General features: G+C 38.5%; 4 protein-coding genes across 7 annotated transcripts in view; 3 read left to right on the top strand and 1 right to left on the bottom strand.

The window, feature by feature from the left end:
* The window catches only part of LOC130075854 (sterile alpha motif domain-containing protein 3-like), a 4858-nt gene extending 1654 nt beyond the window's left edge, over window positions 1-3204 (top strand). The window contains exons 2-6 of the mRNA XM_056240636.1: window positions 572-1360; window positions 1510-1659; window positions 1995-2156; window positions 2242-2331; window positions 2873-3204. Of these exons, the coding sequence (XP_056096611.1) occupies window positions 572-1360; window positions 1510-1659; window positions 1995-2156; window positions 2242-2331; window positions 2873-3202 (1521 nt within the window). The 3' untranslated portion in view covers window positions 3203-3204. The remainder of the gene's footprint in view (window positions 1-571; window positions 1361-1509; window positions 1660-1994; window positions 2157-2241; window positions 2332-2872) is intronic.
* Window positions 3205-15158: 11954 nt separating this feature from the next.
* cdk5r1a (cyclin dependent kinase 5, regulatory subunit 1a (p35)) lies at window positions 15159-17440 on the bottom strand. The gene is made up of 2 exons (XM_056240632.1): window positions 16868-17440; window positions 15159-16196 (listed from the first exon to the last, which is right to left on the bottom strand). The coding sequence occupies exon 2, from the start codon at window positions 16157-16159 to the stop codon at window positions 15245-15247; it is 915 nt and encodes a 304-aa protein (XP_056096607.1). The 5' UTR covers window positions 16160-16196; window positions 16868-17440; the 3' UTR covers window positions 15159-15244.
* Window positions 17441-19187: 1747 nt separating this feature from the next.
* Window positions 19188-29410, top strand: psmd11a (proteasome 26S subunit, non-ATPase 11a). The gene is made up of 12 exons (XM_056240647.1): window positions 19188-19342; window positions 20740-20841; window positions 20991-21187; window positions 22084-22141; window positions 22773-22967; window positions 23394-23538; window positions 23632-23692; window positions 24779-24841; window positions 27959-28084; window positions 28171-28206; window positions 28395-28446; window positions 29131-29410. Exons 1-12 carry the CDS (start codon window positions 19255-19257, stop codon window positions 29271-29273), a joined length of 1266 nt encoding a protein of 421 aa, XP_056096622.1. The 5' UTR covers window positions 19188-19254; the 3' UTR covers window positions 29274-29410.
* A 1778-nt stretch (window positions 29411-31188) lies between these two features.
* nsfa (N-ethylmaleimide-sensitive factor a) lies at window positions 31189-59797 on the top strand. Of its 4 annotated transcripts, XM_056240642.1 has the most exons (23): window positions 31213-31299; window positions 36630-36647; window positions 43967-44052; window positions 45222-45321; window positions 45810-45849; window positions 45937-46103; window positions 46192-46299; window positions 46390-46465; window positions 46551-46706; window positions 46874-47073; window positions 50152-50317; window positions 51679-51753; window positions 51851-52038; window positions 52142-52237; window positions 52365-52521; window positions 53422-53555; window positions 53678-53744; window positions 54086-54165; window positions 54304-54438; window positions 54736-54849; window positions 55257-55312; window positions 55466-55517; window positions 58759-58921. In XM_056240642.1, exons 1-22 carry the CDS (start codon window positions 31288-31290, stop codon window positions 55494-55496), a joined length of 2262 nt encoding a protein of 753 aa, XP_056096617.1. In that variant the 5' UTR covers window positions 31213-31287; the 3' UTR covers window positions 55497-55517; window positions 58759-58921. The 4 variants fall into 4 exon arrangements, with proteins under 4 accessions (XP_056096619.1, XP_056096617.1, XP_056096620.1 ...); XM_056240644.1 differs by lacking the exon at window positions 36630-36647 and having other exon boundaries at window positions 31189-31299; XM_056240645.1 differs by lacking the exon at window positions 55466-55517 and having other exon boundaries at window positions 58662-58781.
* The last annotated feature ends 12292 nt before the right edge of the window (window positions 59798-72089 follow it).

Here is a 72089-nt window from a genome sequence, read left to right as displayed (position 1 = left end):
GTTGTGTGCAATTTTTTTTCTTCAAAATTCTTTGATGAATAGAGTTAAAAAGAACAGCATTTATCTGAAATCTAAAGCTTTTGTAACATTAAACACTAACGTTCAAAAGTTTGGGGTCAGTAATAATTTTTATTTTATTTTTGGGGGAAAGAAATAAAATAAGTCAATACTTTTATTCATCAAGGATGAGTTAAACTGATCAAAAGTCACAGTAAAGACATGTATAATGTAAGAAAATATTCCATTTTAAATGCTGTTCTTTTGAACTTTCTATTCATCAAAGAATTTTGAAAAAAAAATTGTACACAACTGTTTTCAACTTTGATAATAATAAAGAATATTTCTTGAGCATTAAATCCTCACCTTATACTGATTTCTGAAGGATCATGTGACACTGAAGACTGGAGTAATGATGCTGAAAATTTAGCTTTGATCACAGAAATAAATTACAGTTTAAAATATATTGAAATAGAAAACAGCTGTTTTAAATTTGAATAATATTTCACAATATTACTGTTTTTGTTTGTATTTTTACAACATTTTTTAAACATTTTTTCTTCTCCAATTTCAGGCCGAAGTGATCCACGATGCTGCTGCGAGTTGTCCTCTCCGAGATGGATATCAGGCACCTTTCCATCGAAATCACCCCCCTAGTGTTGATGCACTGTGCCAGGTGTTGCGTGCAAACCTTGGCCTGAGAGGTGGATTTATTTTACAATTTGAGGACCCTGCGTTCAAGGATCAGCTGACCAATTTGACCGACATCCGAGACCTTCCTGAGGAGAGAGCAACATTGAAAGTGTTGTTCACAACTGACGCAGCTTGCTCGGATTCCACATTGGATACAGCCAGCCTTCCATCTCTCAGTAGTGGGGAATCTGACTCCCAGCACTGGCCTGAGCCCTTCCCGATTCCAGAGTTCTCACATGATGTTGAACTCACGCTGCAAGAAGCAAATGGAAGATATGCAAAATATGGATCTGTGCTGATGATTCCTAAAGGTATGAAAACTGATATCCTGGACACACTTGCAGACAGCATGTCAAAGATTAGTCCTTATCCTGAGAGGCAACACTATGAGAATGTTGCCAAAGCGCTTGTGGAGAAGCATCCCAGTCTAAAAGAGCCAGGGTGTGGAAAGGGTTGGTACGGCTGGTTCCACAGCCTGAAGTTTAAGCTCGGAAACTATCGACAGAAGTTAAGTGCAGCTGGATGCCCAGAGGTGAGGGTCAACAAAAGAAAAGAAGAAGCCAAGGGACCACGTATGAAGAAGTCAAAGAAGGGCGAGGTCCACTACTGTCCAGATCCCCCTGAAGGACTGAGTGATGAAGACATGGAAGAAAAGCGGAGGATGATGGAGGTACATCATACACACACATGCACATCATACTGCATACTGCATACACACCTGCCTATATAATACTAACTACCTACACTTTGCTTTTGTGTCTGTGTTGCCTAATATTTTGTCTTAGTATGTGTCCTTTGTGCTTGTGCAATCTAATTCAGGTGGAAGTGCTGAAAAAAGAACCAGATCACCAGCAGATAGATGAGCTGATGTCTGCCACGTTCTCCAAGCGCAGAAAGGAGATCGTAGGGCATCAACCTCTCATTGGGGATGTCATAGCTAGATGGCCGGCCATGTTCTGTGAGAGACAGGTATAACAATAGGCAACACTCAGCCTAAGATTAATCACTTAATCCAATGACTGGATATCAATGTATTAGCTTCCCTCAAGGAAGTACTAGAGAGATGTCTGATACTATACTGTAGTCTGTTCAGAATCAAAAGTTAAGCAGCTGCCTCAAAATTTCACGTTTTTTTTTTTTTTCTGAATGGTGGCGTGAATGTCCATACAGATAAGTGAGAGGATTGTGTTTAATATTACTGAGTGGATGAAAGCCTTTGACAACAGACAACCTTAGCTTACTAAATTGTGACTCTATGCTTTGAATTTTTTTTCTCTAATTTCTTAACTTTTTTGTCTCCTCAGGTTCGGGCAGAGTTCAAAAGAGTCGTAAGCACAGACCTTCTCGAGTCGTTCCTCGACGGACTTGATGAGCTGGCACCAAGACTGCTGGAAGTGTACGAAGCTGCGACAAAGTCGGCAAAGAAGCCTGCACTGAAAGCCATTTTGGACTGTCTGAAGAAAGACGTGAGTAGACAAGCTGAGAATTGTAAAATTGGGCACCAGATGTTTACAATAAAATCCCAACACTGCTTTTTTTTTTTTCTTGTAGGACACAAACGAAAGGAGAAGGACTGCTGCTCTGCTGGGTCTGCCACACTACCTAAGAGAAGAGCCATCAGACATCATCAGGATGTGTGACGTAAGACGTTTTTCTGTCATGCATAACAGCCCATATACAAACCCACCCACCCACCCACATATACACACCCACCCACCCACATATACACTTGCACGCACACACACACACACACACACATACACGCCCTTTAACACAGAGATTGGATTAGATACTCATGGGTGTTGATGGCAGCAAAATAGTGATGATGCAGGGAGGAGTGAGGGGCAGAATAGTGATGGGGTGGACGAGGGTTGGGTGGAATAGTGGTGATGGGAGGAGGGAGGGGTAGAACAATGTTGGGGAAGGAGAAAGGAGCGGTAGAATAGTGATGGGGAGAGGACCCAGTGCAACATACACTTCCCCAGATCTGAGAGGACACAAGTTTTCACCCTGGCAGTAACCTTCCAACATTGCACCTACAAACATGCACACTCACAACTGAAAGCCCAAGAAGACTATTTTATTAGCCTGAAAAGGTTTATGATTACTGAGACTTAAGTAGCTTTGCAGAGCATGTAATTCTTGACCCAAACATTCACACTATTTTTTTCTGCTTTTCAAGGCCCATGGTGAGACTCTTGCTGAAGCCATGGAGGGGATGCAACTTGGCCTGTTGATAGGCTATGAAGGTGACAACCAGGATCCCTTTCCACATGAGGTCTTCAATGTGGCTGTTGTGGTTGAGGGGACTGTTGTGCTTCACAACTTCAAGGATGTGCCATCGAGCTTTGCCATGCTTTTGGGGATCATCTACTGCGTGAACCTTGAGTATCCACGAGCCATGAAGTATCCCTTTGAGTTCCTTCAGAGGGTAGTGATGAAGATCAAACCAGATCAAGCCTCTGCCAGAGTCCACGGCATCCGAAACAAGCTCCTGAGGTATAATTTGTAAACCATGCCCCAACCGAGAATAGGTTTGGAAACAGGAGAGGAGCCCTGATTTTTTTTGTTGGACTTGATACATTTGCTTTTGTTGGAATGAATACATTTAAGGCTGAATATTGTTCAAATAATGGGGTCTAAGTATACTGTATTTAGGTTTCAAATATTTGAAAACAACCAGCTGCAGTCTGAAGTTTTAGTTTGTTTGTGTTTGGGGTTCAGGACAGCTTTTGGTACAAGTCAGCTGGATCTGTGAGATTAATGTTAAAGGATTAGTTCACTTTAAAAAAACTTTTGCTGATAATTTACTCACCCCCATGTGATCCAAGATGTCCATGTCTTTCTTTCTTCTGTCGAAAAGAAATTAAGGTTTTTGATGAAAACATTCCAGGATTTTTCTCCATATAATGTGTTTCAATGTGCACCAAACGTTCCAAGGCCCAAATGAGAGTTTCAGTGCAGCTTCAAAGGGCTTAAAACGACACCAGACGATGAATAAGGGTATTATCTTGCGAAACGATAGGGCATTTCAAAAATAAATTCAAAAGTTTAAGTTTTATAAGCACAAATGCTCTGTTCTGTGATTCGCGTTCTGATGACGTAACGTAATACGCAGGGAATCGCAATAACGTTGAAAAGGTCACGAACGAACGTCACGAACGCGCATCACAGAACAGAGCAAGGCGAGCATTTGTGCTTTTAAAACGTAAACTTTTTTATTTATTTTTTAAATGACCGATCGTTTCGCTAGATAAGACCCTTATTCATCGTCTGGTATCGTTTAAAGCCCTTTGAAGCTGCACTGAAACTGTCATTTGGACCTTGAACCGTTTGGTGCCCATTGAAGTCCATTATATGGAGAAAAATCCTGGAAATGTTTTCATCAAAAACATTAATTTCTTTTTGGCTGAAGAAAGAAAGACATGGACATCTTGGATGACATGGGGGTGAGTAAATTATCAGCAAAAGTTTTTTTTAAAGTTAACTAATCCTTTAAAAGGTTTTTTAAATGTTTAAATTTTAAAACCTGTTCAATATTTCAATGTTGTGTAAGAAAAAAAGCTAATGCTTTTAAAGGAATGTATTTTCTATTGGGTGAATATGAATAGTGTTCAGTACATCTTTGGGTGACCTAATGGGGATATGACAAGCAGAGTGCATATAGAAGGTGAGCTTCTATTTATCTTAGCTTCATGTTACCCACACCCAATTGAAGTTTGTTAACTAAAAAAGTATTGATTACAAGTTTGAGATGATTGCATGATTGAAATGTTTATGTATAGCTTGTATTGGCTTAACATTGGTTTTAATAAAAAAAATGTTTTGTACTCAAATTTGTGTGTTTTTATAATTAATTAAGTTAAAACAAGGCATTATTTTAGATCATGTTAACTTGATACCCAAATTCAAAGACATTACTTAATTGAAATTACTATGTTGAACCCACTAATGGGGATAAGTGAACAGAATGCTCATTAATGAGTTCACTTTATTTTGAACTTGCATAGCAAAGTTGAAACAACAATAGTTGTATAGTCATGTTGACTCGCAGAAGACAATTCACAGCTTAACAAGAATCAAAATAATGAGTTAAAACAATTCATTAATCCATTTTGTTTTTACTTGAAATTTTGAGGCAGCTGCTTAACTTATGATTTTAAGTAGAACCAAGTAGATATTTTTTACAGTGAGCTCGTCTCATCCAAGGTTTTCTGTTATTGATCACAGTCTGTCTTTCAATTACTGTCAGACAAAATTGTATAAACAACTGTGGGAACTCAAGTCTCAGAGAAACAGACTCCAGCCTGTGATAGAGTGTGCAGTGAAAATGAATTCCTTTTACACCTTATCTATTTTCTCTTGATAATCTGGTGCTTATGATAATTGTGTTGAAAGGCTAGTGAATCCATAATATTATTTTGTGTGTGTTCAAAAGTCATGGCTGTATAAGGACAATTATACTAAGTGTTTAGCATGTTAATTTCAACAAACTAAGTTGTTTTGGTGATTTTAACAGAATAACAAAGACAGAATAATTAGAAAATGTTAATTACAGACAATATTACCAAGCCCTAAAGTCTTGCAGGGACACAAATTTTTCTCAAGTAATTTATCGGTTCAATAATTCAGAATTGACTACAGCATTGAGTAATGAGAAAAGAAAAAAAAATTATTACGAGGATTTTTCCATAAAAAGAACCTCCGCATGCAAAAAACTGAACAGACTCTTTTCTTTTCAGAGACTCTAAACACTCTGACACTAAACACAGACAGACAGAGTTTGAATGGAATTGAAAAGTCGTTGATTGATAGAATGAGTCGGATTTGACAATGAAGGTATATTGTGGTATTATATGAAAATATTACAGTCTAGCAAATAGATCTTCTATTTGACATTTCTGATTATTTTAGGCATACCACGCCCGGCAGTGTAGAGAAAACATTGCGGAATGTTGTGGAGTTTTATTGAGGCTGCAACACACATGCAGTTTGAGTGCCACCTGCTGGCCACTCATTGCATTATAAACAAATGGTCAACATTTAACAATAAATATGTTCAAGTTCAAGTTACTTTATTTGTAGGCTACCCGAAGGTAGATTTTGTTTGCAGTAGAGTCCTCATACACACATATGGAAAAACAAAGGGACACATATCACACATCATTCAAACTTAAGACAGTAAAAATTAGGAAATGACAAAAATTAAATTAAAAATAAAAAGTTCTTATCGGTTCATAATAAATTAATACATAGCCTACATAAAAGCAATAATAAAACAAATAAAACACCTGTGCAAAGTATAGCTATGACTTATTCCTCAGTGTAATGGCTGCAGGGACAAAACTGTTTTTGTGTCTTTTTGTTCTACAGGGATTATGAACCTACGCCCAGAGGGTAGAAGCTGAAACTCTGTGTGCAATGGATGGAAACTGTCGTTTAAGATTAAACCAGTTATGCGCTGTAACTGTTTTGTGTAAGGTCTCCACATTGAGATCAGCCTGCTAAATCACTTTATTTGGTTGAGTGAGTTTTTATTTTTCAAAGAGAGGTTCCCAAACCATGCTGTTAGCGCAAACGATAAAACTGGTTCAATAAAAGCGTGTGATAAGAGGGTCATGATGGATTTGTCAATGTGAAAGCGACTCAGTTTCCTCAAACAGAACAGGCGCTGATGCCCTTTTTTACACACAACTTCACAGTTAGCTTCAAATGTCAGTTTTAAATTTAATGTTATGATATTAGTGTAATTACATACATTCATATTAAATAAACGTTATTTTTATGCTTAATAAAATACATTGTTAATACATGTCAAATTTAATTCAAGATGATGAGTTTGCCATATGTCTGTGTGTGGCTGTGCTGTATCTGCTGTGACAGTTATTGCTCCATGATTCTGTTGTGCGTCTCTTTGATGTGTCTGCAGTTCCATCTGTGTTCTGCAGTGTGCACATGGTAGGAATAGCCTATGTAGGAACAGCTGGCTTACAGTGTCCAAGCTATCGCCGCTCTATACCCTCATTCACTATTCCCTACATTGCTCCACTAATACAGTCCACTTAAGGTAAATGAAAGCGACTGAGTGAATTCGGACACTTTAGCAAACTGGCAGCTCCAGTAGTAGCCTGATATTTATCTTGAACTCTGTCATGGAAACTTGCATGTATAAACCTTAATTATTCAATTTTATAATCAAGTAAAAATGGAAACCTGTATGATATTACACTTTTATTTTTTTTTTATTACTTTTATATTGCGGGCACGTCATATGCGGGAATTCATTTGACGCGCTACTCTCATAGTGCATTATGGGTATTCTCTAGCTGTTGAGCATACATCGGTTGTATACTTCTTGTTGCCGTGCATTTTGGGATTGAATGAGTGCACTAGATAAAACGTCTACTATGGTTTCAGACACCACTACAACTGGCTGTCCCCTCAAATAGTGGCAAATATTTTTATTATTAATATTTATCATGGTGAAAAACCACACCACAGAGATTTAAATTCCCTAAATTTTCTCAGGTGAGAAAGTGTTGGTTTGTGTAAATATGTATTCAATATTACAGGTATTTACTATGGTACTTTTTAATGTTTTTACTTTTACCATGGTAACTTTTTAATATCGTAGATAGATGTAAATAATCATACATGCCATGCGTCTACGGCTGCAGACGTAGTCAACTCACTCTCGATTGTTCACGGACCGGCTGTGACTGTTCCCATACGGTAAACGGCTTATGTAGCCTATAGTGACCCATAGAAACAGTGGCTAATAAGGAATCTATACATCTATGGTCACATCATCTTTGTTTCCAGCTGGACCATTAAAGAACGCAACACACATATCTCCTGGAAATCCTGTAGAATTCAACCAATCAGATGACGACTTTGAAACTCCTGAAGTGTTTCCAATTTTGTGTGCCACATTTAGCCAGCAGTCCATGGGCGTCCTGAGGCTGAGACTAGTAAACAGGCCTGATCATTTTGTAGTAGTAGCACAGAAACTGCACACTTCACCTTTAACTTGTCCATCGTATCAACATAATTTCATGCTTACAGGTAAAAGCCACAGTAAATATATTGCAATTGTGCCTGTTGAGGTGACAGGAAAATGTTCTGTTTTGAATTTCTAAAAATCACAGCTTCATCGGAATGGTACGAAACTTGGTGACTTTTATGGCATTTAGAATGTGGACACACAAAAAAAAAAATGTAGGGCATGATTTGAGCAGGCTAGCCACACTTGTGCTCTTCGGTCAAAAATGACCGACCATAGGAAATTAATTGGAAATACAAAACACAAACATTCTCTACAAATCGGCCACGATGCAGAAAAAAAAGTGCTCTGCAATGAAGGGGTGAGTGCAAAACAGAAACACACACACACACACACACACAATTATAAACACAAATGAACTAGGGCTATTACCATACAGCATAATTGAGTCAGACGACTGAAATAAGAGGTTGAATTGAGATCAGATCCAGATGGATTAAGCTGTGATAAAGCATTCCTGTTTATTTTTGTAATTTTTTTTAATGAATTTTAATGTTACGTGTGAAAAAATGCTTTCTCTGTATTCAGGTTTGACTGTAATAATAATGCAAAAACATGTACACTTCACATCAAAATATTTTTTATAATATATAATCCTTGACAAAAAGTATTATTTGAGAATTTCTAAAAAAATACATTCAAATCCACATCTTAAAAGTAAGTAATTTGGTCCAAAAATAACTAGAGAATTGAAAGGACATGTTTTATTTTATTTTCTCTCAACAGATGGCGCTAATCTGATTTTAAAAAATGGATTTACTGTAAAAGGCCTAGTCTCTATATTATTTCTGAAATACTGCATTAATTGGAAAAATATATTACAGTTTTTTCAATGGCAAAAATTAACCATAATTATTGCATAAATATTAATAAGTACCATCAAATCCTCTCAAAAGAAAAAAAACGTATTGAACAAAAATAAATTACATTGGTTTTACTGGGGTGGAGGAAGTTTCATTTTCAGGTGTTCGGTCACTTCTGACCGTGAAGATTGCAAGTGCTACACCCAAATGAGCACCTAGAGGGTTAAGGCCGTTTTACATGCAATAACCGCAAATTTCTAGTTCGACAGGTAGCAGAGCAGAGGCGGCACTGCGTATATAGCATATATATAAGGCTGTAACAAGAGTTCAAATTACTCACGGTTCGGTATGTGCTATGTTCAGGGAAAAATACGGTCAAATGAAAATAAAGAAAATAAAAACAAAATATAGCTGCGAGCAGCGATGACGGGCCCAAGCCGGTGGCACCGCAACCCCGGTGCCTTTAGTTAGGCCCTTTCATCGCTGCTCGCAGCTAAATTTATATATATATATATATATATATATATATATATATATATATATTTTTTTTAAGGGACAAGACAGAATATTACTTGCCTGATCTGATTAGAACAATAATGTCTGTGTGTGTGTGTGTGTGTGTGTGTGTGTGTGTGTGTGAGGCGAGCTTGAACAATGGAGACATAAAAACATACTCTGTCCTTTTGTTCATCAGGACATTATTCAAATTGCAAAGGCCTTATATTTGTGTACACTCGCAATAAAACACAACATTGTGCTTTTGTCAAACTATAAACTCTTGTCAAACTGTAACCTACAACTGTCACCCAACCAAAATCTCTCTCTCACACACACACACACACACACACACACACACACACACACACACACACACACACACACACACACAAACACACACACACACACACACACACACACACACACACACACACACACACACACACACACACACACACACACACACACACACACACACACACACACACACACACACACACACACACACACACACAGTTTAAAAGCAAAAAATATTTATCCAACCTCATTTAAAAACAGTCTGTGGGTGCCATCTTTTGGACATTCATCATATTGCATTGGTTTTAATTTCTTGTCCTCGAACAGAGCCCTAATCTGTTTATTTTTCAGTTACACATTCTACATTGATTAAAAAAGAAAAATCAAATGTGTTTTTATTTTATACAGAAATAAATTATTTATAATTCAGCTGAGAATAAAGTTAGTGTTAGTTCAAATTTTAAGAAAAACAAATATATGATCTGAAATATAGCACATTCATTTTAAATTCATTCAGGTTCAATTACCAAAAATACAATCTTAATTTAATTTAAAGCAAACAATACATTTAAAATACTGTATATGGGTTGTGTGCATATTTTGTAATAGAAAAAAAATATATATCCAAAAAGACAAGGCTTTAAACTTTAAGGGTTAAACTCTTATCACTGTAACAAACACAGTCACACACACAAGTCAAGTCACTTACATTTTAGATGCAATATTGACTTTCTTTTCTGTTTCAGCAGCGAAAATAGTTAAACAAAGATCACAGCAGAACCATCGCGCATCTCAAAGCAATGTGTTTTCTCATTACTGAATGATTCAGCATTTTGAATGAATGAAGAGCTGACTGAAAAGATGATCACGGAATATTTTGTGTAATATATTTATATATAAATACAATAGCCATACCTCATAAAAAAGTTTTATGTACTATGTTGATATCATTTTGGACACAAGAGGGCAGTATAGCCCTATGTATGTTTTTTTTTTGTTTAACCAAATAGCACTAAATAGCCTGTTTTAAACTTTTTCATACTACTTGAATTTATAAAAAATGGAATAAAACGAGTTTAGTTCTAATATTTGTATAATTTTACATAAAAATAAATGGTGTATAATTACATTTTTAGAAGATATGAGACGTTTCCTGATTCTTTTTTTGACATAACCCCTTTGCCATAGCAAAACCGTTTGAGATATTCAATATCCGTTAACAATTTAGTATCTTTTATGTATTTTCATCATGTTGAAAAAGTTTGGTGGGAATAAAATGAACCATTTAAGAGGAGTGAGTAAAAATGTAGAGGCTGGTTTTGCAAAACATCCACATTCAGACCAAAATAGCCAACTTCCTGTTGGGCTGGCTTAAAGTTGTTTGGCCTGATGAGATCTATGTGTACCGAGTTTCATATTATTACATGCAAGTGTGTTTGATTTATGGACCAAATTTTCAGACCAAGTTTATGGACCAAGTTAATTTAATTACTAAACTAATTATATAAAACTATTGTCAATGCACTACAATTAAACTGGTTATATGCATTTTCTTTATTAAAAATATTTAAAAAATACAAGGCTTAAGACATTTATTTTCTTTTTTAATGCAGGCCAAACCACACAGCAGTGAAATGGTTAATCTAGCCCCCCTCCCCCTACACACACACACACACACACACACACACAGACAGGCACAGAGACGTAGGCTCAGATAAAATGACCATATTCAAACCAAAATATCTGACTTTCTGTTAGTCGGAGCTAATGACTGTAAATTAGAAAGTTGTCCGGCTTGATGAGTACAATATGTACTGGGTTTTGTTACTGTAGATAAAAGTAATCCCCCCACTTTTGACAAAAGGTGGCGCTACTGAGCCCTCACCACGCCCGTTTCTGAAACTTTGCACATGTCTACTGGCTAATAAATGTGATGCGTCTGTCGAGTTTCATGCAATTTCAAGTATGCTTAGAGTCTCAAAAGCATCAAAAAACAAGAATATTGAAGTTTGATGCGTTGCCACGGCAACAGTATCTAAGATATCAATAATCTTTTCACAGGTCTACATCTGCCGTGTGTTTACATTATACACATAAAGTTTGAAGCAAATCGGGTAAAAATAAGAGGGTGATTTCAAAGCATTTTGAAAGTGACACACTTCCTGCTGCCAGTTGGTGGCGCTAAAACTTTGACTCACAACAGTCACATCCATGTGATTGGCCTCTTATAACGAACACACTGCTGAAGTTTCACCAAGATCAGTTAATGTATAAAGAAGTTATAACACACTTCCTGTTTCTCTTTTCGCGCCATAATTTCGTTTCCTCGCCACGGCCAAACCGTTCGAGATATCAAAAATCCCCTGGCAATTTTTCATCCTCAGTGTCTTGACTTCACGCTGACCGAGTTTCGTGCCATTTTTCTGAATTCTCTAGGAGTATTTCAAATTCCATTGCATGCGTTTTCCAAACAACCCTAAATAGCCGACTTCCTGTTGGGCTGGGGTAAAAAGTAAGAGCATGAAAGATATATGAACCGATGAGATCTATATGTGTACCGAGTTTCATATTATTACATGCAAACGTGTTTGATTTATGGACCAAGTTTTCGGACCCGTTCCAGGGGGTGCTGTCGAGCCCCCCTGCCACGCCTGGGTACCAGCTTCAGCCCGGCCCTGATGGCCGCGGGTTCTGACCCGTGTGCAAAGTTTCAAGAGTTTTCGAGCACTTTAAGGGCCCCAAAAGTGCCCGAATAGTCGTTAGAAAAAAAAGAAAAAAAAATGTATCCTAAGGAAAACAATAGGGCCTTCGCCCTTTCAGGGCTTGGGCCCTAATAATAAAACTACAAGCAATAGCACAAATAAAATAAACAGTGCTTTTCAGGTTTTTCAGGTATCTAACAATAGTTTTCAGGTACAGAAACTGAATAAAGTAATCAAATGTAAAATAACTTTGCATAATCTTCACTGTATAAATTAAATAAAAATTAAGCTTTTCAGTCAAGAGCAGAGAGTGATTTCCTTCTCCTTTGTTCCTTGAAATATAATTTGCACGAGTGTGTGTGTGCGCGCACAAGAAATGAATTATGTTGTGCATCAGGCATATAAAACAGAAAACAAAGACACATAATCAATGTTTTTGCTTGCAAATGCACATTTTTATATAAAGTAGATAGAAGAGTTGACCAAAGTCATAACACAAACTCACATTCATACACACCCATATAACAGATTGCTTCTTTAAATATATCATAGATACACATTTTTGTTTCATTTTGATCAACAAAATTCACATAACGTGAAACATAAGGAAAAGAGAAATTCATATTTCAGTCTCTTGTTGCTATACAGTTTTTTTTCTTGTTGAAGATTGTTACATCAGCCACAAAAAATGTATGAAACATAATAACACAATTTTGCCTCTTTTATTTGGCTATCTATGACAAGAACAAAGTTGCTGTATAGCCCTCCTTCAAACCTTTACTGTGACAGTCAGTTATCATCACATCCAGTAACCCATACCAATGGAGCCATTTGTTGTAGTAGCATCAATGCATGTACAGTCTTTTTTGCCCTATGTACAGAACTTCACAACATTCAGCTAACATGAGAAGGCTCTTGTCATCGGTAAAACGTGATCTTTGCATTATTAGCACCAGTGTTTTATCAGAATGAGGCCAGACACAAAATATGGGGGATAAATGTGAATGCGTTGTCATCAGAAAATGATCGGAAAAATGTAAATAGTCTTGTGTGTAAATAATCCCATATAGAAACAGAAAAAAACTATTTAACAGACAAAAGACAAATAAAAGGATTTAAAGACTGTTGTCTGTTAGCTTTTGTCTGTCATTGATCTTTAAACTTCAATTGTGCATATTGCTAAACGTAGTGCAATCAGGTCACAGATGACCTGCCATCTAAATTGACTTGATAAGTTTGTGTGTATCCAGGTAACTAATCTTAGTATCTTACATGTCATCATTTGTATATTTAAAAGCTGCTGTACTTTGTTTTATAGAGGCCTCTTGAGACTCTCAAAAATCTATTTAAGCGCCTCTTTGTAAATGTTAATATTACACCTGACCTGTGAACTGCTTTAAAGTCTCCCTCTTTAATCACTGTTGATCATCTTTGACAAAAACTGTGCTTGTCTTCAAGTCACATATTAAGCTTGAATAGTGAGCAAATAATGTATGGAGAAATGCTGATGAGTATGTATCTCTCGTTCACAGGAAGGACAGCACCTCGTTCTCAAGATGATTACTAATTACATCACTTCAAAACGTCTCATCTGCAACATATCTACAGTTAACACTGGTTTGCAATGTCATAACAGACGTAAAATTGCGCAAAAATCAAAGCAGCCTTCTCAAATTTTGTGAGACGGCATAAAAATACAGAAAAGAAAATAACAAAGAAGCTTGTTGAGCAAAATTGACATTTTTGTAAGTTCTTTTAAACTTAAAACTGTGACAACATTATGTATAGTTTATTTTGCACATGACCCTAGCACTATTTTGTTTCGCACCACCTTTTAGAGTTTTTGTCTGATATGTTTTTAAGGGCATTTTGTGTTTTAAAAAAACTGGTTTTGTTTGTTTTTATGCATAATTATTATGAAAATAGTATTCCAGACCTATAATGGACTGAAAGCAATGGCAAGTTTCTAATAATATAAGCAATATTTTCTTTCTTTTTTTTAACAAAATATTTGTAACATTGAATGTCCCCTGCTCAAGTCTTTTCATAATACCTCTACTCTTTTGCTCCTTATAAAATATCCCTTTCCTAATGAGAAGGCTACAAAAGTACTTCTGGCTGACTTTTAGAACTTTTATGGCACATCATTTTTGGAACACTGTCCAAAAGAACATCATACGCAAAAATTGTGACCATCAAATCATAAAACAAAGATATTTTAAAAGTTGTGAGGTTGGTCAAGAAGCATGCATTAACACCCGTATAAGAACATACTTGCTGTTGAAAATACATAAAATATCTACCTCTCTATTTGTTTGTTTCCCATTAGAGATTTCGGTTCTTTTCACGATGTCAATAGGTAGCGCAACATGGAAAACTGTCTCCTTCCCGAGATGAAAGATTCTGTTCTGTTGGAAGCAGTGCAGTCGGTTCTTCGTCACAGATCATTTTAGCTCATATATCATCATATATTTCCTTAATATAGAATGTCATTAACAACAACAACTGATGTACGTTTGTACAGACCACCTCATGAAATGGTCTTTAACCTGCAGCAGTTTAAGACCCAGACCTTCTTGAAGGCCACTAAGATATGCTAAACAATGCATAACATGTTGAAAAAGTGATGCCATGCAAGAGCAGCAGTTCATGGTCCTCATATATCTGTGTAGGATTTATTTGAATGTAAAGTCAAACTAGAGTCTTTGGTTTGTATAATTTTGAAAGTGTTGCAAACTTGGCTCTCGTTTTTAACTAATACTAAGCTGCAGGAATACAGCACAAGCTGAACTTTTCAATGAATGCCGCCGTCTTTGTTGTGAGTCAAGAAGCATTTTTATTGGGACTCATTAAAACTGCTGCTCATGTTTGTGTTTGGATGGAATCACTTGGAAAGGTCAACATGCTGCCCAGTCGGGAATATCCTGCAGTTGATTCACTGACCTCAGAAACGCCACACGACCAAAGAACACATTGTTGGCTGGCAAGGTGTTGTCCTGCATCTAGGTCAGACCTTAAGGGTTTAGAATGGCTGATCCAATCGCATTCATTGCTACAAATAAGCTTCAAAATCTATGCTTTTTAATACTAATAATAACACTAAAGTTTTTGTTCTAAAAAAAACTTCTTTTTTTCTGTGCACAAAACCTTTTTATGCACAGTTTTTTCCTGTTTATGCACAAACGGCTCACTTATCGATCCAGGCCGATAAGTAGCCGGCTGTCCTCCTCCTTTAGAATTTCGTTTTTCAGGTCAGCGAAAACCTGCGTGAAGTAATGGGGGTCAGAGTTAAGCTGGAGCATTTTGCTACTCATGCGGTTGATGATCGCCAGACTGCGATTCCAAAAGGCATCCTTATCCGTCTCCACCAGGAAGGGCTTGAGCGGGTAGGAAATCTCGTTTCCCATGTAGGAGTAGGACAGGTAGAGGCAAGTGAGCAGCTCAGCCTGCAGCTCGCGTTCGCTGGACACCTCGCCCGAAATGACCTCGCGGCAGAGCATATAAAGGAAGACCACGTTAGCTGGGGTGATGAAGCCCTGGTCTTGCCAACCTTGCAGCAGAAGGGACCGGTCCACGCTGCGCAGCCACAGAACAGGGTCGGCGGGAGAGAGGCGCTTCAGTCGGTAGCAGCGTCGGCACAGGAACTCGCCCAAACTTCTCAGGAGCTCACTGGTGGAAGCCTGCACGATCACTCTTTTGGGTGTGCCAGCGTTGGTCGTTTGACCCACCGATCCAGTGATCGAGGTCCTCTTCGCAGTGGAGGCCACATTGGCCGTAGTTTTCGATGTGGGTATGGAGCTCACGGTCGGCTCCTGCGTTAAGCCGGAGAGATTGGCACAGGACTGGGACTTCTTCAGGTTTTGGCTGTTGAGGGTGTCCACGCTCTCTTCATCTTGACTGTCGCCCGACGCCAGCTTCTTAGAGCCTTTCCTCTTGGCTGAAGCCGCCACTATGCGCTTCCACGGCAAGATATTGATAAGCGACTGCCGTTTCAAGCTCTTGTCCTTGGCATTTTTACTGTTTTGCACAGCTGTATAATGGGGTGGTATTTCATCAAACAGGCCTGCCTTTCGGTAGCTCGGGGAGACTGAGAGAACAGTTCCCATTTTGCCTTGATTATTACAGGGTCTTTAGATATGGAATCTGTCCATAAAATAAATAAATAAATATGAATGTTTAGTGATACAATAGTATTTCATCTAAATAAGCAATGATTTTGATTAAACCATTTATCATTGATCACCATTTAAACGCAACATACACATGCACACATGCAAAACATAAGCATTTCTCTCTATATATGCTATATTCTATAATATATATATAGCCTATAGAAAACTAAATTCAAAAATCGTAAAATTGTTTTTTTATTATCGATTTCCCTGTTTTAATGAACTGAACCGCTGGTATCCGATTCACCAGAAGATTCAGCAGAATATGCGAAAGCATCCATCTTAGCTTCAAAATGGAAGGCTAGAATGTAAACACATTCATTCCTAATTCATATCCAATTGCAAGGAAAATCCCTCTCAGTGCGTGTTGTAAATGTGAATATTGAATATTTCTACATTTAAGCTTTAAGTCGTTTATGACCTCATAATTTATCAAGCTATTCAAAATATTTAGTGGGTCACACGAGGAAACGAGAACATAAAGGTCGTAAATCAAGATAGCATCTTTATAATCTGGCTCGTGTGGACAGTACAATTGAGTTTTTCACATTTTGTGAACTATTAAGAGCGAACCCTTTAAAAGCGTTTTTGAAATTAAGTTAATTTGATTCAATATGGATTATAAACATAAATGTTGGTTACCTGCTAATCAATGCGTCTTCCTCGCGGTGATAAACGTAGATATAAAATAAGAAGAATCGGTATAGAAATATCCGTCGATTATCCTTTTTTCTCAGAGTGTCGCACTGTGAAACGTGCTCGTCGTTGTCCAAGGTGCTGAAAAGGGGACGTCAGCGATGAAATAATGCTTCTACGTAAAGCAAATATGCAGGATGTTCAGGATTCTCCGGTTGCTAAGGTTACTTCACAGGATGCACGCCATGCACGTCTTCCCACATAAACCCTCGATGGCAATTCTGTCGTGTCCCTTTCATCACAATAAATATCGGGTCTGTTTCACATCTGCCAGCCTGTGATCTTCTTGTTGAACTGCGCAGGCGGGTAAACAGACTAGGTTTGAATATAACTAGAAAAGCTTAAAAATAAAAGTCCGTGTCAGACTAATCCTTAAGTAAATGCAATGAATTGCGTTCATTGACCGCTATTTATTTATTTTTTAGAGAGAGAAAGGCATTGGCCTCTCTTGGTGATGCTGAATCTCAGATGGGTGGGAACTTGGCAGTGGCTGAGCTCCCTCTAGTTATCTGTCCATGCCGTCCGTCATGTGGGCTCTGAAATCGCTCACCACAACACCAGCATATTTTATAACGATTCCTAAACTTGACCATAAGGTCGTCTACCTTTCATGGTCAAGGAATAGCTATACTTTAACTTCACACGCCCTGTCTTTACATGAAATGCCAGCTGTTGGCAGTCAGATAATCATTACAATCTTTAATCAAGATCCAGAGAGTGAGGAAAGTCTCACACACTGAACGCTCAAGACAGATTAACTTCAATCCTGATGTGCAGTAATGTCGCCGAGGCTTTGTAGTCCTCAGTGGCGCAGGCAGACATGAATGGGCAACCCCACCCCCCTGATCTCTCTCTCTCTCTCTCTCTCTCACACCCACCCACACACTCTCTCAATCTCTCATGCTTATCCACTCATCCTGCTCGGACTTTGTAATAGTTTAAAAAGCAATAGTTTTTTTTTTTTATACCAATCTGAGTGTTTTGCAATTTCACTCTTTTACGTTAATTTAAGCTTATCAAGTCATTGATGAAACAGCACTTCGTATCAAATAAAGATGACACGCAGACAGATACACAAAGTCTACACACCCTTGTTAAAACAGCTGGGTTTTTTTTGTGAAAAGAAAATTAAACAAAGAATCATATCAGAACGTTTGCACCTACAATGCCCCTGAAACCTTAAGTGATAGGCCTATATATCAGCACTTGGACTTAAAACACTTGGAATAACGTATTGCATGTTTGCACACCCCTGAACAAAGCACCCTTAGATTTTATTATCAGCTCTCAAGTCTGTTTGGATAGGAGTCTATCTTGGCACATCTTGACTTGTGAATATTATTCTTTGCAAAAACTTTCCAAATCTGTTACATACATTACAAGGGCATCTCCTGTACACCATCATCAGATTTTATGGGCTCTGGCTTTTCTCTGTATTCTCGTAAATTTGGAAGGAACACCCTGTTCCTGATAATGCCACTGTTGTGCCATATTTCATCACTTGTGGATGACTGTCTTCACGGTGTTCCATAGATATCTAATGGCTTGAATTTTTTTTGTAGGGCCCCTCACCTGAGTGATACCTTTCAACAATAATGAGATGGTACCATCTCATTATTGTTGAAAGGAGCATTGCTCTTTGTGGCCCAAGAACAACCAAGAACATGTCATAAAAACCTTACAAGAACAGCAACAACATTTATTTGGAGTTGTTCGGAGTCATTTCAGGTAAAGGCAGGTGTGTACAGTAGCCTACCTCTATCCATCCATCCATCCATCCATCCATCCATCCTGGTAATAGAGGCATAATGCAAGTACATTCTCCAAAATCAGTTATGCAGCATGCAAGACAGTTTACATGACATGTCAATGGCCAGGACTTGGTGTTAAAGGGATTGTTCACCCCAAAATGAAAATTGTGTCATCATTTACTCACCCTCGTGTTGTTCCAAACCTGTATGAGTGTCTTTCTTCTGTGAAGCCAAAAGAAGATATTTTAAAGAATGTTGGTAACCGGACAGCTGACTGCACCATATTGACTTCTATAGTATTTTTTCCCTATGATGTAGTTCCTTCGTCAACTATCTGGTTACCAACGTTCTTTAATATTTCTTCTTTTGTGAAACTCATACAGGTTTGGAACAACATGAGGGTGAGTAGGCTATATGATGGCAATTTGTAATTTTTGGGTGAACTATCCCTTTAACTCCTCGAGTGAGTCATACACCCTATTGTCTCTGCGAACTCAATCTCCCAGCGTGCCTTAGTGGCGCTTCCGGTAGCGTGTTCAATGATGATTGTTGTGTGAATCAGGCAATTGGTGAATTGGGAAGATGGCGGCTGCGGCGGTAGAGTTTCAGAGAGCACAGTCGCTGCTCAGTACGGATCGGAATGCGTCCATTGACATTTTACATGCTATTGGTAAGTGTCTCCTGTCCCGCCACCTTTTGAACTGCTTGTGTGATTTTAGCTAAAGGAGCTGTGCTTTTAACACACGGATCATGTCCCCAATTGCGATTTGTAGAACTGCAGCTAAATGTGTTAGCCGGTTTCATGCTGCTGACTCACTGTGACAGGCATGAGAAGCCTTTAGCTGAATAAATACACTGTGCTCTTACTAACAGTTAACTTAACAGATGAGCCGCTGCGCTCTTTTAAACTTTTCCCTTACATTTATTTGTATTACTTGTAGCTGTTGTAGTGTTAGAAAAAACAATGTTCAGTGACCTGCCACCCGTGGAAACAGTTAGCCAATCAGCTAACTCAGTTTCAATGAACCCGAATCTCTCTTTAAAAGTCTGTAGGTATTTGCAAAACACGGATAAATATATAACTTATATATATATATATATATATATTTATGTTTAGTAATTGTTTTCGGCGTCCTAATTCTGGTGAATAATGTACAATTAGAGAAATGACTGACGTTTCCTAAATTACGTTTAAATGTACTACCAGAACTTTTATGCCAACTTAATTAGCTTCGCTAACGTTAGTTAGTGACGTTCAATTAGCTGCTTATGACATTTAACTTACCGGTAGGTATGAATTATCATAGTGTGTCAAGAAAAGTCTGAAAAATATTATTTCAACTTATTCATGGCAGATTTGAGTCATTAAAGCATGACTGACGTGTTTTTACGATTACGGTCAGTGGTCACAGACCTTTTCTCCGCTTATCGTTCAGTTATGCTAACGTTATATAATATGACAGCGTCAGTAAGTTTTGTTTGGCATGAAGTTTGATATGTGTGCGTTTGTCACGGATAATTTGATAGCATGCCACGCCACTTTTTGATTATCTGCTGCAGAATGTCATGTTTTTAGTTATTTTAACCTTTATTAAATATCTTAATACATTTGTAAACTATTAACCCAAGCAGCATACAATAGAAAGAGACAAAAATAAATTCATATTTTAAGAATAAAAAGTTAATAAAAGCTAGTTGTAACAAATTAAACTAAGGGGAGTTAATAAAGTAATTTAGAGTGTTTTAAATGATTCCTTTTTCAGCTGCTTAAAGGATTTGATTTTTCAAATCATATTTAAAAGCTACAAAACTTGGCAATTTGTGTAAATAAAACTTGCCTCCCATCAATTTTTTATATTACACACACATTTAGTTTCTTTATGTTTTAATAAGGTTTACATGTTCCTTTGGCATTATCAACAGTTGTTTAAGCCTTAATCTATCTGAGGATCATGATGACCAAGATGAAATTGTCTAGGCTATATATTGTCACCAGAAAGTCTAAGCCAGCCAAGTTTACATAGTTCTTTTAACAGCAATATGATCTACTTCTGTCCACATTCACAGTCAAACGAGACATCCAAGACGATGACGAAGAGGCTGTGCGTGTCAAAGAACAGAGTATTTTGGAGCTGGGCGGACTGCTGGCCAAGACTGGACAAGCTGCTGGTAAAGATCTTTAACTAATGGGTTGTCAGGATAAAAAAAAAATTTCTCATCATCATTGTCTGATAGTCTTGAAGTGCCACTGCTCTACTCTGTCAGCTGTCATTTTCCCCAAAGTTAATAACTGTTGTCCATATATTGTTCCTTTGCAGAATTGGGAGGTCTGCTTAAGTTTGTCAGACCGTTCCTGAACTCCATCAGCAAGGCAAAGGCGGCACGGTTGGTGCGCTCTCTGCTCGATATGTTCTTGGACATGGAGGCAGCTACTGGTCAGGAGGTGGAATTATGTTTGGAGTGCATTGAATGGGCCAAATCAGAGAAGAGGACCTTTCTACGACAGGCCCTGGAGGTGAGCACCTAGTTTTGTAAGTTAGAGACTTGCAATGGTAAACATCACCATTACTGTTGCTTATATGTAGGGTTAGGTTTTGGACAGTATGTTATTGATATTTTTTACCAAGGTAAAGTGAATAGTAGGCTATTCATCTGGTCAACTGGTCATGGATTTGACATGACTGTCCCTAGTTCACAATATGAGGAAGGAATGAGTGAATGTGAGTGTATTCAAACATAATTTATGACAATATTGTGCACTTTTTTGTATTGTGGTATACATAAACTTTCAAAAGTTAGTAGTTTTTGAAAAGCATCTTTTGTATGCTTACCAAGGCTGCATTTATTTAGTAAAATAAGTAATATTGTGAAATATTTTTGCAATTTAAAATAACTTATTTTAATATATTTTGAAATCTTAATTTATTCCTGTGATGTCAAAGCTGAATTTTCGGTATCATTACTCTTTATCATTATCATTAGTCTTCAGTGTCACATGGTCCTTCAGAAATCATTCTAATATGCTTATTTGCTGCTTAAGAAATATTTCTTCTTATTATCAATGTTTAAAACTGTTGTTGTGCTTAATATTTTTGGAAACTCTGTATTCACTCAGTATTCTTTGTTTAAAAGAACATTGGTTATATAAAATATAAATCTTTTGTAACATTATGAATATCTTTACTTTCACTTTTAATCAATGTAATGCTGCCTTGCTGAATGAACAAATTATTTCATTTAATAAAATAAATCCTCCTGATTCCAAAATTTTAAACCGTATCAAAGCGTAATGGAATTGAGTCACCAAAATATTGTTTTTTGCTTCCTGCCTTATAAGCTATCTTTGTGGTTATTAGTATTGATCATAAGCTGGTTCATTGATTTCTTATCAGTGTTGCTTCAATCTTTTAGGCCCGTCTGGTTTCTTTATATCTTGACACCAAACGCTACCAAGAGGCTCTGCAGCTTGGTGAGTCCTTTACAAGATCGTCCCTTGTATTTGAGATTGTCATGTTCTTACTTTTTAAAGGGATAGTTCACCCAAAAATGAAATTTCTGTCATTAGTTACTCACCCTCATGTAATTTCAAAACCCATAGGACCTTTGTTCATCTTCGTAGCACAAATGAAGATATTTTTGATGAAATCCAAAAGCTTTCTGACCCCCCCCCCATAGACTGGAACTTAATTGGTACTTTCAAGGCCCAGAAAGGTAGTAAATACATCGTTAAAATATCATCTGCATCACATACATGCGTCGTGGTGCTCACGTGAACAGCGTCAGATGCGCACAAAAAGTTTTCTTGTCGCTTCATAACATTAAGGTTGAACCACTGTAGTTACAAGGACTATTTTAACGATGTCGTCTTTACTACCTTTCTGGGAATTGAAAGTTGTAGTAACGTTGCAGTCAGAAAGCTCTCGGATTTCATCAAAAATATAATTTGTGTTCTGAAGATGAACGAAGGTCTTACGGGTTTGGAGCGGCATGAAAGTGAGTAATTAATGACAGAATTAAACATTTTCGGTGAACTAACCCTTTAAGCTTGGGAGATATATTTGGGGTCTATAGCCACTGTCCTTTTCTTTCTTGTTAATCAGGCTCTCAACTCCTGCAAGAGCTGAAGAAGATGGATGATAAAGCTCTACTGGTGGAGCTCCAGCTGCTGGAGAGCAAGACGTATCATGCATTAAGCAACTTGCCCAAGGCCAGAGCAGCTCTCACCTCTGCCAGGACCACGGCAAACGCCATCTACTGCCCCCCAAAGCTGCAGGCTGCTCTAGATATGCAGTCAGGTATGTTTCCACAACCCTTCTACAAAGACCTTCTGTATCACGCCAGATCCTAACCAGACATGACGGCTAATTTGTCTGTCCACACTGAATGATCTGATCGTAGCCAGTCAGAACATATTTGTTTGTACTGTAACATGACTTCCCAGAGTGAGACATTCACATGCATTGATAGAAACAGTTTCCATGTCCTCAGTCTCAAAAGTATTAACAGCCAGACTTGATTCTACATTAGCAGTACTGGGCCTTTTTCCTGCAAATGCTTATTGAATGCTGATGTGCGTTACTTATCCTAAACAAATGGAGGAAAAACAGATCATGATTTACCAGATGATTAGTTATTGAAGGAATTTTGGATCTAGTATTGGAGATTTGAGTCACTTAAGTTATTGTACTGAATGCATCACATCCTTTTTTTTTCCCTTGCAGGCATTATTCATGCTGCTGAGGAGAAGGACTGGAAAACGGCGTATTCATACTTTTATGAGGCTTTTGAAGGCTACGATTCTATTGACAGTCCCCGTGCCATCACTGCACTCAAGTACATGCTCCTCTGCAAGATCATGCTGAACTTGTGAGTCCTGGCTTTTTCTAGTGTCTCTCACTTTTCCTTTTCATTAAACTTAGATATTGAACATGTTAAACCTGTATGTCTTTATCTTTGCAGGCCAGAGGATGTGCAGGCCCTGATCAGTGGAAAACTTGCCCTCAGATATGCTGGCAGACAGGTAGATGTCTGAGCTGAAGGGTCAATCTCATGGTGTAGTTTTTCCATGACTTCTGCAAGAATATTGTCAGCAGCTAAGATCACATCATAATGTTATACATTATCGTATCGTGTTACACGGTTATGCATTTTTACTATAATTACTATAACTATGTTAAAGTATTGTTAACTAAAGGTGTGCCATAATGAGTTTCATACTAGTTTGAGGTCAAAATCTTGTACTTTACCACACTAACAGATCAGGCACTTCTTGCCCGTACCTTAATTTAAATGCTTATTTTAAAGTAAATGTTAAATTGTAGTCATTAACTGAACTTAATTGTTTTAGTGTAACCCCCACTTACACTACCATTAAAAAGTTTAGGGTCAGTAAGCTTTTGTTTTTGAAAGCAATTAATACTTTAATTCAGCGAGGGTGCATTTAATTAATCAAAAGTGGCAGAGAAATCATTTGTAATGTTACAAAAGGTTTCTTTTTCAAATAAATGCTGTTCTTGTGAACTTCTATTCATCAAAGAATCCTGAAAAAATTAATCATGGTTCCACAAAAATATTAAGCAGCACAACTGTTTTCAACATTAATAATAAGAAATGTTTGTTGAGTAGCATAGTAATGATGCTGAAAATTCAGCTTTAACATCATGGGAATAAAACCAATTTTAAAATATTAAATAGAAATGTTATTTTAAATTGTAATAATCTCACAATATCTTAGTTTTTACTGTATTTTTGATCAATTCAATGAGCATAAGAGACTTTTGTCAAAAGCATTTTTAAAAGTCTTTCCGACCCCAAACCTATGAAACCCAAGTAAATTTTAAATTGTGGATTAAATCTCAGTCTGTGGTGGAAAATGTTTCTGAGAGAGCTATAATGAGTCACCTAGTTCTTAAGCCAACATTAAAATACTATCCCAGATTGCAGCACGCATTTCATAGTTTTCACCACTTCCATTTTTATGAGTGTATAGTGCCCTCTAAAATGCACTGACACCTGACCCTGTGTGCTGCTTGACAAAGTGATGATTTTCTGTTGTGTCATTGGAGGATTATGTGGATTAACTCGTCCTGTCTCTCTCTTTTTTTAGACAGATGCACTTAAATGTGTGGCCCAAGCCAGCAAGAACAGGTCACTTGCAGACTTTGAGAAGGTGGGTCAGATTCTTTGGCTTTAAATGTTACTAATGTTGCGCCCTCAAAGGAACTCATGTAGGGCAGGCTAACACGAGTTCTTTGTTGACTCTTGAGTTTTTATTAAAATGATCCAATTTGTATTATGGATTTTTCAAACTAATCTGGATACTCGCTTGTTCAAATTAAACTCTACAGTGAATGAAATGTAAATGAAAAAACAGAAATGACAAGAAATAAAGTCTACTAATTATCAATAAAATAATAAACACACATATCGTCGTTGCCCGATGAAACTCACGTATGTCCAAAACGGTTACTTTTCAGGAAGTGAAAAAAACACGTAATTTCAAAAGCAGTTGAACGTAGCGTTGTCATACTTGGTACGACAACTTTAAATGTAACCATATTCTTGCCAGTGTAATGATATAATCTAGCCTGACTTCGTCATACTCATATTCTTGTCAGAATGTGAGTCTGACACTGCTTCATAGGGCTTTGATTATAAGGCGTGTCTTAACCGAACCAGGAAAAAAAAAAACTCTGCACTCAATTGGATAGACCTACAACCAATGAGAGCAACGCAGTAAGTCAACTACTTTGCATAGCACAGTTGTCAACTACAGAACTCAAATGCACGCACGCTGGAAGAAGTAAAATAACGAGTGTTGCTTCTTTTACTTGGCCCTCTATGAGTGCGACCAAAGGAGAAACCACAACGACCACAGGGTTTTCATTGCGTCCCATATCTTAGTTACCATCGGAGCCAGCTGATAAATTAAACTTTTGCCGAATCCCATAGGAAGGACGGCAAACACATCTTTCCGATCGACAAATGCCTTGATTGCAGTTCTATGTTCGTCTTTTAAAATGAATGCGCTGTCGATTTCTTTTACAACGGACGCGATAGCGGAATCTCTACATCTCAGTTCTCCAGCGGCAGTCATCTGTGAGGGAAACCAGTTCAACCCAAGCGCTCTTTGATAACGTGAGGATTACGTCCCTGCAGATCATCTGTCCATCATCGTATAAAGCCCGCCCTGGCAATTTGACTGGCCCGACGATTTCTGAACCGATCATAATTACTCCTCAATGGAGCGAGTCCAGACCGAACTTCCCGATCAAAAAATGTTGTGGGCGGGGTTCGGGCTGGCATCCAGGCTAGATATAATCCACATTTGACCAAAATCGAGTTTAAATGGACATAAGTGCATATTTTACAGTAACGGTGGTCGATACGCGTTTTTACGATCATTAATTAGAATGACCCAGTCGTGTTTCATATTGACAGATGAATAGGCTACGCTCAGTTTATTAAATAGCCTACGTCTCAGTTTATTAATACGCTCAGTTTATTATATGTCTCTTGCAAACTATGAAGGGACAATGAATCAATACACTGACATGGCAATGATAGACTGATACTATGAGGGGGAAGCACAGGCGAAGCACTGCTACTTGGGCGCAGAGATAGGCTATCAAGCAACACCTGAAATAAAGCTTGCAAATTTGTTGATGAAAACATTGATTGAAATGAAGATACAATTTATACAAAACGAAATTTTCAAGCAAAAATAATATTCGAAGATCGCTGGGTATTATTTGATTATTAGCATGTGAGCAAAGCGGAGTGGTGTGACGCTTAAAAAACTTAAACATACGTTTCATGTTTATGTTTAAATAATATAATGTTATTTTTTTTTTATTTCATCTATGTTGATTATATGAACAGAACCGCATGAGATGAGTAAGATAGGATCATAAGATGACCAATAGGCCTATATCGGAAAACATTTGGAATGGGTCAGATTTTGATCTAAGTTTTGTTTTGTAGAAAGCCTTTCTTTAATTTTTATTTCGTTTTGTATAAATTGTATCTTCATTTTAATCAATGTTTCATCAACAAATTTGCCTGGATTAATAAAAAAGAAGCACTTCATATGAAGTGTGCATTTCTCTCTATAGGCGCGTTCACTACTGCGAAGATGGCGAGTCTGCATCCTCAACTTTATCAACAATTCAAATGATTCATGCATAATCATTACCTTCGCCGGTTCTTTGTGGCAAGCTTTATTTCAGGTGTTGCGTGATATCTCTGCGCCCAAGTAGCAGTGCTTCGAAACTTCACGAGACCGGCGAGATGCATCCACAGGGTGGGAGATACGCGGCGTGATTGACAGCTTTGACACCAAATGGATATACGTGAAAATCAGATGACATGATTTCACAACTTTTCATTGGTCATTTAGATAATGTGAAGCATGCTGTATACGGAAATGAACCTAGACATTCTATCCGTCGAAAAATCTCAAAATCGGCAAAATGGACATACGCGGTTTTCATCGGACAGCGACGATATACTGATTGACAGCAAGTCACTGTAAAGTTTACAGTTCAAGGACAATGTTCAATGTTGTGAACAAATCAAAACAAGTAGCCGGCACATAAACAAATAAATAATGTAAATACCAGAGTCAATGTTGGAGGCCTGAAATGAAGCTTGTGATGGTTTCAGCCTAAAACAATTAGCTGCTTCACTCCTAAGTGCAAAAAATTAAAGAAATAGGCTCACTGCGTGTGTTTTATGCAGTAGCACAATCCCCACGATCTCAGTCCCGTTCCAGCCTCTCCAATAACGGATCACTCTCCCGTGATGTTTCCCTCTTTGCCGGAGGAAGTTTGAGTGTTCCGGTAACTCAAACAACTATCCGGATCCTCTCGAAATGACACGCATCGCCAGCATTCGGCAGCTAGTCTCATCACTCACTGAATCGAACTCTTAGCCGAAGTTATATTCAGCACTGTAACACTTGATCCTGATGGTTTGCTAGGGTTAGTCAGCCTAACCTATTGGACAATGTTAGTTCCAGGTTCTAACTCTGGATTGGCCACAATAACGCAGGTGAGGAGGATAAACATGTCCAAATAAATTGAATACAACTTGGTTGTTAGATAGCAATAACAATTTACATGTTCCCTTTTACAGAACTGGGAAGAAATATAAAAACAAAGAAAGTTAACAAGGCAGCATCTTAGTCTAAATTATAATTATACTTCTTTTCACCCCAGGTTACACTACATTCTCAGAGTAACTGCAGTTTTTACATTTAATGTCCTTCTCTTTGATCTGCATTCAGGCTTTAACAGAATACAAAGCTGAGCTGCGGGATGACCCCATCATCAGCACCCACCTGGCCAAACTCTATGACAATCTGCTGGAACAAAACCTCATAAGGGTCATCGAGCCCTTCTCCAGAGTGCAGGTAATGCCCTGCTATACCACAGGGAGCACTGATATATGCTTAAAACAGTTAAGTTGGTCACTTACATTTTTCTCTTATGCCAACAGATTGAACATATTTCTGAGCTAATAAAACTCTCCAAGGTAAAGTCTTTTTACTCTCTAATTTGCAAATAACACTTCTAAACCTCAAATGTATAGATTTAAATGACAAACAAATTAAAATTTTAATCACTGTTGCTTTTGCTGCCATGCTTGCCACGGCAGCAAAGATACTTTGTTTCAAGTATCCGTTCTCAAATTTTAATACCGCTCTTCCATTATCTCATCAGGGGGATGTTGAAAGGAAACTGTCACAGATGATTTTAGACCAGAAATTCCACGGTATGATGCCATCATCCTTGTCTTTTACTTGATAAGTCTTAGGTTAAAACTTAGGACTGGTTATCAATGCATTTACAGATTTTATTATGATTGATTTTGATTCGTATGTGTTTTTCAGTTAGAAATGTCCATTTTGCTTACAAATGATACTACTTCTGTAAATTATACACTGTAAAACCTCATTTCATTAAAGGAAATCGATGCCTTACATTTTTTAAATTATAAATATTGTTTTATTGGATTGCTTTCATTTGAGTTTGCTAAAAATATGATATTTCTAAATATAAAATTAAACTGCTTAAATACCTTGTATAGCTGAAAGTTTCCTGAATTAAAATGATAAATATCAAATTAACGCAAATCTCTTGCGGTAACACTTTAGTCTCAATGATTCATTTAGTAAATTTTACTCTTTTACTGAGTCCATAGCAGTGTTTTAGACTGACCAGAAAATCAGTCATTCCTCAAACTATTCATTAAAAGAACTGGCTCAAGAGTCATTAACTTCAGGAATTGGGCTTCACTGGTCGGTCGCACCATTTTTGATCTATATTTTTACTTAGTACTAGACAAACAGACATATATTATGTTGTGTATATACTATAAATCAGTTTTTGTGCTCCCTCCAAATATTTTCACTTTATGACGATGCTTATCAAAAACTCTCATTCTCACGGCATATAGGAATCCTTGACCAAGGGGAAGGTGTCTTGATTGTATTTGACGAACCTCCCGTAGACAAAACATATGAAGCTGCCCTTGAAACAATTCAGAACATGAGTAAAGTAGTGGACTCGCTCTACAACAAAGCCAAGAAGTTGACATAGGCAAGTCCATTTTCTTTGTTGTGCATAATAATGTTGAATTGAAAAATGACTTGTCTCTGCTGATCTCAGCTTTGTCTTTTGTGCAGGTTGAGCATTGGACCCTGCAGCTGAGAGCATGGCCAGTGTGGTGGACTCTGGGGGAAGGGGAGGGAGATGTACAGATAAAAAAAAAAAACACCCCCCAAAAAACAGACTGACTCCTGCTGTTGTCCTCTCTGGCTTTCACTTGGACATTTTTTACCACCTTACAGACAAGGACAAACTACTTCTATTACTATGGGATCACAATTTTTTATTTTCACTTTATTTTTTGCTGGTAATGCATTTCTTTGTATCTTGGCTGTGCCTAATGGGCCATCAGGGAATCTTAAAAAATAATAATAAAAACTCACCTGCATTCTAACTTTATTTGAAATGTATATACATAGATCTAGCAAAGCTGATATGAGAATGATTCAGTTCCTTTGCCAATCTGGGGCCATTGTGTTTTGCTGTTGACAAGATTCCCTGCATTACTAATCGAACGGTTTTAGCCCTAACCCCGGTCTCCTAAAGAAGCCTCTGGCTTCGCTCCAGGCCTACCTCTCGTACAGACAGCATACTTGGACTTTTTATGTTGGGCGGAAAATTTCTGATAAGATGCTGTCAACAGGACGGGGGCATGAGCTGTTGTCTTTACCTGGCCTGTGCATTCCTGCCCTTCCTCCTCCTCCTCCTTTGTACATATCGTTGCCAAGCGCCTCTGTCTGGCCTGTCATGCTGTTCCCCTTTTTTATAACGCTAAAAAACATAATAAAGTCACCAAGAGAACATGACTCTGAGTGCTTCTGTACCAGATCCTAGGATACAGAGAACATCAGATTAGCATGGTTTGAGAATTTTACTTGCAATTTTCATTTGAATGAGTTAGGATTTTTTTTTTTTTTGCTTTGTTTTTGGTGCTCTATTAAAGTGGTTTTACTTTTTCCTTTCATAGCTTAAAGGGTTAGTTCATCCAAAAATGAAGATTCTGTCATTTACTCACCCCCATGATGTTCCAAACCTGTATGAGTTTCTTTCTTCTGTTGAACACAGAAGAAGATATTTTGAAGAATGTTGGTAACCAAACAGCTGTGGGGAGGCATCGACTTCATAGTATGGAAAAAAAATACTATGGAAGTCAATAGTGCCCCACAACTTACAAATATTCTTCAAAATATCTTTCATGTTACACATAACAAAGAAATTCATACATGTTTGGAACAATGACTAAAATATTTGTTTGTTCTTGATTATGGAATTCTGTAATACCCTTTCACTACCAGCTCAACACAACCAATAGTTTTGAGTTTGGGCTGAATATTTTATAAATCACCAGTTCATAAAACCTAAATGATTTGAATTGAATCAGTTTATTTTCAGACATGTCCCATTCACAATGAACGGAGAAATCGATTGAATTGATTTAGTATGAGCATAGTTTTGATTAATAGGGCAATTAATTACTTGATTTACATTTTATTAGCAAATATTAATAAAAAGCCTTTTTGGTTTTTGGCATTAAAAAACGTGTTCACCTTTGAAATATAAATGAATTTAAGTATTTGTATGCAAGTAATTCAGATTCGGAGTTTAATAATAAAATAGAATTTGGATTCTAGATTTGTTTTTATGATCTGAATCATGGCTGCAACAAACTAAACACGCATGCAATGACAATAAAGGCACCTATCTGATAACAGTAAAAAACTGCAATATATTTATTGGAATGTAAATGTTATTGCTTTACTGGAACATTTTAAAGAACGCAATTTGCCACACCAGGATGTCATCGACTACGCGATGGCGTAAAGAACCATTGAGCCAACCGTTTTTTAAATGAACTATTCAAAAGATCCGATTCACAGAAATGAGTCAGAATATGGCTAGAAATCCATGCGCATGCGCAGCTCCCGCCTGTGTCGCTGTCCGCTACTGAAGTGCTGCTCTAGTACTGCTGTGTGAAGCTCTCCCGAGCACCATCACCAACGCAAACATGACGACCCGGGTAAGATATGCTTCCGTTTAAATTATTCAACGAATAAGCGTAATTTTATTAGGAATTAGCACTGAGTTTAAATTTAACACAGTATTTCACCACAATCTGTCTCGAGAACAGCATAGCGTCCCTTTAAAAAAAACAAAAACATATCCAGTTGATGCCATCTACTGACATCTTTCCTCGATGTAACCTGCAATACAGTATCAGGTGGCGAAACGGTCATTTCTGACCACGATTGCAGCGATATTGCTGGTGTTTGGTTTACTTTGTTATTCATAGCATGCTAACAGTGGCTACGCACAAGGATATACGGGAAGCTACGCACAATAATAATAAACTCGCACGAGTACTACTCGAATCTCGGCGGTGGAACGAGACTATTCATTTTCTAGCATTTGCATGCGTCGTGAAATAGAGGTGATTGGTTGTTTCTAGCCTGAGCCCATCGGTAAACAGGCAAAAGCTTAAAATAGAACCGAATGGTTGTCCAATGCTATAGCCTATCGATAAGGTACAATGAACCAGCAGGCCCCTGTTTCATTATTAATTATTTAATATCGTTGATACAGATGCATGTTTACAGTAGAATGTAACGTATTTTCTGCTGCAGAACGGTGTCATGAAGAGTGAAATGACACGAATGTGCTCGTTCAGCGGATTTAACCTTGACATGGCTCGGGTAATGCTCACATAAGCTCATCACACCACAGTGTTTCTGCTTTAAGAGCTCGAGATGTATAACCTTGAGCAAGCATATCCCGTCCAAAATGATGCATTCGCTTCAAAATGTCCACAGAAACGCATTGCTCCCTCAATACGAATATGTTTTGTGCGCAAAGCTACAGCACTCTCTCTCCTTACTGCAGGATGGAGCGCTTTAGGTGGCAACGGGTGCTTTGCTTGTCATTGTGACCAAAAAGAAAAGGGGATAAACTGATACTTCAATGTCTCATTTGGGCACGTGTTTAATTTTCTATTAAGCATTTAATGCTTCTACACCCCATATACCTATTATGATTTATTAATATCCCTTTAGTATTTGGCTCGATTGATTGTAACCATAATTAAAATCCTCCACAATATTGCAAGCATTTTAAGATTATGATATTCATGCAATCTCCTATCAAAATATAAAACTACCATATATTGAGAAAGGTGAGAGTGAAAAAACCTGCCAGTGAAAAAGCAGGTGAATCTGATGTTCAGGAATTTGTGAATGCCTGTCGCACACCCACTATCAGCTGTAAGAAAAGCTGAACAAAGATGAGTCAGACAGAGTCAATTGTTTATTAAGAAGCCCATCATGTTCCCTGGTGTGGTTCTACTCAAGGTAGAGTAAATCAAGATGAGAATGGGAAGAACGAATACTGGAACATAATCTGTTATTCAGATTGTTTTAGCTGAGTTATCATTGTCAGCAGAATGACTTATTCATTCACATGACTTTTGATTATGATGAGATATTTCTTGTAAGCTGCAATGATCAAACCAGACCAATCCAGACAAACGCTGTGTGGGCATCCGTCACCCACAGAGTTCAGCTCAGTGTTAAATTACTTAATACTTTTACTGCCTTCTTGGAGAGTATGTGAATGATATACAGTCTGGTTGTGTCTGTCATAATGCTGTTTAGATATTTGTGAGGTACAGTGGTCTCTGCTCAATATCTGTTGAAGCTTCTTGCTTCTGCTTGTACCACATACATCATCTCTATTGAATCAAAAAAGACTATAAGATAAATCTTTTCATATTAGTGTATAGGCTTCTGTGTGCAACAAAAAGTGGCATGAGCTCTGAAATAGCTGCCAAGCTCTAAAGTTTATTAAAATCGAATGAATAATTTACATTATCGAGAAATCCGCATCAGTCGTAGCTCTAGTTAAAGGCCATGGCAATCATTTTTATCATTGTGCATGACACACAGCTGATTAAGCAACTTCCTATGTGGCATCTTATCATCTACAAATTTAAAACAGCATTGTGTCATTGATTTCTTTTATCAAAGCAAGATTTTGCAGACCATGATTGCTTCTTACTTCAATAACTCACATTTTGAAATCTTCATCATGCAATTATTTCTCATCAAGCAGTGAAATGCATGCCACTTGAGCCACAACACTCATCAGAAGAGATCTTATGTTCTCTCTCTGCCCAGGAAATTATTTTAACCAAGATCTCCCTCTGGGGTGATTAAAAGCAAATGAGAGAAGAAGAAGAAAAAAAAAAGACATTCTTGAAATGTTTTAGGAATTGCAAGTCATGATGTAGCAGTCATATAAAAATTACGACATGCTCATTTAATACTTGTTTTTATTCACCTTTCTTAATATTTTTTATGCATTTTATTATTATTATTTTTTTTTTAACCCGTCTCTGGAGTCTTTTCAGAATGACTTTAAGTTAGCCTTCTGCTATCGACCAATCAGGAAGCTTGATTATCTGCATCCTTTTCATGACAGGGAGTATTTTGAGGAAAGGTTTTCTTTGTTATATTTGTCCTATTAATTTTCATGTTGTGCACGATATATGATATAAGGATCATCCTCCGTTAAGTGTGATACATCAGGGACACAATCCATAAACTGAAAGTAATACAATTCACCCTTGCGTCCCAGTGTAATCCAGTAGTCTAGCCATCTGTGACAGCCAGAAATTTCTGAATTGGTTGAACCTTTGTTTGTCTGTTGATCTTAATCTGTGATCTGTGCCACTTATGAATTGGGCACGTGAACTAATAGGCCTAATGCTTAATCATACCCTCAGGGTGGATAAAGTCATTAGCTGGTTATGGGGCTGTTGGATTCAGCCATGTGGCAGGACGTCCTCTGTGCAGTCAGGAGTTTTTTCTCAACTGTATTGATCAGGCTTCTCCTCATTTCTGATTGAATATCTCTCAAGAGGCCCAACCTCATTAAACATGGAGAGTAGGGCTGCTTGAAATAAATTCTTACTCCGGTCACTCACTGACAAATGAAATGGCACGCAGCATTTTATTTAGTAAATAATTACACTGCAGCGTCTTTGTCTCAAATCTTGTTGAGATTTTGGGGATGGAAAATAGTTTATTTTTGTAATGAATCCACTGGAGGCAAGTTGAACTGAACCCATGCCCAGATTTGTTTAACAAAACTTTTTCGACACAAATGCAAAATAAACAAAGACTTAAACATGGACAAAGCTAGACACCCGACAATAGGAACATGAGGGCTGTATTATATACACAAAGAGTAATGACTTAACAAGACACACCTGATAGCACAATAGAATAATTAACCAATAGAATAGAATAGAACAATGAACCAATGACAAAACAGAACAGAGAACCACATGACTAGAACAAGCAATGAAAACAACACATGAAGCACATGACACAATCACATGAGGAGCAAGGAAAACTCATGACATGACCAGGAAACATGACTAAGAGAAATTCAAAAAGAAAGACAAGAAAACATGACCAAAACCAAATAACAGCAAGGACATGTTTCCTCTTCTGTTCTGTACATATTAATATGTATTTAAATATTTATGTTTTAGAAAGAATGCTCACCAAGGCTGTATTTATTTGATAAAAAATACAGTGAAATCTGTAATATTGTGAAACATTTTTACAATTTAAACTGTTTTTATTTTTAAAGCTGAATTTTCAGTATCATTACTCTTTATCATTATCATTAGTCTTCAGTGTCACATGATCCTTCAGAAATCATTCTAATATGCTTATTTGCTGCTTAAGAAATATTTCTTATTATTATCAATGTTTAAAACTGTTGTGCTTCTTAATATTTTTGGAAAATCTGTATTCACTCAGTATTCTTTGTTTAAAAGAAATTTATTTATTGAAGAACAACAGAATTTTCAGCATCATTACTCCAGTCTTCAGTGTCACATGATCATTCAGAAATCATTCTAATATGCTGATTTGCTCAAGAAACTTATTATCAATGTTGAAATCATTTGTGCTTCAATAGTTTGCATTCATCATGCATTCATACATTCTTATGTACTGCATATATAAGATTTAGTCTCTCAACTATCATGATGGCTTATATAAGTGTGTTCACATATGATATTCGTCAGCATGTGCAGTAAATTATGTTTTATTAACAAAGTTCGGGAGGAGCACGTTCAGTTAATTAACACGGGTGGAGAGCACTCAACAATCAATGATAAGAGGTATATAGACTCAGCAGTCTCACCTCAATCCATTAACAGTTTAGCAGTACCCCTCCACCACCCCTTCTCCACACTTCTAGTCCTGACTACTTACATGGGGGGAGTACTCTGGGTTCGGGCCGAACTCTGAGCTCGGAGCCCTCCCCCGGACAGCACGCCAAATACGCATTAAACTTTACCCCCTCTAATTGTATGTAAGTGTGAACTCGTGAAACCCTATTATACTATGGGGCTGTTGAATGCTTGAATCCTATTGCTTGATGAACGTTCTGTTGTCAGTGCTGTTCTGACAATTTTGTCAGTAAAATAGTTGAACAACTTAAAAGGTACACGATTTTCTCACTAGCGAGGTAATAACGGCATTGTTCTTGGAGAAAATAAACTTAGTTTGGCTATTATTAGAGCCAATGCTGCCGAAAACTGTTGAGAGACGCACAGACTCAGGTAATTCACACACGCTAATCTCTCTCTCTCTCTCTCTCTCTCTCTCTCTCTCTCTCTCTCTCTCTCTCTCTCTCTCTCTCTCTCTCTCTCTCTCTCTCTCTCTCTCTCTCTCTCTCTCTCTCTCTAATAACTGAATTAATAACTGTATTAGTCTGTTATCAGTGGTTTGAGTCTCTGTTAATAGCTATAAAATGGCATTTTAGAATTAACAATGGAGGCCTTGGGATGAGAAGAAATTAGTCCTACACACAAGACCGTTCTAAGGGGGGGGGGGGGGGGGAAAAAACAGACAAATGTCTTGAAATACATGATCTGAATAATGTTTTGAGGTGTGGTAACCGTAGTAGAAGTGCAATAATTGACTCGGGGCCGTTGAATTATTAAAAAATTATGCATTATTTTTCTAAGGAAATTGAACGGCCCTTCGTCAGTTATTCCTTACTTAATCAAACTCTTCACCTTTAAAATTACTGGAAAATGTACATATGCATTTCCCTACCATATCAGGGTTAGGATTGCCTGTGATTTGCCTTAGCTGATCCTTCAACCACACACGCAGTTGATCCTGATTCTGCTCTGCATGCTGCCTCATGCTGCACACTATTGTTTCTCGACCACATGCAGTCTTCGGCTCAATGTGGTACTGGCTGTCACAACTGTTTGTCTTATGTCCTTTTGCTCTCCCTCTTGCTTGCGTGCATTCATTGGCCCCCAAGGTTGTAATATTTTTCAAGGTATGTATGCTTTCCGAATGCTCTCTGCCTCCGCTTGTCTCGCTTGCCATATTGAGCTGTTCGCTTCACTTATACTAGCTTTCTGCTCAGCCTTAGTGTCCTGAGAGCTGACAAGCTCTAACCCCTGTTGCTATGTCCCTTCTTGGTAGCAACGGCTGGAGGGATCGTTACAACGGTACAATATCTAAACTGCGTCACAATGCCATCGGCATAAACAGATAACAACTCAAGATCATCTGCCTGTGTTCTCACTCTCAGGACAAATAAAGGTTCATTTGAGGTTGAACACTAAAGGGCCAACTATAATGACTGAATGTTGTGAGGGCCTGTGGTGGATTTATTGTGCATGCTGGCAGGAAGCCATGGATTATTGCTTTTTTTTTATTTAAGTACTAAAGTAGGTCTAATTGCCGAACTGCTCTTCGTTAACCAAATTATGTCAGCCTGTTGAGTTAACAACACCCAGATTTTGAATCAGATACAAATCCTCAAAAAGCCATTTAGTGTCCCTTTAGTTCTGCCTTCTGGCCTCATGTCTGGAATACTACTATACAGCCATGATCAGGGAAAAAAAAGACAATTCTTATTTTTATGGAATATTGCAGTGTTTATTATAAATTATTTATCTGTGCATTTGATTTTTTTAATCTTTAAAGGGTTAGTTCACCCAAAAATGAAAATTATGTCATTAATGACTCACCCTCATGTCGTTCCAAGCCCGTAAGACCTCCGTTCATCTTCGGAACACAGTTTAAGATATTTTAGATTTAGTCCGAGAGTTTTCTGTCCCATTGAAAACACGGTATACTGTCCTTGTCCAGAAAGGAAATAAATACATCGTCCAAGTAGTCCATGTGGCATCAGTGGGTTAGTTAGAATGTTTTGAAGCATCGAAAATACATTTTGGTCCAAAAATAACAAAAAAACTACGACTTTATTCAGCATTGTATTCTCTTCCGGTTCTGTTGTCAAGCCGCTTCAGTGACGCTGATGACGTGTTATCTGGTGCACACGAGCTTCGTTCACAGTCTGAGGGAGACGCACGCTGTAAACAAAACAATCTTCACAAACAGGTCTAAGGATTTCGATACAGAGAAAGACTTGCATTTTTTTTTGCCCAGCCATATTTATTTGAACACGAATACACGGACGCACCAGATAACACGTCAGCAGCGTCTTGCGTCATCAGCGTCACTGCGGACTTGTGAACGCGGATTGACAACAGAACTGGAAGAGAATACAATGCTGAATAAAGTAAAGTTTTTGTTATTTTTGGACCAAAATGTATTTCCAATGCTTCAAAACATTGTAACTAACCCACTGATGTCACATGGACTACTTTGATGATGTCTTTATTTCCTTTCTGGACAAGGACAGTATACCGTACATACATTTTCAATGGAGGGACCGAAAACTCTCGGACTAAATCTAAAATATCTTAAACTTTGTTCCGAAGATGAACGGAGGTCTTACGGGCTTGGAACGACATGAGGGTGAGTCATTAATGGCATAATTTTCATTTTTGGATGAACTAACCCTTTAATCAAAAACATCAACTTCCCCTCCTTCTTACTACGTCATCTGTTCTCTACTCTGATGATGTATTCAACCGGAGTGAGCAACCTGTCAATCATATGATATTGCAGAAATTAGCAAACAGCAACTATCCAAACAATTTCCGATACAAAAAAAATCGAGTCCTGTCCTACATTTTTTTTACACTTTGCTATATGTCACAACAGATAAAAGAAAGATTATTGCAACTTCTGTTTCATGCTGACTTTAGTATCACTGACTACATTTACATGTGCACAAATAATGTGATTATTTCACTGTAAGATATTTACTTGACACAAGCAAACCTCTTTACTCCCGTTTACATGGAATTTTCAATATTCTGATTATTTACTAAGAATTTAGGTTATTTTTACTGCCATTATTTACATATAACTGACATATTCACACATAGCCCAATGTACACCATAAATTATGAACTCGCATGCAGCAGGTGTGTTGCTGGCCACTGTTTTAATCTACTTACAGTATATCAAATACAAAACATTTCTATGGACGTATTGGATTTGTGTCTTCATTGCGATGTTTTTGACCATCAGTATACTGCATTATATTCATGTCGCGCAACGTTGTCAACATGAACTCAGTTTCTTCAGCACTCCAAAATTGTCCTCTATGTAAAAAAAAGTCATCCATCTACGTCAGAAGCATCTGTGCAAAAATTGTACCTTTAGGGGTACATCAGCTTCTCACTGGGGCAGTACACAACTTTGTAACTTATCTTCCCCTAAAAATGTCATAGTACCTTAGAGTAAATTTAATGTACGTTACTGTACCTTATTGCACAGTGACAAGGCCCTTAAAGGTAAGATTTTTTGCCATTTTTTATTGTTTATTGAGTTTTTTTCCATCTTGTGCTATTCTGTAGGCGTTCCTCATTACATACAGAAAAACATTGCCATGTTGTTCAATTGTAACCATTGCAAAAGAATAATTTAACAACTATCACCAGAACCTTCAGGATATTCAATACAAAATCTTTAGGATTTCAATACTAAATCTCTGAAATTTCTCTGAAAAATGTGCCAAGGACTGTGAAACATTCATGAGTCATTTTCTTTGTCTGCACTTTCTAACAGTCTTTTGTTCCATTTTGTTTATTAAATCAATATTAATCGTTAATAAAAAATATTTGGGCTAAAGATTGTTCATTGTTAGTTCACAATACAATGTTAAAGGCACAATATGTAAAATTTTTGGATTCAAATATCCAAAACCCACTAAAACAATGTTATATAATTTGTTGACTTATATGCTTAGCCCAAATGTTTCCAACAATGTTTAAATCCAGAGAAATCAGCTATTTTAACCAGTGTAACGGCGCGTGTCATTGCGTCACGAGTCAATGACGTCATATCCGCGTTACCCTTGATTTCTGACATCCATAGAAACCGATGGAAACACCAAAGATGCTTTAATAATATAAATCATTTTAACCTTTATAGACAGAAAACAAACCATTGTTATATAGCTCAAGACGGTTAGTCTCATTGTTTGAATCTCTTGATTTCTTGATTTACCACGGGTAACATGTTTGTACCATGCCTCAGAGACAACACTATTCTGTCAACTGGCTAACATAGCATAATCAAAAAGAGCTTTATTTGTAACAGTAATTCAGCATTTTCTCCACCATACAATATATATTTTAAATGTATTGCATACCATTTAGCAACACAAGTCATCCAACTTTTATTAATATGATATTCTAATATCGATCTAGCTTACTGCAACGTGCAACAAGTGTCTCATACCAGCCACCAAGCGAACTCACAGAGTAACGTTATAACAACATTCATCACACTCAAATGTATTTTAGTATGATTGTTTTGACCAAGTAAAACAGCGCTGCGTAAGTAACCTGTGTGAGCAGGGCTGCCAACTTTTCAGTTTAGCTTGGTGTGAGAATTATGGATGGGGTGGTGGGGGTGATTTGGTTCAAAAGCTTGCGATTCGATTCTGATCTTGGTTCAATATCTATTCATTTGGCTAAATATCAGGTACATGAAGGTCCACAACAAATCTCTCAACTAATGCTGTAAACAGGGAAACCTGTCAGCTGGTATTATTGTTAAAGGTTAAAATTAATAACTCATTCTTATACAATTGATATAGTGTGGTTTTTATAATAATGTAATAATGTTTTTTTAATAATATAAGAGTAAAAATATCATAAATACGTATGTAATATAGTGCTCTCTCTAGAGTTAATTTTTCTAGCTAACATAATGGTCTTTGAATGGCTTTACGTGTCATGTTGTTCACAATAAGCTGTTTTATTCACGTCTTTCCAAGGTTGAAACTCTCATTGAATGATTACATGAGAAATGATTTCAGTAAGCTTTACTGTATCTTTCAACATACCTTCTGATGTTCATTCATTTTTATTTTGTGCCTAAACTAGTAATAAAGAGAAACTCAGATCGGTTCACGTGCCGCATGAACTGAGGCGCTTGCAGCGATTTGTCACGCCACATTTGTTCGAATTTTGTAATAAAATTGACAGAATTTGAAAGCTGAGACTTTGTTTCATATCAAAAGTAACCTGTTCTGTCTTGTCTGTCGACACGTTGTCGGTATCCTCTTTGCTCCGCAATGTTTTTCCACTGCGTGAGAAAATGGATGTGTGGCGTGAGAGCGTGAGAACAGTGTCAACTGCGTGAGTCTCACGCTGAATGCGTGTGATTTGGCAGCCCTATATGAGTAGTAATTCAGCACTTGCCGCTGTTTTATTAGACTGAAATAAAATAATGCGAATTAAAGTGATCTAACATGTTTAACGAAGTTCAAGTTCAGGGAAAAAGGGGGAGGACATTAAGCGTAAACGTAATCGTAAAATCAGTGGCGGCTCCAGACAATTTTGATTGGGGGGGCAATAGGGGGTCCTGGTCGTTTCAAGGGGGGTCTCATGAAAACCAACAAAAAATACAGTGGACACGGCTAATAACTTCATATTACTGCTACTTAACAACAAAAACAACACAGCATATCAACTAATTTTTCCAAATCAACCAGTTTTTAATTAATTAATCAATTGCATTTTGCACACAATATGCTTGAATTTTAATTGCCATAGCCACACCCATGACAGAAAACATATTTACAAAATAGTATCTATTATTGTCATGCTCTCACTACCTTTTGATTGCCCTACTTCTGTCCAGTCTCCTCCTGTCTTCTTCTCTGCCATTTGCCATCACAGGAATAAATTACATTTTTTAAATATATTAAAATATAATTATTTTAAATTCCGTTATAATATTTTATAATATTACAGTTTTTTATCAAATAAATGCACCCTTGATGATCCATGAGAGACTTTCAAAAACATACCCCATACTTTTGAACGGGAATGTACCTACTACCTAACAGTGTTTAATCTGTGTCATAAAACAGATCATCTCTCATTCCTTTTTTCAAGCGTCTCTCTGTCTAATTGATGTCTCAGCCATTTCGTAAATTTTGTCTTGTGCCTGCTGAAGTTGTAGCTGTAATTACAGAATTGACTTGAATCAGGATTGAAATAGGCTACTTATTGATAGCCTACTCACAAAAAAACTATATAATGCTCTTTTCATACGATGTAAAATAAGTCTTTGGTGTCCCCAGAGTGTGTATATGAAGTTTTACCTCAAAATAGGCTACGTAGCCGGTACCCCACAGATAATTTTATATAGCATGTTAAAATTGACACTTTTTGAGGAGACTGGATATAATGAGTGACCACCAGATCCATGCACACTGTGAAAAAAATTACGACAGGCAAAACAAAAAGCTGCGTCTTTTTTGACACAGAATAGCCTATTCAAGCCACTGGTACTGTTTGAATCACGAGCAACTAAAACCCCAGGATGCTAGCTGCCCCTGCGATCCAAAAGAACGACGCGGGTATGATTTTAGTTGAGGCTGTCTTGGTTTTGCGGCTGGGCCATGGCTTAAATCCCCCGTTAAATCCACTCAGCCGCCAGGATTCCCACCATCCGTGCCCGGTGTAGCGTAGCAGCTCTTGCAGGCTCGCAGGAGCGCCTTGAACACAATGACGCAAGCAGCAGCGACGTTCATGGGGCGTCGCAGTGATTCTATGTTTATATATTTTTATATGTCGAATAAATTATTAATTACTATTGTTCTGCATAGTTTGAAGAGAAACATTTTTAAATCTTTATATATTTTTTAATCAGGAAGGGAGTGGGGGGTCAAATGGGGGGTCAAAGCGTTTTTCGGGAGGGTCTTGAGACCCCCCAAGACCCCCCCTGGCGCCGCCACTGCGTAAAATAAACTTAAGCAACAAAAACTAAAGGAGTGGCAGCGTCCATAAAAACAGCAACATAAAATGTTGCATGTGCCCTGTTTCGTACCACACTAACGCTAATAAAACTTTAATACACTAGCTCATTCATGAACATAATTTCTGCCTGAGTCTCTCTCGTCGGATTGCTTTCCATCGGCTGTGGAGGTGAATACGTCAACTCCCATGATTCCATGCTCATTCACTGCATCATCAAGCTACGCCTTTGTTATTGTTTTGAATAAGCGACCTCTAGCGGCAAAACTTACATACTGGGCTTTTAACTAACGTTAACACACTAGTTGTTGTAAATCTATTTTTTGTTCTATAAATAATTGTTTTCACTGAAGTTTTCTATTCTTGTTCAGTCAGTCATTATCTTTATTTCTGTATCACTCTGTTCTTTTCGTGTACGCAGATGGGAACAGCATGCAGCCCTTGTTTTCAATTAGGCTAGCTCTCCTTGTTTTGTTTTCTGTTGTGTCCTGTTTTATTTACTGTTCTTTGGTTGGTTGCTTCAACCAAAGAAGGAACAAATAAAGCAAGAACACCCATGAACCTTCACTGTCAGTCTTTGCTTAAAATAAATGATTTGTCTTAATGATTCTCATTTAACACGTTAGATGACTGGTGCTCTTAGTCAGATTAATTTATGATAATATGTTTTGAGACTGTTCCCTGGCCTTTTTGTTTATCGTCTCATCTGCTGTTATCTAACACTGTTTATGTCTAAACCCTATACAATGTTATTGGTTTGGGGTTTGTAGGATCTCTGTTGCAATAAAACATGATGCATGTGATGCTGGAAGGAATGATTAGATGAGGTCTTGTAAGAGCATTAAAAGAACAATCGGTTTGCACAGTAGAAGCAGCTTTCCATCTTGCTATTTTACACCATGGGATTTACTATTTTTAAAATTCAGCAGAGAATCATGGGAACTCCATCATATGGTGTGGCTTAAATTTTTTCACATGAGAAAGGACACCCAGTGAGCTAATATAGCAAGATGCATAAATTAAAGCTGAAGTGTGTAATTTCTGTGGCACTAGCGCCGCCAAGTGGAATTGCAAAAATGACAGTTCTCAAACAGGTCTCCCCCTAACCGCCATTGGTCAGGCAAACAGATAGTCCCGGTTGAGCCAATGTGGTTCTGTCAAGTTACTCAAATAAATATAGCAATATTTCAAAAGCACCACAGAGTCACTTGAGGGAATCAACTGACGAATGATTTATTTAAAGATGTCTGCATATTAAGTGAATAGAAGAATGTATTTTAACCAGAAATTACACACATCACCTTTAAGCTTCAACATCAATGGCCTGACGTCTTTCTCATGTAAGGCAAACTTCTGCCTCTCGTTGATTTACTCTCTCTCTCTCTCTCTCTCTCTCTCTCTCTCTCTCTCTCTCTCTCTCTCTCTCTCTCTCTCTTTATTATTATTTCTCTTTGTGCAGACGATGCAAGCCGCTCGATGCCCGACAGATGAGCTGTCACTGACGAACTGTGCTGTAGTTAGTGAGAAAGACCTGCAGTCTGGACAGTGAGTATTCACCCACACCACAGACCTTCACAGATTTGTCATGGTTGCACACAGAAGCTAATCAAATGAATTATTATTATAGGTGTTATATTTAATATAGTATAGGTTTGTAATAGCTAAGAAAAGTGACATTAATATGTGTGATTTACTGTATGTGATAACATATATATATATATATATATATATATATGCTAATAATATTGTAAAGAAAATTATATTCTTATGGGTTTAGTAGAAACATACTAAACATGCCTTATAAGGGTGAAAATGCTCCTAAAAATAAACTCCAGGAGCAAATAATGCCCATTAATAAAAACATTTCTGCCACAGACCCCCAAGTATTTATTGTGGAAACTTTTCAATCTTATGCAACATGAAGTACTCAATATCCTTTTGAGGATTTATCATATTAACACTGTAGAGAAAGTTTCAAACATATAATGAATGCTCCAGAAGTAGAGCTGATGGTTTTCCCTAGGCTTCAACTGTGTGTGTCCTTGGAATGCTGAATCAGTCCAGACATTAACTGAGGCTGACAGAGTCTGCCGCAGTGCCTCCTGCGGATGCCTCATGTTCAAGAATATATCACAGCATGATGGGTGATTTGTGTGGGTTTGAGTTGGCATATTGATGTTAATGTGTGATGTAAAATGACGTATACTGTATTTTTTGTTGCATATATACTGTGTATATATTGTAGCGAACAGACTCTTTATAATTGTTGTGAAATTGCCGTTTTATTTTGGACCGGCAGTTATAGGGTTAATGCGGTATAGAGAGAAACGAGCGCGTGAGTTCGGCTGGTGCGTTTGTGTGCAGTTTTCTTGCGTTCCGATTAAAAGTTCAGAAACGGAGACTCCCTTGTCTGTCGTTCTCCAGACGTTAAGGTTACAATATATAGAATTGAATAAATTGATATGTGACATAACCCTACTAAAAAAAGAGGCACTGTCAGTCACACATATAATCCCAAACTAATCTCGGATTATGGTGTCTAAGGATTGGTGCAGTTGTAATCGTGCTGTGTACTTGACTGCAAAACTGCCTTTTTACAGGTTAAAATAATGTTCCCGGATATAAAGTCATCGTAGTTTATGTTAAACGTCATGTTTTTTGTTTAGTTTTTTACATTGCTGTAGAAGTTGAATCTTTTCTGCATCTCTCTCCAGGCATGTGACTGTGAGGACAACACCCGCCCACAAGTTTGTGTTCACAGTGAAGAGTCACCACTCTGTGCTTCCTGGAACCGTCGCTTTCAGTTTGCCACAGGTGCAGGATTTCCGCCAAGATCTTTTACTTGTGATACAAACACAGCAACAAACACTCCAAATACAACATTTTACCCCAAAGAACAACTACCAAACACATTTAAAGGGATAGTTCAGCCAAAAATGAAAATTCTTTCATCATTTACTCACGTCACGTCATCACTCATGCCGTTCCACACATGACATGTATGACTTTCTTTCTCCTCTGGGACATAAAAGAAGATGTTTTGAAGAACACTGGCAACCAAGCCTTTGGTGTCCATTGATTTGTATGAACAAAAACATTTTTCAGAATATCTTCTATTATGTTCCACAATAGAAAGAAAGTCATACAGGTTTGGAACAACATGAGGGTGTGTAAATATTAACATAATTTTATTTTTTCGGTGAACTATTCCTTTAAGTACAGATAATCAGATAGTTTGCTTGTATTTGTATGGACCTTTTGCAATTTTATTTCATTCATTCTCTTCTCACTTATTCTTAAAGAGAAAATGGGCAGGCCTGTCCATTGGACAAGAAATCGAAGGTATGTACGTTGCTTCAGAGGATAATTTGCAACAAATAAACAATGTTTAGATAATCAAGTAATCAAAAACTTTTTTCCTCATTTCAGTGGCCAACTACAACTTTGACAAATCCAAACAGTGCATTGGTGCCATGACCATTGAGATTGACTTCCTGCAGAAGAAGAGCACCGACTCCAATCCTTACGACTCAGACAAAATGGCTGCCGAGTTTATCCAGCATTTCAACAGTCAGGGTTTCTCTGTGGGGCAGCAGGTCAGAATCGCATCACAAAAACTGAATAAAGAGAATGATGTTTAATTATACTTAATAATTTTTTTGTCTTGTGATTTTCCTGTCATAGCTGGTCTTCAGTTTCTGTGATAAACTCTTTGGCCTAGTTATCAAGGATATTGAGGCGATGGACTCCAGCATACTGAAAGGGGAACCAGCATCTGGCAAAAAGCAAAAGGTATTGTCACTTTAATGTCATATAAAAATAACATTCCAGTAATTTGGATACACAGTTAATTATCCTTTGTTTCGACATCTAACTATACAGATTGAGATTGGTCTGTTGATTGGAAACAGTCAAGTGATCTTTGAAAAATCAGAGAGTTCATCTCTTACTCTAGTCGGTGAGTTTCATCACACTTGAAAATTAGTTTCTTAACATATAAACAGCCAGCGCTATATCTTACTCTTTGTCTTCCTGCTCACCAGGCAAGGCCAAGACCAAAGAATCCCGTCAGACGATCATAAACCCTGAATGGAACTTTGAGAAAATGGGCATCGGTGGTCTAGACAGGGAGTTTTCAGATATCTTCCGCAGGGCCTTCGCCTCTCGAGTCTTTCCTCCAGACATCGTGGAGCAGATGGGTTAGTGCTGTCTTTACTTTCCATTTTGGTGTTATCCTGTAAAAAGTATCCATTCACCAGAACAGTCCATTTATTTTGATGTTTGTAATCAGTTATAATCAGATGCATTGATTGTGGATAATGTGTTTCGGGGAGTGTCTATTGTAAATGAGTTGTTTCCTCTGCAGGTTGTAAGCATGTGAAAGGCATCCTGCTCTTTGGTCCTCCTGGCTGTGGTAAAACACTGATGGCCAGGCAGATCGGTAAGATGCTGAATGCCAGAGAGCCAAAGATAGTCAACGGTCCAGAAATCCTCAACAAGTACGTGGGTGAATCTGAGGCCAACATTAGGAAACTGTTCGCAGATGCTGAGGAGGAACAGAAAAGGGTGAGATGACAAACTGCACTCAAACGCATAGACTTAGCCTTAATTATCCTGTCCTCACCACACAATACATTATTGTACTATATTACACATGTTGCATGTACTTACTGTAGTAATAACAGTAAGTTATGCATAATTACATGTAACCAGGGCCTAGAACTAACTTTTTGCCACACCTGCCAATAGCCGGTGACTTAAGAAAATGGATTTTCAAGTACTCCGGTAGGTCTAGCAGGAGTTTTTAGGTATAGAAATGTAATACAGTAAGCAAATGTAAAATAACACTACATAATCTTCAGTGTATAAATAAACATCCTTATTAATTAATCCTTTATAAAGTTTTATCCTTATTCAGTCAAGAGCAGTGATTTTTTTTCTTTGTCCTTTGTTGTTTGATTACCATTAAAAACACACACAGCAGCAGGAATATTAGGCTGCTGTAACTTTATGAGCAAATGCACGGATCTAATATCCTGATACTGCACACGTGTATACTTTCTCAACTGTTTACGTTCACTTAAGACCAGTGTTGGGGAGTAGTTAACTACAAGTAGCGACGCTACTAACTTAACTACATTTTTCAGTAGCTTGGCAGTAGCTCAGTTGCTTTTTAAAAGGGGTCATATAATGCCATTTTTGTACAAGCTAATATGATTCTTTAGGGTCTAAATTAAAAGTTTGTAATATACTTTAATTAAAAATTCTCATTAGTATTGTAAGAAAACACTTATTTTACCTGGTAAAAAACAGCTCTGTTTTCAGCACGCCGTTTCAGTGTATATGACTTTAAATGATCATGAGCTTTGCTCACCCCGCCTCTCTGTTCTGTGCGTACACCAGAGCCGGCTCTGGCGTACACCGTTTGTAACACAATAACACAATAACCATAACACGTTGTTCAGTATAAACGTGGGATTATGCATTATATTGAGAACGTCATACATAGAAAACATGCCGTAATGTACCCTGAGTGTAAACCTTAGACGCATTCATCGTGAAGCGTGCAAGCGATTTACAAGGATTAATATAAATATTAATATAAATTTTAATAAAACGTTACACTCACTTCAGTTCTTCTGGAGCAGCTGCAGGAACACGAATAGATGGTACCGATCCTTTCAGGAGCAGCTTCTTAGCAAAACCAGCTTTATACCTCCTCGTTTATAAAGCAGTCTGGTGTGTGAAATGATTCGCGCAAACATGAGAGCATTGACGTTGCTCGTGGGGAATATTCCCTTCGAAAACAAACTCAGCCACTGCGTCTTCAGCGGTTCGGATTTAGGAACATTAAAATGACTGCTGTGTTCGTTATTACACCCAAGAACAGAACACCACAATCGCTTAGACGCCATTCTGCTCATAGACAGTGCTCCAGCATATCAACAATGACCGCGCCGGTCCGCGCAGACTATGATTGACAGCTCGCTCACGAGCGAGGGCGGGTCTGTGTTGAAACGTTGCTGTCAATCAACAATCGCTCGATTTGAGGCAGGGGAAAACACATAAGGAGATTAAGACAAAACCACTGGATGGATTTTTATCATTATATGATGGTTGTGTACAGGCACTGCCAACACACATTTCAGTACAATCAACTTGTAAAAGTGCATGTACCATTATATGACCCCTTTAAACAGTGTAGCTTTTCCAGTAGCTAACTACTTTTTGCAGCAAGTAGCGGTGTAGCGCGAGCAAAAGCTACATTGCGTGTTGTTGAGCCTGCGCGAATCAGCGCGATGCAAGGATATTTTTCTTCTTGTTAGATTACAAACTAATTTTTTTGCCATTACCGCCACCTGTTGTTTAATCACGCATCTTGCGGCTAACGGTTCACTGACGTACAGAAGACCTCAAGCAAAAATTTAAGGACGCACATACAAGTGATTAATGGCCATTTGAAATGTATTAATTATCCTGCTTTGTTGCTCTCTATGTTACATAAAATTTCTATTTCTGATTTAATTACATTGAACCCCCATGATCTGTCCGCCAGTTTGGTAATGAACATAAAAGACAACTAAAGTTTGCGTTATCGTGTTTGTCAGTTGAACAAAAAATGTAATCTTAGTTTTTTTATCGCACGACAAAGGCTTTGATCTAATTAAATTGGTGTATAGATTTGTTGTGACTGGTTTCAGAGCGAACCGAACTGTGCTCACAAGCAGCTTGTGATTCAGGTTCTTCTTTCACAGTAAATTCTGCGAGCTCCATCACTGCATGTGAGCGAGTTTAACGTGCATTGTCAGTGCCACATGTGAGCGGTTGTTCAATGTATTTTCTTGCCAAAATGCAACCATCTCACAGCCACAATCGGTATTTTTGAGAAAAAGTCTATACATGCAATTTACGTTGGATGTATATTTTGTTCTTGCAATGTTGTATTTGTTGCAATTTTGCAGTTTTGACACACAGTCTGAGATATTTGAGTGTTGTGTGTAATAAAACAATAAAAATCATAATTATTTGTATTGCATTGTTTTAAACACTAAATATTTTACTTAAAACATTCCTCAGACACTTATTCGGTTATTTATAATATATGTTGTTCAAAAAAAGCAAAAGTAGTTTCAATGTAGCTAGCTACTTTTTGATCGTAACTTGTAGTGTAGCTAACTACTTTTCCAAAAGGGTAGCTTGACTGTAGTTTAACTACTTTAACTTACGAGTAGCTTGTAGCTTGTCAAACTACAGTTTCAAAGTAGCTTCCCCAACACTGCTTAAGACATATGTTGACTAGGACGCTCGCCTTTTTTGACATAATTTTGTGTGAATATGTCCGTTCAAGTACAAGAAGACGTGAAAGAGAGCTCAGTTTGGTATTTGCACTCTGTCTGAGACGCAGATTTCTGGGTGCGGTTTCAGATGTTTGCGCACAGAAAATTGTCCACACAGCATGCGAGTAACAAAATGATCTTCCTTATTATACCCTAATTATAACCCTATATCTATAGTAAGTACATATTTTTTTCAATCAATGTTACTCAGTACTTAATGTACAATTACACTGTAACAAATGACACCTTAAAATAAAGTGTAACCCTATATTCTCTGTCTTTATTATATGTCTGTTTTTGTGTGCAGTTGGGTGCTAACAGTGGCCTACACATCCTCATCTTTGATGAACTGGATGCTATCTGTAAGCAGCGTGGTACAAGTGCCGGCAGCACAGGTGTGCACGACACTGTGGTCAACCAGCTCCTGTCAAAGATCGATGGAGTGGAGCAGCTCAACAACATCCTTGTCATCGGTAAAGATCAGCAGCTGTTCTGTTTGCAATATTTAGTTGGAGCTATATGGAACTCTAAATCTATAATTGCGAAAAAATGTAATAATAATAATGTCATGAACTGCTCTAAGACACGAAATTTAAGGATCCAAACGCAATAGTTTATTTAAAAGGGTAATCCACAATCGTAGTCAAAAACAGGCAGAAATTCATAAACACAGGGTAAGCAGTCCAAACCATAACAGGGCACAGGAACACAGGCAAGCAGTCCGCAAACAGGAAAACAGGGTCAAAACCAAAGGACACGAAACCACATGAGTGCTCAGAAATGCAGTATGACACACCTGGGAACAATCAAAGAACTAATCAACAAGAAAAACTTCAAATGACTACAAAACATGGTGCAGAACAGGACATAACAAAAGTCCACACAAGACCAGGGGAACACAGGCTGGGATTATGACAAATAATAATAATAATAAAATTATTATTATTAAAGTTAAAGTTTATGGCAAAACTGATGTGAGTTTTGAAAGAATACTGTCCAAAAACAATTTATTTAGTTTTATAATAATTGTTAAATTATTAAACTATTTTTTAAATTATTTGAAAAGTTACTTTTACTTTTAAAATATTCATAATAATAATAATAAAGTTTATTGCAAATCTGATATAAAAGAAATGATTGATTACTGGCCAATTTTTTTCAACTAACTATAATACTATTTTAAATAATATTAATAATAATAATAAACTATAATAGTAATAATAATAATTGTTGTTATTGTTATTTTTATTATTAAAGTTAACGTTTATGGCGAAGCTCACGCTTCATGAGTTTTGAAAGAAATTATTGATTACTGGCCAAAAACAATGTATTTAATTTTATAATAATAAAATACAATTATTATTATTAAAGTTAAAGGTTTATGGCAAAACTAATGTGAATTTAGCCATAAACCTAAATAAAATATTGATTACAGTCCAAAAATAATTTCTTTAGTTTTATAATAATTATTAAATTATTTATAATATATATAATAATTATTTAAAAAAATAATTATTTAAAAAGTTTTTAATATTTTATAATAATAATAATAATAATACGTTTTATGGCTAATCTAATATGACTTATAATTATATACTAAAAATAATAATTATTGTTGTTATTATTATTATTAAAGTTCAAATTTATAGCAAAACTGATAATAATAAATTATATAATACTACTACTACTAATAATAATAATAGTATTATTATTATTATTAGATTACTGTCAAGTTTTTATGTTAAGCATAATAAAAGTTACTTTTACTCTCTTATATCCTAATTATCTGTTTGTTTGTTTTCTTCTAACTTGTGCTTTTATCTTTTTCTGGAAGGCATGACTAACAGGCCTGACCTCATAGATGAAGCTTTGATGAGACCTGGCCGATTTGAAGTAAAGATGGAAATTGGTAGGACCCCAAAGACTTGCCCTTTGTTCAAAAAGAAATACTTAACACTCTCTCCATCTCTGTTTATTCTCACCTATTTGTCTGTCTCATCACCCAGGTTTGCCAGATGAGAAGGGCCGTGTTCAGATCCTGAACATTCACACATCTAAGATGCGAGAGTTTAATCTCCTGGCTACTGATGTGGATACTAAAGAACTAGCTGCTGAGACCAAGAACTACAGTGGAGCTGAGCTGGAGGGCCTGGTCAGAGCTGCCCAGTCCACTGCCATGAACCGCCACATTAAGGTGCAGAGTACTGTCGAATGATGAACTGTGCATGCCTTATTAGGGATATGTTTTAATAATTCCTCTTATGAAAGATCTAAACTCATGTTGAACTCTATTCCAGGCCACATCTACTGTAGAGGTGGACATGGAGCGAGCAGAAAAGCTACAGGTCACTCGAACAGATTTCATGGCTTCCTTGAATAACGACATCAAACCTGTAAGTATCTGCCGCGTTGAACAATTGTATGTTTTCATTTCAAGAGCAGAATGATTTCAGAGTCCAGAGAACCATATGTTGTAGCTGAATTTGTCAAGCGAAACCATGTCATTTTGTCCCTTGTTAGGCTTTTGGCACTAACCAGGAAGACTATTCCTGTTACATCATGAACGGCATCATTAAGTGGGGTGATCCGGTGACCCGAGTGCTGGAGGACGGAGAGCTGCTGGTGCAGCAGACTAAAAACAGTGACCGCACCCCACTGGTGTCTATGCTTCTTGAGGGTGAGGTTGTTCTCACAACTTTTATGCTAACATTACAAAAATGAATTTAATTCCCGGCTCGAGGTCCTTTGTCCTGTCCTGTATACTGTCCAAAGAGGGCCAAAAATATCTATAAAAAAGAAAGAAAGTTTTGTTCTAACTTTACATAACCTTTTCAAAATGTTAGTGAAGGTAGGAATAACGCTTCCTATTAGGTGGGATAACCTCTGCATTTTACCCAGCTGTAGACTATTTCAGTCTATTCAGACAATAGAGTGCAACAGTTGGATTCCGGAAGTAAAAACTCCATTGATTTTCTCCATAAGGAAATTGATTTTGAACGATAACATAAACCTTAAAAGACAGACCTAGTGTGAGCTATGAGGTTGTTAATCCATGGTATTTGCTTCTGCTGAAGCCGTCAGCCTGCAGCCTTATTTTGAAAGTAATTGTGTTAAACAGTGGAATTCCTGGTGAAAACTACATTACCCATGATGCTGTACAGAAAATTACACCAATCGGAGAGTCGAAAATAGCAACATGCTCCAAAATTGCTCTTTAGCTCCACCCACTCCCATGAAGCACTGCATGTCGATCTCCCTACGCTTTCAGAATACTGACATTTTTGTATATATATATGCAAATTTTCTTAAAATAACTTATTAAAATATATTGTTTTTATACATATAATGTGTAAATGAGTAGTTTTATATTTCTCCATTGGTTTAATTGGATTACCTCAATAAAATCGTTAAGTACACTGTCCTTTACCTTTGTCTTTTTGTCCAATTTGAAAAAGTTTTTAGCTTCAAATGACTTATTAGACTATTTTAAAATCCCTATGGGAAAAGTAAATGAAAAACATACTTCTGGAACTGCTGCACTCTATTGAGTCCTGACACATCCTGTTTTTGGCCTCAGGGCCTCCCCATAGTGGAAAGACAGCCCTGGCCGCCAAAATCTCAGAGGACTCGGAGTTCCCATTCATTAAGATCTGCTCTCCAGACAAGATGATTGGCTTCTCAGAGATCGCCAAATGCCAGGCAATCAAGAAGGTTAGTGGTAACATGTGCTTATAAATTGTAATATGTATTCACATGACTTCTCAAAGGCAAAGTTGTTGCATTGCCTACAAAAATGCTCAAATTGTTAATTATTGTTAAAAACTTCTTCTCAGGTCTTTGACGATGCTTACAAGTCTCAGCTCAGCTGTATTGTGGTTGATGACATTGAGCGTCTGTTAGGTTAGACTTTTTTATTTAAATATGTTGATTCTGTTTGCTTAAACAAGGGCTCTTCAGCAGGGGAAACTGCCAGTTATTGTTTCATTTTGATCTAATTTGTGTGAAGAAATAAAAAGAACATATGCGTTAAACGTAAATACAATTTTAATTAATAAGCAAATGTTTGTTTTTTTCCTTCCAACATAATACACAAGTATGATTATGAACTTGTGAATTTATGTGGTGAAGTGCTGAAGACCCTGGTTATATAAATATGTCGTTGCTTGTTGGAATGACTTTTAATGTTATTACATTATTGTACACTATTAACGGTATACTATCATTCATGTGTGGTGAAACAGATTACGTGCCGATTGGTCCTCGATTCTCCAACCTGGTCCTTCAGGCCCTGTTGGTTTTGCTGAAGAAGACTCCACCTCATGTAAATTCTGATGTTTTCATATAGGGGTCATTTATGTGCATTTGTAAATGTGTATCACTCTTATCTGTCTTTGAATGCATTTATCCATGTACTGCGCGCTTGTTAGATTAGGTCTGGTGTTCTTCTTTTCATCTGAAGGGCCGTAAGCTGCTGATCATCGGTACCACCAGCCGTAAAGATGTGCTGCAGGAGATGGAGATGCTGGATGCGTTCAGCACCACCATCCATGTGCAAAATATCTCCAGTGGGGACCATCTGGTTGAAGCCTTAGAGGTGAGACAGAGCGGATGCAGAGGAAAAGTGCTATGTATAAATAAATACAAATTACAGCAAAAATAATAGTATATATAATAGAAGAAATAATGAATTAAATAAATACTATTGAGATACATAAAAGCAAGAGACAAGGCTGTTATTTCAGTATTGTAGTTTATTTATTTAAAGCTGTTTCAGCATTAGCCAGTAGAGGGTGCTATTTAACCACACTGCAAAAATGATGGCACAATGTTCCTACTGCATTTACTGGCATAAAATGTTATCATACCTACCTTTTTTTCTGTTGTTTACAAGCTCCTGGGCAGCTTCACAGATGCTGAGAGAACCACCATTGCCCAGCATGTGAAAGGAAAAAGAGTTTGGATTGGCATTAAAAAGCTTCTCATGCTTATTGAGATGTCTCTGCAGGTAAGAGTCAGTGGACTGTGCTGTTGTTTGCCTCAAACCGACGCGAGACAAAGTATATAAATACTATTGTGAAGCAGTAAGAGTCACCCAAACCCTTTAAATCTTTAGAATTTATTTCTACTAGAAGCTATCAACCTTGCAACTTTGCTTTGTTGATTTATCTCTTAATGTTGCCAGAGGTGTGGACTAGAAATTTAATGAGCTCAAGCAGTTTCCAACCGTCTAAATAATTCAATTCATTTTCTTTGCTTTTTATAGCTGTTTCATGCACAGAAGGATCACACACTACATCTAAACTACTGTCTAGCAATCTCATGAGCTCACTTCATCTCGTGACAGACACGTGCAGAGAACCAAAGCGAAAATGAAAGTTTATTTATAGCACGTCGTGTTTACTCTCTTCTCAGATGGATCAGGCGTACAGAGTCAGCAAGTTCCTCTCTCTGCTGAAAGACGAGGGAGCGTGAGTACTTACCACTACAATAATTAGTTTCATATTTGTCCCAACAATGTCTTCTAAAAGCAGTATTGCCACAGACTCACTGGATCACAAACCTGATGGAGAGTTGCACTGTTTTTTTTTTCTCTTCACAAATTTGATTTTGTTAATTGACAGGCTGGATGAAAACAATCACATCCGAATTTAACTCTCCCTATGAAAACTGATGGTAAGGGTGTTATGGTATCTACACTCACCTAAAGGATTATTAGGAACACCATACTAATACTGTGTTTGACCCCCTTTCACCTTCAGAACTGCCTTAATTCTACGTGGCATTGATTCAACAAGGTGCTGAAAGCACTCTTTAGAAATGTTGGCCCATATAGCATCTTGCAGTTGATGGAGATTTGTGGGATGCACATCCAGGGCACGAAGCTCCCGTTCCACCACATCCCAAAGATGCTCTATTGGGTTGAGATCTGGTGACTGTGGGGGCCATTTTTGTACAGTACACTCATTGTCATGTTCAAGAAACCAATTTGAAATGATTCGAGCTTTGTGACATGGTGCATTATCCTGCTGGAAGTAGCCATCAGAGGATGGGTACATGGTGGCCATAAAGGGATGGACATGGTCAGAAACAATGCTCAGGTAGGCCGTGGCATTTAAACGATGCCCAATTGGCACTAAGGGGCCTAAAGTGTGCCAAGAAAACATCCCCCACACCATTACACCACTACCACCAGCCTGCACAGTGGTAACAAGGCATGATGGATCCATGTTCTCATTCTGTTTACGCCAAATTCTGACTCTACCATCTGAATGTCTCAAGAGAAACCGAGACTCATCAGACCAGGCAACATTTTTCCAGTCTTCAACTGTCCAATTTTGGTGAGCTCTTGCAAATTGTAGCCTCTTTTTCCTATTTGTAGTGGAGATGAGTGGTACCCGGTGGGGTCTTCTGCTGTTGTAGCCCATCCGCCTCAAGGTTGTGCGTGTTGTGGCTTCACAAATGCTTTGCTGCATACCTCGGTTGTAACGAGTGGTTATTTCAGTCAAAGTTGCTCTTCTATCAGCTTGAATCAGTCGGCCCATTCTCCTCTGACCTCTAGCATCAACAAGGCATTTTCGCCCACAGGACTGCCGCATACTGGATGTTTTTCCCTTTTCACACCATTCTTTGTAAACCCTAGAAATGGTTGTGCGTGAAAATCCCAGTAACTGAGCAGATTGTGAAATACTCAGACCGGCCCGTCTGGCACCAACCATGCCACGCTCAAAATTGCTTAAATCACCTTTCTTTCCCATTCTGACATTCAGTTTGGAGTTCAGGAGATTGTCTTGACCAGGACCACTCCCCTAAATGCATTGAAGCAACTGCCATGTGATTGGTTGATTAGATAATTGCATTAATGAGAAATTGAACAGGTGTTCCTAATAATCCTTTAGGTGAGTGTAAGTGTGTTGTACTTAGAGCCATCAGAGTAGTTGCTTTGAAATATCTTTATCCTTGCTTTTACCCTTAAGATACAGAACCTGAAAACCAGTTTCCTGTAGCAACTCCATACAAGCTAGAACCTGATGTCTGTGTTCATATGCTTTTTATAAAAAAAAAATCTGCTTTAAACATTAAAAAGTTACAGTTTAAAAGTTTGGGGTCAGTAAGATTTTATTTTGAAAATAAATTAATACTTTAATTCAGCAAGGATGCATTATATTGATCAGAAGTGACAGTAAAGACATGTGTAATGTTACAAAAGATTTATATTTTAAATAAATGCTGTTCTTTTGAATTTTTTTATTTAACAAAAGAATCCTGAAAAATCACAACAAATCACAAAAATATTAAGCAGCACAACTGCTTGATGGACTGGAGTAATGATGCTGAAAATTCAGCTTTGCATCACAGGAATAAATGACATTTTAAAATGAGAATGAGAAAGTTATTTTACATAATATTATTTCACAATATTAATGTTTTACTGTATTTTTTTATCAAATAATTGCAGCTTTGGTGAGCATAAGAGACTTCTTTTAAAAACATTGAAAAATCTTACTGACCCCAAACTTTTGAATGGTAGTGTATAATAGATTAATTCTGTGCTTATATGTTATACCTCACAATTAAGTAGGCGGTTATTTGATTACCATACATGCATTTTGTTCTATGTGTAAGCTAGTGTTTCTTCCTGTCCAGCACCTGTAGAGGTCAGACCTTTCCCATGTGAATCATTGCAGTGAGTCAACATGAAATGCTGAAAACTCATTTTACTTCTAGAATCTGACACATCTTTAGTTGAAACAGGATATTTAAGAAAAGAAAAGTGAAGAAGAAGAAAATAATTTACCACGTGTTAAAATAATGTGCACATTATATAATTATTTCTGTGGTTTGAGTTTTTTAAGGCCAGTTTTCATATGTTGATGCATGTTTAAATTAAAGATTTGCTTTAATCAGTACTCTGCAATTAACTAAAAATTGCAGAGTAACGGTCAGAGTAAGATAGATGAAAATTAATGAATATGACAGGATATTGAAATTGACAAAGGCCTAAAACATTTAAGCTACTTAAAAAAATACTTTACTGAAACAAACCAGAAATTACTCAAAATTAACACAGAATAGTGGGAAGTGGGCATTATATACCAGAATAGAGTGAAATAGTTAAAGTGGAGAAGAAGCAGAAGTAGTGACAAATCTTTTCTTCTGTATTATGATGTGTAACGGATTGTATGGCATGAGACAGGACTTGGTTCTATCCTGTTAATTGCATTTTGAGATGTGGGCATGATTCCACTCGAAAATGAATGCAAGCTTGCAGTTGATTGTAAGAAAGGGGCGTTGTTTGAGCAGAAGAAATGATTGGAGAAGTCTGGCATACATCACCAGAGAGAAGTCTGTTGTTTCACCCAAACATCAAGATCAATAGGCCTAACATGAATAATAATAATAAAAAAAGCTTTTGAATAGTAAGAGTAGGAATGTGCATTAACCCTCAGGTGCTCTTCGTTTCAGAGTCACACGTATTATCTTCCCGGTCAGAAGTGACCGGACACCTAAAAATTTAACTTTCTCCATCCCAGTAAAACCAATGCAATTTTTTTTTGTGTTCACATACCCAATGCCATAGAATTCACCAAGTTTCATAACATTTCGATGAAGCTGTGATTTTTAACATTTCGAAACAGAAATGACCGAAGAGCACCTGAGGGTTAAGACAGAAAGCAGGGTTAATTCTGAATTCAAGTTGACTTTATTTCTTAGAAAACCAGTCAATATTGGTAATGATTGACTTTCAGATGGCAGCCATCAAAGTCACAGAGTCTGTGTGCCAGAGCTTGTCTGTAAATTTGGACTGTGCCCAAACAGGGGTCTGAGGTGAAACCCAAAACCAACCGGCATACAGTACACGCTCCCACAGAGTAAACACTCAGCGCCTCCTCACGCTCCATCCTTCTCTCTGCAGAGATCGTGGTTTCTACGAGTAACAGAAGACAGGAGAGCAGGGCGCTTGCTGTTTCTTTTAAATGGAGGCACTTGATGCCCTCTGCATGTTCCCTTGGCAACTACAAGCAAACTCCACCCAAACGACACCCTCCCAATACTGATAACTGGACGGCGATCACACAGCCGCCCCCTCATACCAAACCAATATCAAATATAGTCTTGTGCTTTGTGTAATATTTCTGTACGCTGTTTGTTTATTAAATATCCGTTTCAATCTACCCAAAGCCATGAAGATGTAAAAAATCTGATTAAAAAATGTATATATGCTGCTGGTTGCAGAACATATCTAGTGAATCTATATCATGCAACATGTGAATCTTTAAGTAGGACATAAGAAAGCTGTTTGTGTGTGTATATAGTGAAGATGAGCCGTGCTGTTCGTAGTGTGCATATGCAGAACCCTTCTTTTGTGATTGTGTTGTGGTAACACAAAAAGACAACATATAGATCACAGTGTTATTTGATATTGTACATAGGTTCAAAATATGACAATTCTATTTGTTTCATTTGTTTCGTTTTGAAGTTACTGTGTCAGAGCTGGTAATATTTAGTAAGTATATGTAAACTTCTCGACTGTATGTACTGTATGTGCGTACTAGTGTTCGAGAAGTCAGCACTTTTTTTTTGATCAACCTTGAATTCAGTTCTACAGTGGATTGATAATCTGTTGTGGTCACTACATGAGTGTCTGTTGGTGTGTGTGAGTGAGTGAGTGAGTGAGTGTATTAATGAATAAGGCTACAGAGTGAACTAGTTTGTGTGGCTGTATTGATCTGTGTAAGTATAGTGTGTGTAGATATTGTTTTTGAAATTACTATTCATGAATATATTGTTTTATGTATTTATTTTGCCTGCCCAGTCATTCATATAGTTTATGTGACCAGTGTTCAATGTCCAGAGCTCTTTGATCTGTTATGACAATTGGAGATGTACGGCCAGATGCAAAATGTGTTACTGCAATAAAAAAATAACAGGCTGCCAGTAAAGGTTTACTCCTATTTGTGCTGTTGAATATTCCTTCCATTGCTGTTCTAGTAGCCACAACAACAGTGATTTGCAGTGTTATTAGTACTATTTTAATAATACCTTTAAATAAATATTAAAGGGTTAGTTAACCAAAAATGAAAATTATCCCATCATTTTATTTTATTTTAATAACTATTGGTTTTATTGAGAACATGTATCGTTTTGGAATGGAGAACATCTGGAATCAAAGGTTTAAAACAAGCAGCTTTGTCAGAATTATGGAAGAAATACTGGAAATATTTTATCTATTGTACAACGGTCAGTTCCAGTCTTCCCATTTGATTCCAGCAGCAATGGGACTTTTCACAGTTTGTTTTATTCAATGACTCTGTTTCATCGATACACCAGTAGGTGGCAACAAATCACTTTTTCATGCATGAGGGATTTAATCATTCAATCTCCCGATTTCTTTCAATCTTCAAGATTTCTTTCTTCTGTTGAACAAATGAATGCAAATGAAAGAATGTTGGTAACCAGACAGTTGACGGTAGCCATTGACTTCCATATAGGAAAAAAATATATATACTATTGAAGTCAATGGCTACCGTCGACTGTCTGGTTACCAACATTCTTCAAAATATCTTCTTTTGTGTTCAACAAAAGAAAGAAACTCATACAGGTTAGATCAACACGAGGGTTAGTAAATGATGACACATTTCATTTTTGGGTGAACAATCCCTTTAAGGCTACCTCTATATTTTGCTGCGTTGAGCTTTCCTTCTATTCCGAGGAGTCTCTGTCACAGCATGATGCTGCTACACCCAGGGGCGAAAATTTCATCAAAATGTTGGGGGGGACAATAAACATAACAATTCTCAAGAGCAATTTTTGAAGGGGACACCAATAATACAGGCAAAATTGTACTTGCAAGGATACGTGTACACCGAGGAAAGCCTTACTACTATTATTAGTGTAGCATGGAGACCATTCCATTATCCTTCTTCTCAAAGTTTCTTTCTGGTTTAATGAAAAAGCTGACTAAATTGACCAAAAAATTCTTCAAAAACATACATTTTTTGTAAATAAGTTGTTTACACAAAACAACTTATTTACAAAAAAAATGTATGGTTTTAAAGATTTTTTTGGTCAATTTAGTCAGCTTTTTCATTCATCAAGCCACCAAAATACAATTGAATTTTGTTTTACATACCTTTAGAACAACTGAATCAAGTTAGTGTATATTGTATAGATAGATAATGTAGAAAAAGTGACACAATTTTATGCAACTGAGATGACGGGAATCATGTTTTATTTACTACGGAAAAGTCGATTGGGGTCATAGACCCCAAAGATAAATGAGGGTTAAAGTAGCATTTAGATGTTTTAACACAGACATAAATAATATTATGACGTTTTAAAAATAAAAATTATATTTTAATTATTAAAAATATTTGAAATGATTAAAAACATGAAAAGATACTTTAAATGTGAAATTAAAACCGCCAATAGGAGGCAGTAAGTCACTGTTAATGAGTGAGTCATTGAGATTCATTCAACTGATTGTTCAAAAAGCTGATTCATTCAGTAAGGAAACACCTCGATGTGTTTCTCAGTGTTGTGGCTTAATTTTCAACTATTTTCGTTGGTAATATGGCGTCTAAAATGTACATCACTATTAAAGGTGCCATGTGGAATGTCTGCCAAAAAATAAAATTCATATTCCGCATATTCCATACCAGATGGGGGCAGTATACCTCCAGAAAGTTGGCCTACTCTAGTCTGTTTTTTAGTTTCGGTTTGTTAATCTTCTAAAAACCGTCAAATCGTCCGCTTTGTCCCGCCAAAGCCTATTTTGATCAGTGAGTGATGTAGAATATAATGGCTGCTGCGCTTGACAGGGCGCATAACGAGCAGAGAGAGAGAGAGACAGAGAGAGAGAGAGAGAGAGAGAGAGAGAGAGAGAGAGAGAGAGAGAGAGAGAGAGAGAGAGAGAGAGAGAGAGAGAGAGAGAGAGAGAGAGAGCGCCCCGGCCGCGCGCGCGCACTCTCACGTCTTCAAACAACACGAGAGCTGTCCTCCTGCTCTCTCTCTCCCTCGCGCATATTAATCAAATCAATTGACACGATAGTAAGGCCGCAGTTCATTTGGATATTTTAAGAGATTAGAGACTCAATGAACAACATCTCAACACTAAATTATAAATGCCGGTCTCATATAGACGCGATTGACATCAGGTTCAAGTACGCCCACAAGCCGTGGGAGTTATTCGTGTACTGCAGTTTGGCTGGTGGTTATGTATGTTGCCCGCATACCGCCTCCCATGGCCGAAACTGGTATTACGACACCAGTCGGGCCGGCGCTAGTAATTTAGCATGCTAATTTAGGTTTATATCTCGGCAGCACTATAACTTGTCAATTTTTTAATTACATCATTGCACTTATTTCTTCTCATTCTTTTGATGCGTGTAGCTCATTTTTTGGATAATTTTACCTCAATTTTTACATAGGGCACCTTTAACTTCTTGTTTATTAAACTTCAAATCAAAATCACATTTGTTATCATGCTGATATCTGGAGAAAAACTGCACTCTTCGTGTGATATTATATTAGATTAGTAAATGATATAAACCGACTACATCACGGTGAAAGCGTTAAAATCTAAATGCGCACCCGGACTAGTCAATCTAATCTACAAGACTGACGTTACATCACGTAACGTTAGTGTATGCGACGCGTAGCTGCTACACTCTTTGGGTGTGGGTGTGTGTGGGGGGATATAAACAAGCTAGGTAAACGCAGACTGTATTAAACAAGGGTAACGTTAAACGTTATAATCGCTAACATAGCAGACTACATCAGTGACAAAAGTACATTAGTACACAATCATATATTTGTTTTTTACATTATTTATTAATGACTCAGCATCATCTATATTAAAGAGAAAATAATCACTTCATCCGATGTTTAAAGTGAATAAAATAACATTGACTTGAGTTCCACAACTACTCAAAAACTTACTTCATCTCTCCCGCCACCGGAATGTGTGTGTGTAGGTGCTCGGTCGGTGGTGAGGTAAAAGGGGCGGAGGCAGTGGACCAAAGCACTGTGAGGCAAGGGAGGGGAGACTAAACTTTTTTTTGTCGTTGCCCCGTTTGCATTTGTATTTTATTTCTTAAACAATTATTTTAAGAATATATCATTCTTTTATTTACAACACACATATTTTAATGATATTTTAGGGGGGACAACCCTAAGATAGGGGGGGTCCTGACCCCCCCGATCCCCCCGATCCCCCCGACCCCCCCCCGCGATTTCCGCCTATGCCTTTACTGCTGGGATGGTATTGTGCAGGTGATGAGCAGCGCCTGCTTTTCTCCATACATGATGTTTGGAACGACTCGGTTACTAACGTAACCTCGGTTCCCTGAGAGGAGGGAACGAGTATTGCGTAAGCTTACGCTATGGGAAAACTCCTTTTCTCGAGAAATATTGAAGTCTTTATGTAAAACGCATTGCAGCTGCACAGCTTACAGCATTGAGCGAGGCAGCTCGGTCATTGGCTGTGCTGCGGCAACTTGCACGAACCAATGACGGGGCGACTCTGAACCCGCTTCCAATGAGCGTGCTTCGCGCCCACGCGCGTCAGAGCCCGCCAAGATGGTAGGGCTGTAGCGATACACTAATCTCACGATACGATACGATACACGATATTCGGCTGACGATACGATATATATCACGATATTCAGCCAACGATACGATTCGATATAATTCGATACACTTACATCATTTTCTGAAAGATTTAAAGGGGACAGAGTGATTTTGGTGACATCTTGTGAGTCTTCCATTTACTTGGATTGAATTAATTGAACTGAAAACTGAAAACATCATTTACACAATATATGTCTCTGACTGGGCAGAGAGTACAGCTTGCAAATGCTGGACAAAATGAATCAAATATGTGTAGAGAAAATTAGTTCTATTTATTGAAAGACAACAGTGCAAACTGTAGCTTATAAGCCTTTGTTAATTGCAATACTGCACTTTATTTACTTTTCAATGGAGAGTTAAAAGGTGCAGCAAGTGGCCTGTTGTGAACAGTTTCTTTGCACTGCCTTTTCTTTGACAGCTTTTTTAGCTTGACACTGAACATGTGACGTGCTTCAGTTGTGCGCGAGGTCAAGCCGTCGCACGTCAGGGAAACTCTCTCCTCGCTGGCCAGGGAGGCTTTGACGTGTGCTCTTGCCTGAGTGTACAGCCTGGGAATGCAAACCTTGATGAGGTGTTCGCGGGTTGGAATAGGATAGCGGGGCTCCATCGCGTTCACCATGCGCCTAAAGCCGGCGTTTTCCACCACCGAATACGATTTTTTTTACATTTTTTTTTTTTTTACTAAGCCTATTTAAAATCGTATTTGATTGCAGAGCGCCGCAGCGCATTCACGCAGCACTACCTCGCTCTCGCGCTCTCTCTCTCTCTCTCTCTCTCTCTCTCTCACACACACACACACACACACTCATCCGTACCTCGCGCACTTTCTCACTCACGGAACACCGCTGCACAAATCTGTCCAACACAGCGCTGTCAATTTCGGAGACCCAGCTTTAAAAAAAGCTACTAGCCAGCATGCAAGGAGCCTAGCCAACAAGGAGAGCTAAGTTGTTGTTTGAATACAGCTGGATTTTCGTCAATATCGATGCACGCGCGCAGCTAGCCACTAGCGGCTGGCTGACCAAATCACTCTTCATGCAACGCGAACGGGTTTAACACGGGGGATTTGAATGGGACTTATGTATCGATACTCGCGGCCTAAAAATCGATACTTTCTTGGGAGAAAAAATATCGATTTATATCGCAGAATCGATAAAATCGCTCAGCCCTACAAGATGGGCGTGGCCAAGGGCTATATATTGGGCGCCCCGTCGTCTGAGTTCTTTAGGTTCAATTCGACTGAAGCAAACTGACCAAGCACAAGCACGGCAGATTACGCAATACTCGTTCCCTCCTCTCAGGGAACCGAGGTTACGTTAGTAACCGAGTCGTTCCCTTTCGAGAGGTTCCTCCTATTGCGTAAGCTTACGCTATTGGAACGCCATGTAAAACGCCGTGCGTGCTGACTTCGCTTCTATTAAGCCGGAGGCCGGAGCCTGAGCCTCTGAGCGAAGTAATTATCCAACGAGCCAGCCGAAGGCGGGTTTTATAAAAGGACAACGTGGAACGGCCCGATGGGCGTCCAGAGACACACACAAGCACATTTTCATGTACTGTCATGTATGAAAAATCCTCCACATCAGTTTCAAAGATGTGATTCTATGAGGGAGGAGACAATGCCCAGCATGTACACACCCCAGCCTATGATAGTTAGACCGACAGTATGTTAGAATGCAATGAGGGGACCTGTAGGTTATAAAACCTGATAAATGTGGACGGTGAGGCCCAGCCTGCAGCCGCACAAATATCTTGAATGGGTATCCCACTCGACCACGCCCACGAGGAGGCCATGCCTCTCGTAGAGTGAGCTCTGATGCCCTAGGGGCACTGAAGGCCCTTGGCTTCATAAGCCAGCGCTATAGCATCAACTATCCAGCGCGATATTCTTTGCTTTGACACAGCCAGACCTTTAGTGCAGCCGCCAAAGCATACGAACAACTGCTCTGTCTGTCTGAACAGGGCAGAGCGTTCCAAATATACTCTGAGTGCCCTGACCGGGCAGAGTAAATTAGCGTCACTTTCGTCTGCTGGGGACGATAGCGCGGCCAAAGATATCACCTGTGCTCTGAAAGGAGTAGAGAGCACCTTAGGAATATACCCGTGTTTTGGCCTGAGGACAACCCTGCTGTCGTTAGGTCCAAACTCCAGGCAGGTAGCGCTTGATGACAGCGCGTGCAGGTCGCCCACTCTCTTGACCGAGGCGAGAGCCAGCAAGAGAGCAGTTTTGAGCAAGAGCTGTTTAAGGTGCACAGTTCGGAGGGGTTCAAACGGGGCACGCTTAAGTGCGTCCAGGACCGTGGCCAGGTCCCAAATCAGCACCGAGGGGGGGGGGGGCGTGGGGGATTTATCCTCCTGGCGCCCCTCAGGAAACGAACAACTAGGTAGTTTTTCCCTAGTGTGCGTCCTTCGACCGGTTCATGTGATGCCGCTATGGCAGCCACATATACTTTGAGCGTGGAGGGGGTGCGGCCTGCCTCCAACAGCTCTTGTAAGAAAACGAGCACACTCGGTACTTCGCATGTCTCAGGATTCAGGTTCCTGGATTTATACCAGTCACTGAACACCTTCCATTTCTGGGCATATAAGCGCCTCGTAGAGGGCGCTCGCGCCTCAGTGATGGTTCTCAGCACTCCACTGGGGAGGTTCCCGGGAATCCGTTGAGGGGCCACGCATGGAGGGCCCACAGATCGGGGCGGGGATGGAGGATCATCCCGTTGGCCTGCCTGAGGAGATCTAGCCTCAGTGGAATCGGCCATGGGGCAGATTGCATCATCTGCATCAGTTCTGGAAACCACATCTGGTTCTTCCAGAGTGGGGCTACCAGGAGCACTGCACATTTCTCCTCCCTGATCCGACTGATGACCTGAGGTAGCATCGCGACCGGAGGGAAGGCATACAGCGGGCGGCTCGGCCAGACTTGGGCGAGCGCGTCTGTGCTCTTTGAAAAGAAGAGAGGGCAGTGCGCATTTTCCTTGGAGGCAAAGAGGTCGACTTCTGCTCTGCCAAAGGTTTGCCATAACCACTGAATCGTCAGGGGGTGGAGAGACCATTCTCCTGGGAGAACTTTGTCTCTGGACAGCATGTCCGCTCCCTGGTTCAGAACGCCTGGCACATGCGCTGCTCTCAGCGAGCGCAGGTTGCGCTGGGACCATAGGAGGAGCTCCCTGGCCATCGAGTGCAGGGAGCTCGATCTGAGTCCACCCTGACGATTTATATGCGAGACTACCGTCATGTTGTCCGTTCGGACTAGAACGTGCTCGTCCTTTAGGTACGGGAGCAGGGCTCTGAGAGCCAAAGCGACCGCTTTCAATTCCAGACAGTTTATATGTAGGCGCTTCTCCGGGTTTGACCACAAGCCGGAGACAGGCCTGCCCTCGTAAAGGGCCCCCCAGCCTATTTTGGAGGCATCTGTCGTGATCATTTTTCTCCTTGTGTTCACGCCCAAACTCACACCGGACTGATACCAGTCGACAGCTTTCCAGGGCGTCAGGGCTTTTATGCAGCCGTGATTTGCTCTGATTAAAAAGTGGCCTGAGCGCCACGCGTGAGTGGGGACACGGCTTTTGAGCCAGCGTTGGAGAGGACGCATGTGCAACAATCCTAGCTGGAGTACAGCTGATGCTTAAGCCATGAGACCGAGCATCCTCTGAAATCGCTTGACGGGGGCGCGCGCACCCGCTCTGAATGATGTTGCAAGGCGCCGGATAGTGAGCGCGCGCTCTGATGAGAGGCGCGCCGTCATCTGCACTGAGTCTAGCACTATTCCCAGAAAAGAAATATTCTGGCTGGGGGATAGCATGCTCTTTGCAAAATTGATTTTTAGACCCAGGCACTCTAGATGACTGATAATCCAAGACCTGTGTGTCACTAACTGGCTCTCTGATTGTGCTAGGATTAGCCAATCGTCGAGATAATTCAGTATTCGCACTCCCCGCTGTCTCAGGGGGGAAAGTGCTGCATCCATACATTTCGTAAATGTACGGGGTGCCAGTGACAGGCCGAATGGTAGTACTGTGTACTGGTATGACTGTCCCTCGAAACCGAATCTCAGAAATGGCCTGTGATGAGGCGCTATTGGAATGTGAAAGTAAGCGTCTTTCAGATCCACTGACAGAAACCAATCCCCCGGGCGAACTTGCGCGAGGATATGCTTGGTTGTTAACATTCTGAACGAGCGAATCATTAAAGCTTTGTTCAGATGTCTGAGATCTAGAATGGGGCGGAGACCGCCATCCTTTTTCGGGACGAGAAAATAGCGGCTGTAAAAACCTGCCTCGCTCATAGAGGGAGGGACTGTCTCTATAGCGCCTTTCTCTATCAGTTTGAGCATCTCGGTGCGTAGAACATGTGAAACATCTTTTCTCACTTTCGTCTCTACCACTGCTGTGAAGCGGGGCGGTCTGCGAGCGAATTGAAGCGAGTAACCGTGTTTTATTATGTTCAAAACCCATTTCGGCATGTCGGGATATTTTCCCAAGCTTTCGCTCGCACAGATATGGGCTGAATGCTGGCCGGGGGCGTGTCGCAGTGACGTATGGCTCCCGCCAGCGAATCGTTCTGTGTTAATGCCGAGCTTACAGCTCTCAGCGGCGCGGGCGCGCGCTGAGCAGCTCTGTTGAATGCCGAGTGCAGGGGTGCGTGTGAAGTGAGAGAACGTGTCCTGAAAGGCTGTCCTTGATTTAATGTTTACTTCAACAATTCAATTTCACTTCAAGTAGCCTACAAATGTGTATTGAAGTGGTTTTTTTCAACTCTGATATGTGGTATTTATACAGAAAAAGGAGAAAAAAAAATGTACACGCTCTCTGGAATGCTCGATTCTAATTGGTCAATCGTAACATTCAGAGGTCAGATTTCTCCTAATAATTTCAGTTTTTCATGGTCTGCTAATCTGCTCATCTGGGTAACTGCAAACGGCACTACTTTCTTGATGCACTCGTTCTCTTGTGTACAAACGCAACTGCCATCTTTAGTCTCAGTTTATTTATTATAATGTGACCTCAGAGGACTTAAGTAAACTGTTTCGTAAATTTTAATGGATTATTTAAAAAGAAAAACTTAAATGTTTATTGAATTTAGTTTTTTAAGATAATGACCGGCTGACATTATAGCCTACATTACATAACATCATTAGAACTAAAAAAAATATTTTATTAATTAACTAATTTTAGCTTCTCACTGTTAAGGAGAGCAAACCATCATCATTTCTTTGCAAATATTAATATTAATGGAAAACATATTTTTTTTGACAGGAAGAAATGGAAATATCCTTGTTATAATAGCATAGTTCTGAAGCATGCAGATGACTTTACAACACACACACACACACACACACATACACATACACACACACCGCCCTCTTCAGAAGTGTGTCTAACACTTTCATGTGCATGTGCCCTTGCCCTGCGGTAATGACTTTGATATGTGCTTTTATGGGATCAGTGGGAATAGGATTTCGCATGGTTATTATGACAGAGACCTCCCCATTTCTCTGATCCGCACTCCAGTCCTCTTCTTCTGCATAATCCCCACATGTTCTACTTCAGCCTTCATTTCCCTGCTGGTGGGAGGCCCAGAGAAACATTGAGAATGTTGTCTTCATCACCCAGTTCACTAGCAGATCAGATCAGATATTAGCACTTCATTGTAACGAATCGGTTGTTCACCTTATATTTGTCCATACAGTCATAAATTAAATAAATCTATAATCTCTTCACTATTCTTAAAGATTTGGAAATGACTTGACTGAGCTTTGAGAAGCAACCACTGATCACTGGATGCAACCCAGCAAATCACAGTTTGGGCTAATACTAATATTTATTAGGCCTTCCTTAAACGTCATGTTATTTTATTTCTGCATCATGTTTTGCAGAATAGGTGACCAAGTAGAGTGTGCATTATAAACTTCAGACAGTTGAGTGCCTGCCTCATACAGAATGAAGAGGATTTCAGACATACAGCCCCTGCACTGCTGAACAGCACATTTTATGCACTATAAACTGAATGAGTGTCACCTTATTGTTCCTTCACAATCAGGCACTAAGTAAAGTCACTCTCCAAAACTTTCAGCCTCTCGGGTTCTTTCTGGTGGAATGAGCTGACATCCTCCACCTGACCTGCTGAGACCATCACATCTTTCAGGAAGCAGCTGACACACCTCTTCCGCAGGCATTTATATTTGGCATGAGATGGAAGTCGCGATGGTCTTTTCATCCCTATTATGACATATATCCGAGTGAAACGACTTCTCGAACAAGAAAAAATGAAGGGTGGGACTTGATTTTGTCCATTGGGAATGGATTGGATTGTTTGATTGTTGTGGTTTTGCTACTGCTGTGATGTCAAGTGAGTGACAGGTTGCCCCGCCCTCACGCCAGTAAACACGTCATCAGAGAAGAGAAGTCGCTGTAAGAGGGTGGGGAAGTTATTTTTATTAAAGATGATGAGGGGACATGAATAAAAAAAGAAAGAAATACAGACACATTTATTTTTAAGTAATACTGCAATATTACATAAAAAATAAGAATAGTCAATTTTAATTTCATGGTGACTTTAACCACCCCTCACCTTTAAACCAATGCACTTACGCACTTACTAACACACACACACACAAAATGTCTTCCTGATCTACACTCACCTAAAGGATTATTAGGAACACCTGTTCAATTTCTCATTAATGCAATTATCTAATCAACCAATCACATGGCAGTTGCTTCAATGCATTTAGGGGTATGGTCCTGGTCAAGACAATCTCCTGAACTCCAAACTGAATGTCAGAATGGGAAAGAAAGGTGATTTAAGCTATTTTGAGCGTGGCATGGTTGTTGGTGCCAGACGGGCCGGTCTGAGTATTTCACAATCTGCTCAGTTACTGGGATTTTCACGCACAACCAGAATGGGCCGACTGATTCAAGCTGATAGAAGAGCAACTTTGACTGAAATAACCTCTCGTTACAACCGAGGTATGCAGCAAAGCATTTGTGAAGCCACAACACGCACAACCTTGAGGCGGATGGGCTACAACCGCAGAAGACCCCACCGGGTACCACTCATCTCCACTACAAATAGGAAAAAGAGGCTACAATTTGCAAGAGCTCACCAAAATTGGACAGTTGAAGACTGGAAAAATGTTGCCTGGTCTGATGAGTCTCGGTTTCTCTTGAGACATTCAGATGGTAGAGTCAGAATTTGGCGTAAACAGAATGAGAACATGGATCCATCATGCCTTGTTACCACTGTGCAGGCTGGTGGTGGTGGTGTAATGGTGTGGGGGATGTTTTTCTTGGCACACTTTAGGCCCCTTAGTGCCAATTGGGCATCGTTTAAATGAGCATTGTTACTGACCATGTCCATCCTTTTATGGCCACCATGTATCCATCCTCTGATGGCTACTTCCAGCAGGATAATGCACCATGTCACAAAGCTCGAATCATTTCAAATTGGTTTCTTGAACATGACAATGAGTTCACTGTACTAAAATGGCCCCCACTGTCACCAGATCTCAACCCAATAGAGCATCTTTGGGATGTGGTGGAACGGGAGCTTCGTGCCCTGGATGTGCATCCCACAAATCTCAATCAACTGCAAGATGCTATCCTATAAATATGGGCCAACATTTCTAAAGAATGCTTTCAGCACCTTGTTGAATCAATGCCACGTAGAATTAAGGCAGTTCTAAAGGCGAAAGGGGGTCAAACACAATATTAGTATAGTGTTCCTAATAATCCTTTAGGTGAGTGTAGTTGTCAAATAAACCTGACATTGTATATTACGAATAATGCAAGTCACTTTGGATAAATGTGTTTGCTAAAATGCATAAAGGTAAATGTAAATAGTGCACTTTTACATTGTGTGGTATTACAATTAATAAACATCTACACAGTTTATGAATAAAGACATACACAGTAGTGTGCATCTTTCAGTCTTCATTTATAGTTTATAATGAAACACGTGCCTACCCAGATATTTTAATCACTTATAATCACTTATAAACTCTCATACTCATGAATCATCACATACAGCACAAAGCACATTTGCAGCAGCTGTTCAAATTTACATGATACAGTTTATATTTACTGAATTAATCAGATTCACTTTCAGAGGAAGAGCAATCATTCTTCAGAACAACAGAAAAAAAAGCAACCAGTTCAAGAGGGTATTAACAGAGAAACCTTTTTAAGTCTCTTTTTAAATAAAGTGATGTATATCACACACTGACCCTATTAGGTTTTTATTGTTATATGACTGCAAAGAGACAATTCATATATCTGAATGTGAACAGTCTAAGGTTTCAGCACAAAGGGAGTTATGCCGCAATTGTTAAAACTAGCAGGGAAAATAATTTCTGACTGAAATAAAGCACTGCTGAGCAGTGGTGGTCTGATTCTCGTGAATTAATGTACAAACCAATACCCCACCACAGCCCAATTCACTCTATATGCTGTTCCTCTACATTGGCACACAGTGAGCAGGGATTCTTAAAGGAGAGACTGACAGAGAAGGGAATGGTCAGCCGGGTCACTGAGTAAATCAGCCGTGCAATACGATGTCCTCAAAGATTCATTAAAGCTATGGGTTTCAAATAAAGTATACAGTAGCAAATCCACTGCAAATGGT

The sequence above is a fragment of the Rhinichthys klamathensis genome, unplaced genomic scaffold, assembly GCF_029890125.1.
Source record: "Rhinichthys klamathensis goyatoka isolate OS25496 unplaced genomic scaffold, OSU_Roscu_1.1 h1tg000605l_1, whole genome shotgun sequence".
NCBI lineage: Eukaryota > Metazoa > Chordata > Actinopteri > Cypriniformes > Leuciscidae > Rhinichthys > Rhinichthys klamathensis.
This window is presented reverse-complemented; position numbering and strand designations above follow the sequence as displayed.

Coding starts and splice junctions, on each gene's coding strand:
- psmd11a (XM_056240647.1), top strand. CDS start 19,255: ATGGCGGCTGCGGCGGTAGAGTTTCAGAGAGCACAGTCGCTGCTCAGT. Junction 19,343..20,739: donor TGACATTTTACATGCTATTG/GTAAGTGTCTCC, acceptor CCACATTCACAG/TCAAACGAGACATCCAAGAC. Junction 28,207..28,394: donor AGCTAATAAAACTCTCCAAG/GTAAAGTCTTTT, acceptor TTATCTCATCAG/GGGGATGTTGAAAGGAAACT.
- cdk5r1a (XM_056240632.1), bottom strand. CDS start 16,159: ATGGGAACTGTTCTCTCAGTCTCCCCGAGCTACCGAAAGGCAGGCCTG.
- nsfa (XM_056240642.1), top strand. Junction 46,707..46,873: donor AGACATCGTGGAGCAGATGG/GTTAGTGCTGTC, acceptor TTTCCTCTGCAG/GTTGTAAGCATGTGAAAGGC. Junction 55,313..55,465: donor CTGCTGAAAGACGAGGGAGC/GTGAGTACTTAC, acceptor GTTAATTGACAG/GCTGGATGAAAACAATCACA.